The sequence below is a fragment of the Myxine glutinosa genome, chromosome 12 (genome assembly GCF_964187855.1).
Source record: "Myxine glutinosa chromosome 12, kmMyxGlut1.1, whole genome shotgun sequence".
NCBI classification, from domain to species: domain Eukaryota; kingdom Metazoa; phylum Chordata; class Myxini; order Myxiniformes; family Myxinidae; genus Myxine; species Myxine glutinosa.
The window spans coordinates 78,375,513-78,447,601 of record NC_136272.1 but is presented as its reverse complement, the minus strand read 5'-3'; the positions used below and the strand labels follow the sequence as shown (position 1 = coordinate 78,447,601).

The 72,089-nt window shown below is 44.4% G+C and overlaps 1 protein-coding gene across 1 annotated transcript; it reads left to right on the top strand.

Annotated features, from left to right (window-relative positions):
• Positions 1 to 15,937: 15,937 nt before the first annotated feature.
• LOC137437196 (neurexophilin-1-like) lies at positions 15,938 to 41,979 on the top strand. The gene is made up of 2 exons (XM_078766044.1): positions 15,938 to 16,330; positions 40,488 to 41,979. The coding sequence occupies exons 1-2, from the start codon at positions 16,274 to 16,276 to the stop codon at positions 41,175 to 41,177; spliced, it is 747 nt and encodes a 248-aa protein (XP_078622170.1). The 5' UTR covers positions 15,938 to 16,273; the 3' UTR covers positions 41,178 to 41,979.
• The last annotated feature ends 30,110 nt before the right edge of the window (positions 41,980 to 72,089 follow it).

Here is a 72,089-nt window from a genome sequence, read left to right as displayed (position 1 = left end):
AATACCCTGAAAAAAAAACTTTCAGCCAAGAAATGGACGTTTCTGCTCCTGTACCAAAAATTACCGAAGGAGAACAACGACAAAAATTACCTAAGCAGAACAACGACAAAAATTACCTTAGGAGAACAACGACAAAAATTACCTAAGGAGAACAACGACAAAAATTACCTAAGGAGAACAACGACAACAATTACCTAAGGAGAACAACGACAAAAATTACCTAAGGAGAACAACGACAACAATTACCTAAGGAGAACAACGACAAAAATTACCTAAGGCACTGGATCGCAAGGCACTCGATCAGTTATTTCACGTTTTTACCTGAATTTGATGAAATAAGGTAGGATATCATTCGTGGAGGTTACCACGGAGGTTACACAGGAGGTGATATAGGTGTTCCAAAAAGACCCGGACAACTTTGGCTGTTAATATTGTCGCATTCCTGGCGATTAAAATCTTTCCCAGGAACGAACAGCCGAGCAAGCTTTACTCCGAGGCACTCATCAAATGCGGACTCGATATATGCGGGGGAAGAAAGGCAACGGAAGTGATGAGGGATCTTACCTGTGGTCTGCTGGCAGTTCCCAAACATGCAAAAAATAACTCACACGAACCGGATTTAAAATGTACAAAAATAAACAGGTTTATTAAACGGAATGCCGGTAACAAGAAAAACGCGACGGTAAAACTAAATTCCTAACCGGGACGTCCCCACACCAGACTTAAACACAGACAAAGGGAAAAGTAAACTGGATAAAACAATAGTGTGATTATGTAGTGCACTTATCTCTGATCAGCTAGTGGGGTCTCGTCAGGAATCGTCAAGGCCCCGGAGGTCCGTGCGCGGGGACACGCCTGGGCGCCAGGTAGGCCTTGATGTGCCTTTTCACGCTGCTGCAGCGCTCGTCCACTCGTCCCTCCTGCCTAGAAACTTGCAGCTCAACGTCTGCGGCTCTTCCGCCTCTCGTCCACCAGCAACGTCTCGGCACACTGCCGCCCGCACCAAGGTCCAGAACGTGAAAAAGAAAAAGGAAAATCGTCAGTGCACAGCCGTCTACTGTGACATCCAGAACACGCAGGCACAAGAGGCACAAGAGAATCAAGAGAACAAGAAGAAAGATGCCGGTTCGAGCGTTCTTTTTAAGTCTCGCTCTGACGTCATCGGTGCTTCTCCTCCAATCAAACTCCAATGTTTCCTACTCACCCTTCTCTTCACCAATCAGCGAGTTGCTTCTTGCTCCTCCTTTTCTTCACCAATCAGCGAGTTGCTTCTTGCTCCGGCCTACCTGTTGGTCAATTTCCGCTCAATCACTGCCCTTCTGGGCATGGCTCTCGGCCTGCCTGACCTTTGTGGTGATGTAGCTGGTGGTGTCCCATCGGCAGTGCTCAGAACTGGCTTCCGGTTGGTTTTATTATTATTTAGTTCAATTTAATGGGCACTCCCTACTAGTGTCTATGGTGCGGTGCCAAAAGGGACAAAGGATAAATCACCAAGGGTAAGACGTACAAGGGATAATTTATCCTTATTCCCGAAGCTAGTTAACATGCCATGCCCCCTCGTGACAGGGACAGATATACAACTTATCCGACATCCAGGCTAAAGAGGTACTTATTACATGGTGGTTTCTACACGACAATCGGAGCAGGCTACCTATACAAATATACCTGGTCTAAAGTCATCACTACCCCACCGACATAACAATATATTTAGAACCACAAATGGTACAACGATACCCTTTGGTTTATATCTTGGTAAAACTTTGACCAAATGCCGAAACATTCTTAACTTTAGATGACACATGACAGAGGGATAAAAAAAAAAAAACATTAAACAGTGATTGTAGTCACAAAATTACATGTTCCCCAGCAGAGGGTACCTGAGGCCGCCTGGGAGGTGGGGGCTTCCCGGCGCTGCCTGGCTGGGTGAGCTTTCTTTGGTGGTGGTGTCGCAATGAGAGTAACAAACAAATGCACAAAAAACACAGAAACAAAATTATTTACAAGATTTCAACGTTTTCAATGCACATGTGCCAGAACCCCCCACAAAGTTTTTGTTCCCATGCAGTGCCTTGAGGAGGGGGGAGGATCCCGAGGATGGGAGGTTGTTTTTGTACCCATGGCCTGACCCTGCCATGGGTACAAAAGGGTAAGAGGGCCCAGGGGCACCCCCAGCACATAATCAAAATTTGGTGTGGACTGGCCGAGCCTTACAGGGGGAAATCATTACTGGGCCTCGCATCCCTGTCGGGGTGGGGGGATATATATTTGTTTTGCACATGATTTGAAACTAGGTACCCCAAGCATATTTACAAACCGTGATGTAGATTGGCCCAGCCTTTAAAATAATATGATTTTTAGACCAACACACACATACATACATTCCTTGTTGGGGCAGGGTGTGTGTTGTTTGGGGGGAGAGGGATATTTTTGCACATGCGCTGATCCTGGGTACCCTCAGCAAATATGCAAAATCTGGTGGAAATTGGACTGTTTTGCTTTAAAATGTTTAAACTTAATGTCTCTGATTCCTTCATATCTCTCCCTGGTTACTCCCTCCTCCGGTATGATAGACCTGAGCCCAGTCCTGGTGGTGGGGTTGCTATCTTTATCAAAAACTCTCTTCCTCACTCTCCTTGCACTGCCCTCTCTCCACCTCACCCCCAGGAGTGCCTCTGGCTACGGCTTCCCCTCTGCTCCCACCTTTTGTTCATACAGTCGCGGCCAAAAATATTGGCAACCTTGCACTTTTTTCAAATAACTCACAATTTTCCCTAAAAATAAGTTGAAATTAACAAAAGCATTTGGTCTCCACAATTATTTATTTCACTGTTAATATTACAGAACCTTTGTTTTTGATTCAGAACTTAATATATCTTTTTAAATCAGAAAATAAAAAGAAATGGCATTGACAAAATTATTGACATCCTCGACTTAGTATTTGGTAGCACAGACTTTGGACAAAATAACTGCAGTCAAGAGCTTCCTATAGCCATGAATGAGCTTCCTCCACCTCTCTACTGGCAGTTTGGCCCACTCTTCTTGTGCAAACTTCTCCAGTTCTCCCAGATTTGAAGGGTGCCTTCTCCCAACTGCTGTTTTCAGATCTCCCCACAGGTGTTCAATGGGATTTAGATCTGGACTCATTGCTGGCCATTTCAGAACAGTCCATCGTGTTTTGTGTTGAACCATTCCTGGGTCATTTTTGAATTTTGATTGGGGTCATTGTCCTGTTGCAAGACCGATGACCTTCGATGGAGACCCAGCTTTCTGACACCGGGTTGAACATTCTGCTCCAAAATGCCTTGGTATTCTCCTGATTTCCTGATGCCATGCACACATTCAAGGCACCCAGTGCCGGAGGCAGCACAGCAACCCCAAAACATCCTCCTCCATGTGTGACTCTCTGCTCACCTTCACTCTTTCATTCCTCTTTTCTCCTGCCTCTGGAACAAACTCCCACACTCTTAAATCCCACTCCTCCCTCCAGGTCTTTAAAACAGCTGTTCACCACCATCTCTTATCTTCCCCTATCCAAAACCTTGATCTTTTCTACCCCCATTAATACAGCCCAAATCCACCTCTTTCAATCTCCGACTTCACTCCTGAAATTCCTAGTAGTGTCAATTTGTTTTATACCGTGTAAAAACACCTCCAGCACTCTCCCTTCCACAGATCCTTCAATGTCCCTGCTCTCTACTGTTGTTGTGCTTGTGTGCTTCCCTCTCTCTCCCCAACCACAACAATATTCTGATGAAAAGATGAACTGATTAAATTTGGCATCACAGGTCAAAGGGCAGGGGTCATGTCATGCAAAAATATGATATTTGAGAACAGCTGAAGGGATGTGAATCAAACTTGGTACACAAGTATGTATAATCTGTAACAATAAAAGGCAGTGTCCGTCTGTTTGTCTCCTCCATAACTCCAAAACCATGAAACCTTTCGGCCCCAAACTTTGCATGCCTACAGCTGGACCTCCAACAGATTGCAATAATGAAAACTGGGTGTTTGGGTGTGTTAGAACACCCTTTTTTGAAGATGATTAACGAGGTGCTCATAAGAAAAACCTGAAAAAGCCTTACCAATATGGCGGCCCACCGTCTTTGTCATCCTGCTGCCACTCTCTTGGTTCTTAAGCCGCCATTTTGTTTTGGCCTATTCAAACGTGCCTTGGCTTGGAAGCACGATCGATAATCATCGTTACATAATTGAAGCATAGCATCAAAATCTGGATTCGGATATGAGGATTGGATCCTGTAGACTAAATAAATGCCCAAATCTGGATTGAAATCTGACAAAATTGACCATATCTAGCGATTTTCGTAACTGAGTGCATATATTCAATTATTTAAGCGAGGCTGTCATTCTCCTTCTAGGGTTGGCATATTTTTATTTAACTTAATAATAATTTTAACCGAATTCACACGATCGGGATTCGGGTATCACTATCACTCCACTGCACAGTGCACTGGCATAGCGAGGGGGGTGGAAGGGGGGGCGAAGGTGGCGGCCACGGGGCCACCCTGAGCGGCAGATTTGGTCGGCCAAACACCACCAACGCATTTTTTGAAAGAAACGTTTTTAGCAAATGAACACTTTTTAGGAGTCGGAACTGCTGTTAAGCTCAATTCTGCAGTTGAAATGTTGAAAATCGGTTCAGATTAAGAGTTTGTAGAGCGTATCACAGTTTAGTTTTTAACCATGTGCGGAAATGAAATAAAGGTATGGACACCGCCTGGTGAAGTCCGGAGACGGAGAGTTGTATGAGGGTGGAAGGAAGAGTGGGAGGGGGTAGGAGGGATTAAGGGAAAGTTGTACGGGGGTGGAGGAAGGAGTTGGAGGGAGAGTTGTATGAGGGTGGAGGGAGGGGGGGGGTTGCGGGGGGTAAGAGGATGTCGGTCCCTGTACAATGTACATAGAGTCCCATCATGGCGGTGCTCGTGCCTTTATTTTATTTCCGCACAACATTTTAAAACTAAAATGCAATGCAAATCACAAACTCATAACCTGAACCGAATTTCAAAATTTAAACAGTGGAATTGAGCTAAACAGCAGTTCCAACTGCTAAACGAGAAAGCATCTGAAAATGCAAAGCCCATCCGCGTCCGTTTGTATTCCGACATCTTCTTATTTTTCTTCCGTATGCTCAAAATAACGAAAACAATTTTAAAAAATACAAAATGAAAATTGATGATTTTATGCAGCCTTGACCTTTGAGCTATAGATCTAAAAAAAAAACAATTTGGTTCCAGCTTTTGATTGGTGAACAAATTGTTTGACCCAATATGCAAATTCTTAAAATTTCAGTTCAATCGCATGAAAATTTATGATTTTATGTGATCCTGACCTTTGACCTTTTGACAAAATTATTAATTTGCCTTCTCCATATTCTCATAATAAAGATTTGGTGAAAATTTGATGACAAAACTTAAATGGTAAAAAGGTTACAGCCCTTGCACGGACACTGCACACACACATTGACATACACAGAAACACACACACACACACACACACACACACACACTTCAAAGCCTTATGGGAAGTTACGAGGGGCGGAAAATTGACATCTCGCCCTGGGCATCATTTTTCCTTGATACGCCACTGCTACAGTGTACTTGTGATCTGTTTTTAAAATTCCCTTTAGATGATGGACCGAGATTGCGTATATTTTTGAATATGATTATCCACCACTTGGTGAATGCTATTCAGGCTGCTTTTGCAAGCCATGGAATTACAGTAGACGGAGCTCCCTTTTTGTTTTTACGTAGGTCGCAGGATTGGCCAAGAGGGACCAACCGTCTGGTCCCCACATTCACCAGACATAACACCCCCTTGATATTTATTTCTGTAGGGTTTGTCAAAGATGTTGTCTACAACACCAATGTGGCAAACCTGCGGGATATTTGTTCTCGGATCACAGCTGCATACGCACTGGTGGACGCAAGCATGCTGAGCTTAACATGGCAAGAACTCGTGTTCCGCCTTTATTTCCTGCGTGCGACAAACGGAGCTCACATTGAAGTGTATTGATGGTGTGCACAAAACTTTATGAGTTTCTATATTGATTATATAAAAGCCTGGTGTTGGCTAAAGCCTGGTGTTGGCTTAGCGGTTAGGGTGCCGGCTTGGGATCCTAGGATCCTGGGTTCGAATCCTGGTCGATCGCTGAATTAACGCCAGGGGGGTTGACTCAGCCTGTCATCCTTCCGAGGTCGGCAAATTGAGTACCAGCTTGCTGGGATGAATGATCACGGTGTGTACCCCGATTTAGAATACGTACACCGTATCCCTGTGCATCGTAAGAGCGCGACCAAGGGTTGGCGTCAGGAAGGGCATCCGGCCATAAAAACATTGCCTCAAACAGGGAACCATGATTGTCATGGGGCCCGCAAGGCTAACCCCCGCTCTAGCGGGGAAAATGGCCTTAAAACGATCATTCATTCATTCATATTGATCATATAAACCAAAGGGTATCGTTGTATAATTTGTGGTTTTAAATATATTTACAACCAAAGTTATCCAGGTATTTTTCAACACTGTACTGGGATACAGAGCATTGTGTGGTTGTGAAGCTAGTCCTTCCTGTCTGCCTGTTCACTTCCTGCCAAAATCAATGCTAATCACATATAGCTGTGAATATGTACATATATATATACTTGCGTCCACCAAACCTGTATATATATATATATATATATACACACACACACACACACACACACACACACACACACACACACACACACAAACACACACACGCACACACTTCAAAGCCTTATGGGAAGTTATGAGGGGCGGCAATTTGACATCTCGCCCTGGGCATCATTTTTTCTTGATACGCCACTGCTCCAGTGTACTTGTGATCTGTTTTTAAAATTCCCTTTAGATGATGGACCGAGATTGCGTATATTTTTGAATATGATTATCCACCACTTGGTGAATGCTATTCAGGCTGCTTTTGCAAGCCATGGCATTACAGTAGACGGAGCTCCCTTTTTGTTTTTACGTACCCATTTTTTCATTTTCGTACCTATTTCACTAACATTTTTGTACGATATAGTCACTCTCCCCCTCTCCCCGCTTCCTCGCTCCACCCTCCTTCCCTTCTCTCTCTCTCACCCCTGCTCCTCCCCCTCCTCATTCCCCCTTTCCCACTCTACCCTCCCTTCTTCGCTCCTCCCTCCCTCCTCTCTCTCCCCCACCCACTCCACACCCTTTCCTTCCCCTTCCCTTCCCCGTTCCCTCCCTACCTTCCTCCCCTCCCCCTTTCCCACCCTCTCCTCCCCCTTCCCATCCCCTCCCCCTTCCCTACCCCTTTCCCTCACCCCTTCCCTCCCTCTCTCTTCCACCCTCCCCCTTCCTCCTCCCCCTCCCCTTCTCCCTCCCCCCTCTCCCTCCCTCCTCTCCTCCACCTATCTCTTCATATTCTCATCAGGAAGCAACACATTGTTACCTTGCAACGCCAGATACTTTTGCTAGTGATGGATAATGTAGATGGAGGCATATAGGTTCTAGTTTGAAAACTTTGAAATGTGGCTTGCCCAAGAGAGATCATGGCTGAGACCGAGACCCAAGAGTTGAGTGATTGTTGAGGAAGTAGATGGGAGGATTTGCAATACGGTCCTGAGAGAGAGACAGAGAGTGTGTGTGTGTGTGTGTGTGTGTGTGTGTGTGTGTGTGTGTGTGTGTGTGTGTGTGTGTGTGTGTGTGTGTGAGTGTGTGATTTTGTCAAGGTCTCAAGAGAGGGACAAGGCTACCTACCTGGCTGTCAGAAGGATGAGAGATGTCATGACAGAGAGTGGAGTCATCAGCAAAGAGATAAGGAGGATTTTCCAGAGAGCCAGGGAGATTATTCATGAAGATTAGGAATAGGATGGGGTCTAGAACACTGCCTTGGGGTACTCCAGCCTTAACAGGGAGAGGATAAGAAAGGATTCCGTTGAGAGGACCACATTGGCTACGAGAGTGGAGGAAGTCAGTAACTCAAGGGTGGAGTTGGCCGTGGATTGCATATGCAGATAGTTTGGAGAGCAAAGCGGGATGCCAGACTGTATCGAAAGCTCAAGATATGTCAAGGGAGATGGTTTTGATCTGATATTGAGGGCCTCCACCCATTGTTTGGAGAGTAGAAGCAGCATGTTCAAGGTGGAGTGCTCAGGTCTGAACCTGAGATTGATGATCTGAGATGAGGCTGTTGGAGAAAAGGAATGATTTTATATCAACTGTGAAGATGGATTCCATGACCTTGCTGATTGAAAGTAAGCTAATTGGTCTGTAGTTAAGGGGATCCGTTTTTGTACCTTTTATGTCATGCTGTGGTGTTGGTTGATTTCCAAGCAGATGGAAGATGACCTAGGGTAAACGACAGGGTGAGAATGGCAGCAGAGCAGGTTTTTGGACGAAACATTACACTTGTTGACAATACATTAAACTTGCATTTACCTGAACATGAACAAACATACGTCTGAGGCATTATATTAATTGGTTAGCATTTCCCCATACCAATGTTCTACCATGTTGCTTCAGATATGATACAACAATGTACTATTTAATTATTACCTCTGCCACCGAAGGTGGATGGAGGTTATGTTTTCACCCCTGTGTTTGTTTGTCTGTCTGTGAACAAAATATCTCAAAACGTTGTTGCCGGATTTGGACGAGATTTTGCGGAGAGGTTGGGCGTGTGACAAGGACGAAATGACTAGATCTTGGTGAAGATCTGAACATGGATTTGGATGTAAGAATTATTTAATTCCGATGTGATTCTTCACCATTGAATGATCGGGCTAAAACCGATACATAGCAGGATATCTCAAAAAGTTATGGACGGATTTGGACAGAACTTGGTGGACATGTTGGGTGTCTGACAATGACGAATCGATTCGATTTTGGTGAAGATCTGAATATGGATTCGGATACGAGAATTATTTAATTTTAAAAGTGATTCTTCACCATTGGGTGATCGGGCTAAAACCGATACATAGCAGGATATCTCAAAAAGTTATGGACGGATTTGGACAGAACTTGGTGGACAGGTTGGGTGTCTGACAATGACGAATCGATTCGATTTTGGTGAAGATCTGAATATGGATTCGGATACGAGAATTATTTCATTTTTTAAGTGATTCTTCACCATTGAGTGATCAGGTTAAAACCGATACATAGCAGGATATCTCAAAAAGTTATGGACGGATTTGGACAGAACTTGGTGGACATGTTGGGTGTCTGACAATGACGAATCGATTCGATTTTGGTGAATATCTGAATATGGATTCGGATACGAGAATTATTTAATTTTTTAAGTGATTCTTCACCATTGGGTGATCGGGCTAAAACCGATACATAGCAGGATATCTCAAAAAGTTATGGACGGATTTGGACAGAACTTGGTGGACAGGTTGGGTGTCTGACAATGACGAATCGATTCGATTTTGGTGAAGATCTGAATATGGATTCGGATACGAGAATTATTTAATTTTTTAAGTGATTCTTCACCATTGAGTGATCGGGTTAAAACCGATACATAGCAGGATATCTCAAAATGTTATGGACGGATTTGGACGAAACTTGGTGGACAGGTTGGGTGTCTGACAATGACGAATCGATTCGATTTTGGTGAAGATCTGAATATGGATTCGGATACGAGAATTATTTAATTTTGTAAGGATTCTTCACCATTGAGAGATCGGTCGAAAAGCGATATATAAAAGGGACAGAAACCAAAAACTGTTCAGCCTGGTGGAGGTATGCGCTCTACCTTGTACCGTTCTAGTTTTACACCTGTTTTCCCATTGTATAGATTTACTGTATAAAACAATGAAAATTATTTATTTTACAATTTGAGTTTTAAAAAACTCTCAACTGGGAATGTTATGTAAATGTATCCTATTTGTCAGAAAGGTGAATTCATCATAAGGGTTGCCCTTTGTAACGGAAGATGGCGCACATATGTATGACATGCGAACAACCAAGGAACATGAATATTTTTTATCGTGAAGGAGCTGCTGTCCAGACCACAATCATATTCTGAGATAGCAAACAGTGGAACCTGTTGTCAAGGGATAAGAAGACGAGGCAAAATATCTCCTTGAGGTGCCGGTACCCAGTGACCAAGTACCATGGCTATGTTGGTTACTCGTTTCGGCCAAATTGGCCTAAATAAGGTGCAAACTAGAACGCCACTCAGTAGAGCGCATACTCCCGCCGTGGGTCAAGTTGGAATAGTACGATTTCACAAAAGTTTGAGGGAGTAGTTCAGTGACAACACAAGACAAGACAACACAAGACAGACACTGCACAGATATATATTTAGAATATATAGAAGATAATGTTAAAAAAAAAAACAAGGCAATTTCACTTACATTTTAGGATTCAGCGTTCAATTCTATATAAGTGAGTGTATTTTGAGGCATGTGTGACTTCAAATAAAATTGTAAGCCAGGAAAAACGTTCGTTTCATTCCTTAGCGATACAACATGTAAAACTGGCCCAAACGTCAAAACAAAACTCGCTCATTTTAAGTCGTACAAGCTAATGCGACCACTAGTAAGGACATTTTATGAGATATTTCACAAATCTGTTAACTAAATTGTTACCAAAAAATTTCTTCACCAATATGTTTGTAAAGGTGTGTAATAACATGTGTTAAAATGTTGAAGTTCAACTCCCGTGGGAAACCCAGAAAAAAAGCTGTTGAATTCGGGTACCGAAAAATTATTTTCGAGAATTTTTATTTTTTTTAATCGGCCCTTAAGTAACTTATGAGGGGTCAAATAAGGGTTTTTCATGATTCTGAGTTGATTGTTAACATTTATATTTTCACTTTTACATTTACACACAAAGTAGCTTTTATTTCACATACATATATAATACTCAAGAGTTATTTCTCATTCACAATGTCAGAAGTTTCAACAGTCATTGTCTATGTCTTCTTCAGACTCAACAACATCATGACTGCAGTTTCTGCATGTAATGCCATTACAGACTCCACAGGCCGAGATGCACGTGACCCCATTCTTCTTGCAGCTGCATCGCCGGTTGCTGCAATCTCCATGACAATTACAGCGCGTGAACTGCTGCAATAGCTCCTCAGGAGCCGTGGGGTCCAGTGTTGGAACTGGCTCATACCCATGCACACCTATTGTCCATCCATAGTCACTGGGGTTCAGAGACATGCTCTGTAGAAGGATCCAGTCCCGGGTCTGCAGGTAGGCACGGAGTGAATGTTGTGCAGCTGCACCGTCTGTTGGAGGTAGAGTCTCTGGTTTGATCACATCTACCATGTGGTGGTACTCCACCCAGAGTGCAGGTGTTCTTCCTCCTTTTGCGAGTCGTTTGAAGGTTTCTTCAAACCTTTGCTCAAACACTGGCACTACTGGGTCTGAGTGTCTGGCTCCCATCTTCCCATCAGCCACCTTCTCCATGAAGGTCTTCATGTCACCACGCTCCTCCTCAGTGAAGGCAAGTTTCATGATGTGTTGATAGATGGCTGCATCGATGAGGAGGTGAACACGGATTGCCTTGTCAAAACATCCTCCATCCATGATGTGGTTGGCTGTCGTACTTCCAGGATAGATCAACTGGATCACATCTAGTAGTCCAGAATCTTCCATGATGTTACCCATTGATCCAAGATAAGACTTCAGCAGGTGAAAACCACCCAACCTTGGAATGACGGGTAGATTTGCCTGCTTTATTATATTCACAGCCTTCAGCCAAATCGGAAGATCAAAGGTCACTATAGCGACCCCAGCGTGCCGTATGCACTCTTTCAGAGTGGTGAAGATGGTGTTGAGGTCATTAGGGTCTCCTTCAATAACTGGGAGGAACTTGATCTGTGTGCTCTGCTTTGCATCATTAGCATGGATTCTCTTCATCCAGCCATTCCAGTTGGAGTGTGGGAACTCAGGATCGTTGGCTTTGATCACCCACCCCGCTGCCCAGAGTGTGTCACCTGGAGTGAGGAGTGGCTGATCATGAGCCAGGGAGGAGGAAAGCTCAGCGAGGGGGAGAAACATGATCGCGTTCGTTCCTATCTGTTTCCTGTTCGTAAATGGAATAATCTTTACTTCAGTTCCTCTCAGGATCTTAGCTTTGTCGGTTGCCTTCAACTTCACCCGGGGGAAAGCTGCTGTTGTCTGTGGATCTGGCAAAGGTGGTGCCGGAGAGGTGACTTCGATCCAACCCATTGAGTGAAAGGGAGTGTTTCCGTGAATAGAGACAATGTTTAAATCTATATTGTCTCCAACAAACTGAGTGACTGCATTGTTTGTTTCCCCAACCTCCATAAAGACCACCTGATCATTACTTGACAATTCACTTTCAGTGGCTGGCACTTTGGCTGTCATCACTGATTGATCCTCCAGCGCAGCATCAACCGCAACCTCATCATTGATCTGTTCATCGGTTTCCTCCACAATGGTGTCAAGAGTGCCAGAAGTATCTGGAACATCATCTCCACTCCTACTATTAAGGAAGCAGTATTTGTAGTTTTGTGTCTCCGTGTAAGACTCAGTGTATCCCAGCCGGTGGAACTTGTTGAGCATCCATTTTGACCCAAATCTATGATCAAGTTGTATGGCAAGCCCCATTTGGTGTGGCAATACTCCAGACCGAGGTCGACAGGCCTTAATAAAATTCTGCCCCCAAACGGCAACTCTTTCGTCTGTCTTGACAATCGGTCTCAAGAACATCTGAAGGCTTGCAGGAACAAGTGTCAGCTGACTATCGATGTCAGTCATACTGTGTGTGGTGGGGTATGACTTTGGACCTAAATCAATCAAGGCAATATCATTGGATATGAACTTGAGTGCCGTCTTTATGATCTGAGTCTTCTCATCTCCATGGTCAAGATTAGCATGATGCGCTCGCAGAATATTGTCGGTGCCATCTTTGAGACAGAGTACATCTGCCCTTCTTTCCTGTGTTGTGAAATACGAGGTGTCTTCGTATTTCTCTAGAAGTTTTATCTTTAGCCAATGCTTTGAATAAGAAAGGCTCTTCTCTGGTGACTGATCAAACTCCTGCAGCTTTTCATGGACTTGGTCCATGTTCATTACCCCATGCTCTAATTCTGAGTCTAACCATTCGCAGAATTCAATAAAAACTGCCTCTCGCTCCTCATCAATACTCCTCTGTCCTCTCTTCCTTTTTCCTTCCTCATCAGTCTTGGACAAACTGTCACCTCTCGCAAACATAAGTTTGCATCGCAAATGGTACAGTGTTTCTTCTGCTACCAAGTCGTTGATCCCTTCCAGGCGTCCAGTGACTTCAGTGCCCCAGTCATCCCCGCGACTCCGTGCTGTCTTCAGCAAGCTTGCCTTCAGTGTATCTGCAGTCAAATTATCTGGCACTCTGTATTTCTTTCTAGCTTGTGCTGGATTATTTTTGTAGAGCTGGGCTGGTTGGTTGCAAAGAATGCATACATCCTTATACAGGAGGTCAACTGACTGTGATCTTCTAGAACTGCAGCCAGTTGATGAACTGAACTCACAAGTAGTGCGTCTTCTCTTCAACTTTGATGACTCTTTCTCTGCCTTTGATGCTTGAGCTGACTTCTTGGTGGTTGCAACAAAGTTGTTGTACAGATCATTTTTACACTTCTGGTGGTACCTCAGTTTTCCATCCTTTTGAGCCTCCTTCATACGTTCCACAACAGTAACATTTTCGACAGTTTCTGCTTGTTTCAATAAAGTTGAGTATCCCTTTGGAGTTGCCTGTATGAGCCTTTCAGCTGGTGTATCCGAGCGTGCACAGATGAAGCAATTGAGCACAGGTGGAGTAACGTCTTCATCCATATTGCTAGACTCCATGTCCTGCAAAGTAGAAAATGAGATATATTTAGAAATTATTTTTCCACAAAGGAGTGTCTGTGGTGAAATATAAATGTTAACAATCAACTCAGAATCATGAAAAACCCTTATTTGACCCCTCATAAGTTACTTAAGGGCCGATTTAAAAAAATAAAAATTCTCGAAAATAATTTTTCGGTACCCGAATTCAACAGCTTTTTTTCTGGGTTTCCCACGGGAGTTGACCTTCAACATTTTAACACATGTTATTACACACCTTTACAAACATATTGGTGAAGAAATTTTTTGGTAACAATTTAGTCAACAGATTTTCATATGTTTCCCTTACTACACTCATTCTTCTGGGAAGAATCCCGTGCACATGCTTGTCACACTTATAAGTCACCTAAGTCTTTATAAGTTCATAAAATACTGACACCGCGATTGACATTCGCTGAGGTAAATGCAGTAATGTTGATATCTCTTCTGAGATAAAAAACAAACAAACAAACAAAAAAACAGTTTTAAAGCATTATACGTATCAAACGATACATTTTATGAAACGGGGAAACGTAATACACACTTTGGTGTTTTTAAAATGGCAGAATATGTCTTTATTAGAAAAAAAAAATGAACATTGAAGACGACGCTGCTAAAAAAAAAAATACACCGCTCTAATGCATAACCACGAGTTTAAACTACATTTACAACAAATATGAAAACTATTTTCATATCACAATGTTAAATATAGAATATATAGAAGATAATGTTTAAAAAAATGAGCCCTATCTTCCAATGGTAAAAAAAATCCTTCAAAAAATTCCTGGATCGGGAATAATATCCTGAGCTTCACCAAAAAGTAATCAATTCTTGCTTATCCCAAGGGCAATCATCCCACCAACTTTCATCCAAATCCGTTCAGAACTTTTCCAGATGTCTTGTTCACAAACACACGAACACACACACGCACACACACACACACACACACACACACACACACATATACACACACACACACACACACACACACACACACGAGCGAATGCATTACTCCCCAGCGGGAGTAATTAGAGAAAATGACCAAGTACCAGGACCTGGAGAGCGAAGTGGCCATGGAACCTGAGCAATGCCGACTTTGGGCTGGTATCGGAGCAACTGGAGTGATAAAGCCGAACGTCATTGTGAGATTTTGAAAACTATCCGAGGAAATATTACACGAACGAACTACATACAATTAGAGGCTGTCTCGAGTTTGGTGACAATCCTCAAAATCCCTTGGAAAAAGATGTGAGAACAACCAGATCCAGTGGCAAAACATCAAACCGTCCCAACTTGGTCCTCGAAATTTGATCCCAATAAAAAGATGTGGATACTTTGGGTCCTCGGAACGCGCCATTCCACTTTTTGAACCACACTAAAGGTGATTACAACCAATGGGAAGAACATAATCAGCGACGGAAAACAATCTTCTTCCGATAATGCGCCGGGGTCTCATGGAGCGTTTGGAGGTTCTGTCGAGCTGTGCCTGTGTGGGCGATGGACTGTGCGATGGAAAAGGAAAGATAAAAAGGGTAAAGCACTATGAACAGGTACTGTGGATACTGTGCCAGCCTCAAACATTCCTGTCCACAGTTGGGTCCAGTTGAATGCTGACCTCATAGATCAGGAGGGGGCGCTATGTAGCCATGTCAGTACCATGGGACGAGCACAATTTCAGAGATGGCCCGAGAAGAGAAACAAAGGAGAATTGAGGATAAAGTCCATCGAGAGAGACACAGAGAGAGACAGACAGAGACAGAGAGAGAGAGAGAGAGAGAGAGAGAGAGAGAGAGAGAGAGAGAGAGAGAGAGAGAGAGAGAGAGAGAGAGAGAGAGAGAGAGAGAGAGAAAGACGACGACGACGACACGTAAAAGTTATTTTATCAAAACGCCAATTTGGAGAATAAAAGTGCAGAATGAGAAGAGCGCAAGCAAAGGGTGAATTTCTGGAAAAGATAAGGAGGAAAAGGAAAACTTTGAGTGGACCTGCCAGGGCACAGACAGTGCGATGGAGGAGACGGGGAAGTTGTAGGAGGCGTTTGGGGAGGCGGTGGGAGTTGAAACGCGTGGGTCATTAATCAGCGCCTACTGCAGGACGGGGAGGCTGGAGGGGGTCGAGAACACGGAGGAGGCAGAAAGGACGGACGTGAGGAGGCAGAGCAGAAATAGTGAGAGTGAATCGACAGACTGAGATAGACAGGCAGACTAACAGGCAAACAAATCATCAAACGCTTCCTGAGAAACCCTTCTCGAGCTGTTACCGTGTATCAAGTTCTATGTCCGAGCTCGACAGCACCTGCAGAAGACCTCGCAGTTTCCCCACAGACCGAAGCCGCTATTGAGGATATGGCTGGTTCCACTGGGGGTGCAGCAGCTCCCAGGGTCGGTCCATGTTCTGCGGCTCCTCGGACCCGCCTCTAGGCTCAAGCTCCGCTCGGCAAGACCGGGATGCTGCGCCTCGCACTCTGTACCATCGCTCTCCTGGCGCAGCGCGGACTATTGGCGGTGAGTGCGGGGTAGAGTTATCGCCTCAGAATTGGTATGAATGGATAGGTTCATGATGGGCACAGGAGATGGAGGAGATGAGTTCATGACACGTGGGTTTGACATCAGTTCAGATGAGCCTGGTCTGGCCGAGTTTGTCTGCTCTTGCGTGTCCATCGGGTGCTTCTCTTCCATTCCCATAATGCTTTCTGGGCTCCTCAAGGACATTTGCTCTCAGAACCCTGAAGTTGCTCCTCTAAGTGTATAATAATAAATAAATTATATATATATATATATATATATATATGATATATACAGACACGCAGCGGCTCCGGAAATTGAATGCTTCATCATGATCTCATCAGGACCCTTGCAATTCAATGAACCAAAACTGGGACACAGTCTGTTTGTGGACGAGTCTGAAAATTATGTTTGTTCCAAAATATCACATCAAACTCTGCATATATATATATACACACACACAAATACATGTCAACTTCTCAATTCCCTGTACCAATTTATTAATCGTTTGCACAACTTCACAATCAACCATTGCACTCTTACACAATACTCTGAATAATTTGACAAGATGGTATGGAGTTAGTGCACTTACCTGTGAGCTGTCTATGCTGGGTTTGCTTCCAGGAAAGATTAATAAACTCATGGGTTGGTGTATCGCAGACAGGGCATTGCATCATAACGCAGATGGCTCTGGGATCCGGACGTTAGGTTAGGAGTTCTGTCCGCTCGCATAACTTGGCAGAGGTCAAAGATCCCACGATGTCTTTCACTGAAGAGTAGGTGAGTTATTGTGGACCGCAGGCTCAGACACGGGTAAAATACTGCTGCGAACAAGTGGACTGGTCTTTTTGGATATCCTGGACACCCACCTTGCTTGTAATATCATTGTGGTTGGGGTTGTAGCTCCTATGTTGATCTTATAAACAGATTCACGAGCTCTGATGTCCACAAGTCATAGCTGAATGGCCGACTTCGGCTACGACGGGCAACCACTACTGTGTACTTCGGCTACGACGGGCAACCATTACTGTGCAATTCAGCTACGACGGGCAACTATTACCGTGTACATCGGTTATGACAGGCGACTATTACTGTGTACATCGGTTATGACTGGCAACCATTACTGTGTACTTCGGCTACGACGTGCAACCAATACTGTGCACATCGGCTACGACGGGCAACTATTACTGTGTACATCGGCGATGACAGGGAACTATTACTGTGGACATCAGCTACAATGGGCAGCCGTTATTGTGTACTTCGGCTACGACTGGCAACTGTTACTGTGTACATCGGCTATGACTGGCAACCGTTACTGTGTACTTCGGCTACGACGGACAACCATTAACGTGTACATCAGCTATGACTGACAACCATTACCGTGTACTTCGGTTACGACGGGCAACCATTGCTGTGTACATCGGATACGCCAGGTAACCATTGCCGTGTACATCAGCTACGATGGTTAACCTTTACTGTGTACATCAGCTACGACAGGAAACCGTTACTCTGTACATTAGCTACGATGGGCAACCATTACTGTGTACTTCGGCTACAATGGGCAACTGTCACTGTGTACATCAGCTACGGCGGGCCACCTTTACTGTGTACTGCGTACATCGGCTATGGCGGGCAACCTTTACTGTGTACAACGTACATCGGCTATGGTGGGCAACCTTTACTGTGTACATCGGCTATGGTGGGCAAACTTTACTGTGTACTGTGTACATCGGCTATGGTGGGCAACCTTTACTGTGTACTGTGTACATCGGCTATGGTGGGCAACCTTTACTGTGTACATCCGCTATGATGGGCAACCTTTACTGTGTACTGCGTACATCGGCTATGGTGGGCAACTTTTACTGTGTACTGCGTACATTGGCTATGGTGGGCAAGCTTTACTGTGTACTGTGTACATCGGCTATGGCGGGCAACCTTTACTGTGTACTGTGTACATCGGCTACGACGGGCAAACAATTGACCGTGTACATCGGCTACGATGGGCAACCTTTGCTGTGTACTGTGTACATCAGCTACGATGGACAACCTTTTCTGTGTACTGCGTACATCGGCTGAGAGGGGCAACCTTTACTGTGTACTGTGTACATCGGCTACGACAGGCAACCTTTGCTGTGTACTGTGTACATCAGCTACGATGGGCAACCTTTTCTGTGTACTGTGTACATCGGCTAGGACGGGCAACCTTCACTGTGTACATCGGCTAGGACGGGCAACCTTTACTGTGTACTGTGTACATTGGCTAGGACGGGCAACCTTTACTGTGTACTGCGTACATCGGCTAGGACGGGCAACCTTTACTGTGTACTGTGTATATCGGCTACGACGGACAAACTGTACCGTACTGTGCACATCTCCTTACATTTTACACTGGGAACAATCGTATATTTTCCACAAAAATGAATGAACTACATTTGGAACAATAGTCTCAAATGAATGTAGAGAGTGTAATATTGTTGTACTTTTCTTCATTAGTTTAATTATTTCGGTCCATGATGGCACAAAACACTGGAAGTTGGGATCACATTCGGTATTTAAATGTAGTAAGGAGAGAAATGAGGAAAATCGGATTTGGATGATGGAGGGAGGTGAATTCGGGTGGAGGTCTTCACACTGGAGGATTATTATTTTGAAATTAATAATATTACAAGGGGCTGACCGGATTACCTAGAGGTACGCACAATCGCCTCCTAGCCTGGGTTCGAATCCCGACTCGACCATAAACTGGCATCCCAGTGCATCATAAATATGTGTGCCCTCCCTCGGTCGGACGCTAAACATGGGCATCCTGTCTGCCAGTGTATTAGTTGGCGGAGGTTAAAAATCCCACGGTGTCGTTCGCGAAGAGTAGGCGAGCCATCACCGACACCCCCAAACAAATTACAAATTCCTGCCTGATCTACTGCTGGAAGAGAGATGGAAAACTGCCAGCTCGACCCAAGAACCCGCTTCGGCAGAACCAACGCTCCGGAACAGAGTCCGTCCGGCACATCGGATCGGAATCTTACAGGTTTACGCATTTCTTTTTATAACAATTTGCCCGTTTATTTCCTGTTTATACCACATATTTTGTTTCAGTTTACCCATCTCGCCATTAAGCATCTGCCAATACCTGTAGAAACGAGGTACGACAGACGATGGGCAAGTGCGTTGACCGATGCAAAAATCAAATCAAGAATGACGTTAATGAAACTTTTATATTTTTGGACCTAGTCCCTTAAAAATAATTCCAACCTCCAAGGGGGCGTTTAAATAAATTCTCTTAACGAGTAATTGAATTTTTAAAAATACAAGTATATAAAAGAAATAGGAGAACAAAAATGGACTGTTGTATCGTTCATTCGTTCGAATAACTTTGAACGCCCCTTGTATTTTAAATTTAAAAATCACCCAAACTGAACCTAAGTTATTAATGTAACATTTAATATTATATTGTAGTTCATATAATAATCATCATTGTAGAAATAATAAGCTTACATAAGTACAATCAAGCCAATCAACGTATAAATTATTGCGTAGACTACACATTGCTGTCTTGAACGCATTTCATTCCAAAGTTTTGGATTTATTTTTGAAGATGCGCATCAGTAGTCCAAAATGTTTCATTTATCAGTAAATACAGTATTAATTAATAATCCCAGCAACAATTGCCAACTTTGACTTGTTCATTAGAGTCTGTGTGTCGGACGAGCATCGTATTTGTTTTCGCGACCGCGCGTTGGTTTATTCGGAATCAATAATTCCGGGTTTAGCGTCACAATCATGCATTAGGATGGCACAAAGATCCACCTGGAATTGAAGGCAGGATTTTTTTGGTGACCGACACTCTTGTGAAGTATATGCGCATTTCCTTTTTCGTCCTCGAGGTTTTAGATGAGAAAGTCTGCATAAAAGTCCTCCACTGTGCTCATTGTTGAAAATGTTGAAAAACTTTTGCTCAACACGAGGAAGATCATTTTTAGCCGGATATGATTATTTTTTCTGATATATTAAGGGTCATTGAGTGTGCAGCGAAGTGAGTGGCTTTACAATCTCGAGCATCAGGATGTTTTCGGTTCAGATATTACGATATGAAGATCTTTACTGGCTCCGAATATTGCTCACGTTGGTCTCTAATCAGACTCGTTTTTTAAACAACAGGGCCAGATACATGAGGATGGAATGGAGGAGAAGCAGGCTTTGATTTGTTTCCTTTTCTTGAAATGTGCTGCATATTGCATTCGAATATGCAATTGTAGGGCACGCCCCAAATCGGACACAGAGTAGGGCTTACTCCCGCTGTCCTCGGTACATGGGCAAATGGCGGGGACTGTGAGAAAGTCGTCAAAATATATAAATAAGACTTTACATTACCTTATTTACTACGTATCTTATGTTTTATTGGAAATTTAACTCCTAAACTCCGCTGTGCTCATTTATCGTTCAACACCGAAATGGCAAGAACAACAGAACAGGTCATGCACAGGAAAAACAACCACAGGTTTTATCAAAAAAGAGAGAAGTTCCGAAAGTCGAACGTTTCAGCCAATGTGTGGTCTTCATAAGCAACTAACTCAGGTCATGTGTGCTCAGTCACCACAGAAATGTGGGCAACCAAGGCCTGCAAAGGAGCACAAGACCCAGGCAAACATTCTGATCACTGCATGGGTCGACTGCAGATCTTTGTCACACCTCACAACTTTGACGATCATGGATTCTCTCAACAACAGTGTTCTTTGATGGCCTGTACACTGTACAGTCTATCGTTTTTTTTGTTGTTGTTGTTGTTGTTTTTTGTATACAGAATCGAGGCTCGTGTAAGAGCTAACACATTGAACATGAAAACGTGCACAGACACATAAAACATACAATGAAGGGAGCGGCAGACAAAAGGGAGAGGGAAGCACACAAGCACACCAACAGTAGAGAAAAGACGTCGGTAAATCTGTGGAAGGGGGGGAGGGTGCGGGGGGTGAGAGGGGAGGGGTACACAGTATAAAGCAAATGAACACGACTAGGAATTTCAGGAAAGAAGTTGGGGATTGAATGGCGGATTTGGGGTGTTTTAAAGGGGGTAGACAAGATCAAGGTTTTGGATGGGGGAAGATAAGAGATGGTGGTGAACAGCTGTTTTAAAGACCTGGAGGGAGGAGAGGGATTTAAGAGAGAGGGAGTTTGTTCCAGAGGCTGGAGAAAAGAGGAATGAAAGAGTGAAGGTGAGCAGAGTCTTGATTTTGGCAGTTTCATCATGAGAGGGTTGCTGGCAGATCTTGTGTGGCCTGCAGGAATATTTGGGGGACAGAGCAGGGGGAGCAAGGCCGGAGAGGAGTCGGTAGAAGACAAAGACCACCTACCTGCCTGCGGTGAGTAAGTGAAAGGCCCATGGAGTTAGCTTCATCAATGGAGATTCCAATGATTCTGAAAGCTTTGGTTTCAACAGCGTGAAGCCGAGCGAGGTGAGAGGCAGGAGCACCAGCCCAGAGGGGAGAGCAGCACTCCATTGATCTGCGGATGAAAGCTTTGTGTGGTGAGTAGCTCAGAAGAACTCAAGGAAATGGGGTTCTATGGTAGGAGACCCAGGAGGACCCCACTGCTGAGAAAGCCTGACTGGAGTTTTCCAAAACACACCTGAACAAGCCAAAATCCTTCTGGGAAAATGTCATGTGGACAGATAAGACCAAATTATAACTTTTTTTATAAAGTACATAATCTCGATGTTTGCAGAAAACAAAATGAAGCCTTCAAAGAAAAGAACACCTTCCCTACAGTCAAACATGGAGGAGGTTCAGTGATGTTTTGGGGTTGCTGTGCTGTCTCTGTCACTGGGTACCTTGAATGTGTGCATGGCATCATGAAATCAGGAGATAACCAAGGCATTTTAGAGCACAATGTTCAACCTAGTGTCAGAAAGCTGGGTCTATGTCAAAAGTTTTGAGTCTTACGGCAGGACAACGACCCCAAACACACTTCACAAAGCACCCAGGAATGGTTCAAGACAAAACGTTGGACTGCTCTGAAGTGGCCAGCAATGAACCCAGATCTAAATCCTATTGAACACCTGTGGGGAGATCTGAAAACAGCAGTTGGGAGAAGGCACCTTCAAATCTGGGAGAACTGGAGCAGTTTGCACAAGAAGAGTGGGTCAAACTGGCAGTAGAGAGGTGGAGGAAGCTCATTCATGGCAATAGGAAGTGCTTGACTGCAGTTATTTTGTCCAAAGGCCGTGCTCCCAAATATAAGGTCTTGGGAGTCAATACTTTTGTCAATGCCATTTATTTATATTTCCTGATTTAAAAGGATATATTAAGTTCTGAATCAAAAACAAAGGTTCTGTAATATTAACAGTGAAATAAAGAATTGTGGAGACCAAATACTTTTATCAATTTCAACTTATTTTTAGAGAAAATTGTGAGTTGTTTGAAAAAAGTGCAAGGGTGCCAATAATTTTGGCCATGACTGTGTGTATATATATATATGTATATATATATATATATATACGAACTCGTGTATATATATATATATATATATATATATATATATTTATATATATATATATATACATATTACATATATATACACATATATATATATATTTAATAAATATATATTTTATTTTCGTTACTCCCAACCGCATCCAGGTCGACCCCACATAGTGGGTGGATACCAGAGGTAATGTACCATGTGGCAGGCGGTGCTTATCGCTCCCAGTAAGGTATAGCAGTAACTGTATGGGACACCTTACTGGCGGTTTTCCACTCACAGTATGGAGTTGCATAATTACTGATATACAGTCTCGTGAAAAAGTAAGTACACCCCATGTAAAGTTTTGACTTTTTCAACATATTTCAACATACAGCTAATTGATCTTCATTTCAACAATATTGAGAGATAAAGGTGATATAATATAACAACAACATCCGAGAGCAGGGAGATGTGTGGAAGGGAGAGGGCCCAGGGGGAGGGAGAAGTATAAAACACAAGGACACCAAGGACTTCCTGGACAGAAGTTGGTATTTCAAAAAAGTGGAGTTGGGGTGAAATTAGCAGGGGTAGAAAAGATCAAGGTTTTGGATGGGTGAAGATAAGAGATGGTGGTGAACAGCTGTTTTAAAGACTTGGAGGGTGGAGTGGGATTGAAGAGAGTGAGGGAGTTTGTTCCAGAGGCGGGAGAAAAGAGGAATGAAGGAGTGAAGGTGAGCAGAGAGTCTTGATTTTGGCAGTTTAACCATAAGAGGGTTGCAGGCAGATCTTGTGCAACGTGTGCTTCCCCTTCTGTCCCCATCTTGTCTTCCGCTCCCTCTTTTTCGGTATTATGTTTGTCTGGTTGATTTGTTTGTAAGTAAATGTTAGCTCTTTCACGAGTCTCGATTCAGTATACAAAAATAAAAAATTAAAAAATATCATGATACATTTACATTTTGTAGTCCATTGTATAATTCAAATAAACATAAATGCAAATTTCGCATGTGGAAAATGTAAGTACACCCCTACATTTATCACTACTTCAAATACCTAAAATTAGAATCAGGTGCACCAGCTCAGGTGCAAATAATTAGAACATCGTGAGAGAGGATCTTGGAGGAACCTGTCTTATTTAAACCTCAGACATTTCGTTTGGTTTGCTCTTTGTTGTTGACGTGTGCGGCGTCACCATGCCTCGATCAAAAGAGCTCTCTGAGGCCTTCAGAAAGAAGGTTATAGATGCCTACGAGTCTGGGAAGGGATTTAAAAAGATCTCCAAACAATTTGAAATCAATCATTCGACTGTCCGGAAGATCATCTACAAGTGGAGAAGATTCCAAACAACTGCCAACCTGTTCAGGCCAGGCCGCCCCAGCAAGTTCAGCCTGAGAGCAGACCGCAAGATGCTGAAAGAAGTCTATAAGAACCCCAGAATGTCATCACGGGACCTACAGGTAGCTCTTGCCACTGTTGATGTCAAAGTGCACGAGTCTACCATTAGAAAGAGGCTGCACAAATTTGATCTTCATGGGAGGTGTTCAAGGAGGAAACCTTTGCTGTCTAGAAAGAACATCAAGGCAAGACTAAAGTTTGCCAATGAACACCTAGGCAAAGACCAGCACTTCTGGAACAATGTGCTCTGGACAGATGAGTCAAAGGTAGAGCTATTTGGCCACAGTACCAGAAGACATGTTTGGCGAAAACCAAAGACAGCATTTGACTACAAGAACCTGATACCAACTGTAAAGCATGGTGGTGGAAATATTATGGTTTGGGGCAGCTTTGCTGCATCAGGGCCTGGGCAGCTCACCATCATAGAATCCACTATGAATTCTTCATTGTACCAGAGAGTGCTTGAGGATAATGTGAGGCCACCTGTCGGAAAGTTGAAACTCAACCGAAGGTGGACCTTGCAACATGACAATGACCCTAAACATACCAGTAAATCCACCAAGGAGTGGCTGAAAAGAAAGAAATGTAGGGTTCTGGAATGGCCAAGTCAAAGCCCGAATCTAAATCCCATCGAGATGTTGTGGGGAGATTTGAAACGAGCTGTGCATGCAAGAAACCCCTCAAACATCGCACAGCTGAAAGAATTTTGCATGGAGGAGTGGGCAAAAAATCTCCCAGTCGATGTCAGAGACTGGTAGACAGTTATAAGAAACGCCTACTTGAGGTGTTTCTGCCAAAGGGGGCAATACCACCTATTAGAGCCAAGGGTGTACTTACTTTTTCCACATGCGAAATTTGCATTTATGTTTCTTTAAATTATACAATGGACTACAAAATGTAAATGTTTCATGACATTTGTTAAATTATATCACCTTTATCTATCAATATTGTTGAAATGAAGATCAAATAGCTGTATGTTGAAATATGTTGAAAAAGTCAAAACTTTACATGGGGTGTACTTACTTTTTCACATGACTGTATATGTCATTATGCATTGGAGATGGGAAGCGAGGCCCTCCACTCATAAGGGGATATTTGCCAGGCAGTGCATGCAGCCTCAAACGCACACCATCCAAGCACCAGGTAAAAGTACCTTCGAGAGAGCATGTGGGGGCAGGGTGACAAACTCCACCAATCGGCAGCCCGGAAAACACCTAAAACGGCACCAACCTCGGCGGGAGCCTTGACAAAAAGGTCTGGCACACGTGCCTCTCTCTCTCTTGGCTGGACCCTCTCTCAGGCCTCTGAACGTTCTCTGTTGGCTGCCGGACTCCCTCTTGGTGCACGTATGAAAACCACCTTTCGAGGCCATTTTCCTCCACAGAGCAGGGATTGGCCTTTTTCGGGCACCTTGGTCCCCTTTTTGAAGCAATGTTTTATGGCCGGATGCCCTTCCTGCCGCCAACCCTGTTAGACGCCCCTTGCGACACACAGGGCAAGTGAACTGGTACTCAATTTGCCGACCTCGGAAGGATGACAGGCTGATGACAGGCACGGAAACATGACAGAAAGGCCTTGGACACTGTTCTCCCTGCACGAGCCTGCAGAACGCTCTCTGCTGGATAGAAAGGCCTTGGACTTTGTTGGCTCTGTACATGTTTTTCGCTCTCTGTGCACATGGCCTGGCGGCCGGCCTCTCTCTCTCTGCTCCCTCTCGCTGCACATGTGCATGACCGACTGTCTTTCTGCATGAGGCCACGACATACTCTTGCTCTGCACGAGATCACGACGTACTCTCTCTCCATGTGTACTGGCTCTTAACTGCACATTTTCCGATGCACTCACTCTGCCGAGTTTCCGACGCTTTTTGCCTCTTCGTATTCGTGCTGGGGATCGATCGCCTTTGCCTCTTCATGCTCGTGCTGGGGGTGTCCATCTTGCTGGCATGGTGCTCGTTGGTGACAACAAGATGAGGTCGTTGCAGTGGACACAACAAGGTCCTAGTAACATCATAACCATTTTGCAAACAGGATCCCAACGTTTGTGTCCCCTCCTCCTCCCCCGTGAATGTGTGCTGGGCGCCCATGTTATGTTTATTTGTTGTATTTGTCATAAGGCATAGAATAAGCTAAGTTTCTGCCTCTTGTCCCTTTTTCTTTCCTATCAATAAGTTGCACTGTAAATACTTGTAAATAAATCGAATCATTAAACGTTTCCTTTCCCTCTGTCCATGAATGTCCTTTCTTCCTTTGGTCCACCATTGCTCGCACCCAGAGTAGCGATCGGCCGTAACAAAATTAGCCTCAGCCCGGGGGGTTCCAAAGGTTGCTCGGCCATCTAAATTTCCATCCAGGAAGAAAAGTGGTACACAGCCAGAGGGTACGTTCCCCAATTGAAACCGTCATGTGGTACAGGTAAACGGTGTCAGACGATTGGATCCTGCTATCGCACGACGGGCCAATTGGTGTTTGTAGTTGCTGGTTCGCAACCTGCCGAAGTACGAAGTTATTCGTGTACAGCAGCCTCAGGTCCGGTAAGTTCGGGAAGGAACGGAGGCTAACCCCCTCGTAGTGGACCCCAAACTGTAACAATGTATATAATTATATATATATATATATATATATATATATATATATATATATATATATATATATATACAGACTTGGCATTTAATATAGAATTTTATTTTTCTTCTTGACGGGTTTAATTTCTGAACTCGGTATATCAATCTGGTGAGTTTCTTTTTCGCTTCGGTGATTTCTTTGTTAAAAGAACCATGTCACTGATTGTCTGTTGCAGCAAGAAGTCAATAACAGGATTATATCACAGGTGGCGTGACAAAATGTATGGACAGGTACATTTGACGATTGGCTTCACAATCGGGTATATAAGGGTTGTTGCGTTCTGTATTAGTGGAAAATAACTGCTGCACGTCTACAAAAGTTATTGCCGCTTCCCCTGGAGATGGTCCGTCAACTCGACAATGCTGTTTGTCATGGAGTGGTGGCTTTACGAAATTCCGGCATGAAACAGCGTGCTATTGCTCGGCAGAATGGCATCACTCAAGGTCAGGTGTCAAAGATCCTGAAACGAAATGCTCAGAGGGGTGTCCCTACTCCAATACCGAGGTCAGGACGTCCCCGCAGAATCACACAAAGAGGGATGATCGCCAGCTGCACCGGTTAGCCCGCAATGGCCGTACCAAGTCAGCTGATCGGCTCAGGGCTGAGTGGCTGCAACTGACAAATGTGCCTGTATCCAGAAGGCTCGTCAACCAACCACTGGTTCAAGCAGGCTATCGTGCCAGGCGTCCCCTGGGAAAGCCACGTCTGACCAGACAACACCGCCAGCGCTGATTGCAGTGGGCCAGAGAGCACCGTCAATGGCAGCCAGGACACTGGAATCACGTGATCTTCAGTGACAAGTCTGGATTTCTGGTCTATCGTCAATATGGCCGTGTCCGAGTGCGCAGACAAGTGCATGAAGCATACAACGAAGATTGTATAGTGCCAAGAGTCCAAGCTGGAGGTGGTGGGGTGACCGTTTGCACTGCTTTTCATGCAGGGGACAAAACTGACCTGGTTGTTCTGAATGGAAACCTGAACCAGTTCAAGCACAGGGCCATTCTGGAAGAAACATTGCTTTCATTTGCTCGTGCAGCCTTTCGAGGAAACTTTGTCTTCCAAGATGAAAATGCACGGCCTCATCGTGCTCGCATGATCCAACACTTTCTTGCTGACCGTGGTGCAGAGCATATGGAGTGTCCTGCCATGTCCCCTGATATGAATCCGATAGAGAACTTGTGGGCAGAATTAACGCGTCAAATCGACAACTTGGACCAGCAGCCGACCTCTGTGCGTGAATTGCAGCAGGCTATTGTAATTGCATGGCAAGCGATTCCTGTCCAAACCTTGGCAAATCTCGTGAACAGCATGCCTCAACGTGTACGTGCTCTCCTGAATGCTCGTGGGGGTTACACGAAGTACTGAACTGTAATTTTACTGTCCGTAATCCCAGTTGTAATTTAACTTTGTTTTTGTTAAAAAACATTTTTGGCTAATGTGCAAAATAAAGAGATACTTCTGGAAAACGCATAGAAGTTTAACACAGTACTGTCCGTGAATTGAGTTCGATATCAGTTTACATCACTTTCAAGGATCAATTTATTTGCTTCGAAATGTCAAATGTGGTTTTTGTTTCTTTTAAAGGTCACATTAACAAAATCTAGAATAATTTCAACATAATTCCAATGAACTTTTGGTTCTAAGTCATCTTGAAAAGTAAGTTCACCCCCACAAAAAAAATATTCCATATTAAATGCCAAGTCTGTAAATTGGGACATGAGTAATTTGCAATGTAGCCTAGTCAAAAAATCTGAAAATGTGCCTTTATAGAATGATTGAGGCATTTTTGAGTAAAAGCAAACAAACCACTTTTTCTGGGGTAGTTTTTCATGCTGAATATGAATCTGTTGTTTGCCAAGCCCAAAAATGCGTAATTAGGTCACTAATCAAGGTCAAAGGTCAATGAGTGCAAAATTCAATTTTTTTGAAAAAATGCTTTATTTTACATCCCCTATCTGTACATTTCAATTATTTTACAATATTTTGTCTAGTAAGGTTGCTAAAGCTTTTCAAAATCTTATTTTTAAAGGAAAACGTGAGGACACATCTATGCTCATTGGCCTTTATCTCTGTAAGGGGCGACAATTAGTTTTTGCGTAATTTGCTTGCAGTTTAACCTCTAAATGCACAATGGGGCAGAGTTTTTATGCTCCTATTGATGGTCTAGAGATAGATTTTATAAAGACAGAATCTAAATGTCACCGGTAAACAACATAGGTCAAAGGTCAATGAGTGCGAAAGTCTTGCAATGACGTAACAGTTACTTGCACTTGAAACCATCCCTTTCACTCAACAGTGAAAGTGGCTTCATCTTTCTGACCCCAATGCATTTGCCATGTTTGTCAAATCATTTCCATTCAGACAGAGCATGGTGTTCTTCAATAGACCCTTAATGATGAAGAATGAATCTAATAGCCTAGCATAAGCCATCTAGTTCGTACCCTAGGCATCAGGCATTAAACATTTCAGGAGTACAGGTAAGGGTCTTTTTAAGATTGTTAAAAAATGAAATATAAAATCAAATGAAAGTAAAGGAATGCATTCTTCTTTGGTGAGATACATGTACATACAAATGTGTAATGTATGCTTGACATCTCACATCATAGGCAGGCCTACATACATGTACATTTACCTAACAGTAGCAAAAAGACAGGCAGGGCATGGGCATTGACGATGAGTGCCTAATGCATCTACCACTAATGAATTAGTGATATCGGTTAGATGTTTTGTCTTGAAGAAGCTTTACTTTGTGTCTTTGAGAATAAGATTAAAACCCGGGCCAACACTGCCTGCGCTTATTCGATCATTTAAGGGCTGTTGCAGTATATCATACAACGTTGTAGTTTTCATGGTCAGAACATGCGTGCCTGGTGCTTAGTTTGGTTTCTGTTTCTCCCCTCAGGCCAACCATGGAACCTATTGCCAGCCTCAAGCGACAGCGTGAGGATGTGTCGTTTGAACTTTGTATCATTTGTCAGGGAACTAGCCAGGTCAAAGATACGATTTTCAACCAGACAAACCAGGGTATTGCTGCCATCAGAGAGGCGACCGAGCTCCGATGCAAACTTAGACACTATGAATTTCGATCAGCCGTGGACAGGCTTTCGACTCTCTTTGCAGAGCCTCCAGAAAGTCTCCCCAAACTTAAATGGCATAAGCTATGTTACTCTGCATACACACACAAGGGGAAAATAAATGCTAAGCTAGCCAAGGAACAATCGAAAAACGAAAAAGATCCTGAAAGAAAGAGTGTTTCGGCTGAAGCATGTCCGTTTTTACGCAGTAGTACTACTAAGATGAACTGGACATTGTGTATGTTCTGCCAGAACTTTGACAAGAAGCAGAAGACAAGTCGTGTCACAACCTTCAAAATGAGTAATGAAATTACGGAAAAAGCTAAATTTGTACATAACATCTTAGTCCGTACTGCAAATGAGAATGATTTAATCTCAGCTGACGCATGTTACCATGTTAACTGTCTTAGTAAATTCTTTAGGGATGTCAAAAGGGCGGAAACTGAAAGCAAATCAGCAGACATGGCGATATCATGGTTGTGTCAAGAGCTGCGTCACTCTGCTGAGAAAGGGCACGTATTTGAACTATCTGCAGTGTTCGAGAGGTACAAAGAGTTAGCCAGTGAGTGCGACGGCACAATTCCTACATCGTATCTTAGTAGACTGGGGACTTTTAAAGAAACTTTGTCGAATTGCATTGGGGACATTTATGAATTTCTTGTGCTAAGAAATTTGGCGCCTTCAGAGAAACAAACTTTGCTTCTTCCACGACATTTCAGTCACATACCTCTTTCAGAAATGGTGTGCGGTCAGAACAGTGCAGACTATATTCCCATATTTAGACAACAGGATGATCATTTTCTGTCTTTAGTGCACGTTGCTCTGCAACTCCGCAGTGATATCATGTCACATCCTGCATTCGAAGGTTGCGATGTAAGCGAAAAAGCAGAGTTGGCAAGTGTACCACCATCTGTACTCATGTTTGTGAATATCTTGCTTGGAGGCCAAAGTAGTGTCGATGCTGAGTTTGACGAAAGTGAGATGTCTGAAACTGGTTGGGTGAAGAAGACAAGGGTCCTTAGCATTGGACAAGACATGGTCTATGGTGTATGTGGAGACAAGAAGGCACCGCCTAAACACGTTGGAATGGGTATGACGCTGCACCAGTCAACCCGATCAAAGAAATTAGTTGAGCTATTCCATAATGCTGGGCACATAATCAGCTATAACCGGGTTCTTAGGTATGACACTGCCATGGCTGAAAACACTCTGAAAGCGCTTGATCAAGAAACTGGGGCAGTTGTTACCAGCAACCTGGTTTCGGGACGATTTGTGCATTTTTCTGGCGACAATATTGACATCAATGACTCTACCCTAGATGGCAAAAATACATTTCACGCTACTCAGTTAGCTGCCTGGCAGAGGGGGCCATCTGCTGAAAGCGGTCTTGGAGACATCAAACCATCCAATACGTCAACGTTGGATATACCAACAGCAGTTGAAAAGATCCAACAACAGCAGTTTCCGACACCATCAAAGAAGGTCACAGAAGATGCTGAAAAGTTCATTTGCCATATCTACAAGGAACCATCTGAGAACTGTAATCAAGCCCGCATTAAACTGTTCAACAAATGCCATGCAACGGAGACCCTACCTCCATCTAGTGATGCAGCAAAGTTCCACATAGAGCGTGCAAACTACCAAAGTTTCATTTGGAGAGAGGCCAGTAATCCAATGACAGATCTGCCACCGCCGACTGATTGTGGATGGAAACTCGTTGATGACAAGTTGTCACCGGTTCTTACAACTTTACCGTCAATTCCAAAGGGATGCCGAGAACTTACTCAGTGTGGTTGCAAGAAAGGTTGCAGTTCTGATAGTTGCTCTTGTCGGAAGTGGGGGAAACAGTTCTGCACTGAGGCCTGCAAGTGCAATGCCAGTGAAACACCATGTCGAAACAGGCCAAAGTAGGGGGGGGGGGGGGTCAGAGCTTACACAGTTAAGCTAATTGGCATTCCCCTGGATGGCTCCTCCTTCCAGCCAATCAGTCTGACAGACTGCAATTGATTCAGGATTAATTAAGAATACATGTGATAATGATCAACTGCCTGCACTCCAAACATGTTTGCCATGAAGTGCATTTTGCGCCTTGTGCCATGTAAGTGCACTTTGCGCCTTGTGACCGTTAGCCTTAATTAAGTGGCTAATTAGTCAAATATTGACATTTAGTGTAGAAAACAATCTTGCTATTATATAGGACTCAGGTAAACCACTTCACTGATGGTATTTAAGGCAACAATTCAAGTGAATTAAAACAGTATGTCAAAAAACGAAAAGTTGCTTCATTACGGATATATTCACAAAAATCTGATTTTTTCCCTTCACAATTCCCTTTACTTTCATAATTGTGAAAAGCTGTAGTAACCTTACCAGACAAAATACTGTAAAATAATTGAAATGTACAGATAGGTGATGTAAAATAAAACATTTTTTCAAAAATTTTGAATTTTGCACTCATTGACCTTTGACCTTGATTAGTGACCTAATTACGCATTTTTGGGCTTGGCAAACAACAGATTCGTATTCAGCACGAAAAACTACCCCAGAAAAAGTGGTTTGCTTGCTTTTACTCAAAAATGCCTCATGAATTCACGTTTCCCAGAAATTTGACTAGACTAATGGGGGCGGGTGATAGTGATGACATGGTCGGTGAGGGGATTGGAATGTGTGCCACAAAGTGTCTTGTGGGTGGCGTTTGTTTATGTTTGAAGATTTTGGTGTTTTTGTGTTGTCGTGAGGATGAAAACTGAATTGTGATTGAGATATGATTGAAATGGGAATATGGGAAATTCACGTGTAAGCAGGGCATGGCAGCATTTCTGGATGACATCTTCTTATTGAAATATGTGGTTGAGAATTGAATCTTCTTCTTGAAATATCTGGTTGAGAATTGAATGGCAGTGGGGGAGGAAATGTTATTGTGAATTTTGTGGGTGGGGAAGGTGTGTGTGTTTGCAGGTAAGGCTCAAGCTCTGGAGAAGTGGTGACTGTGGCCCCCTCTAAGGTAATTGTCCCTGGCAGCCAGTGGTGTCTGGAAATTTGGAGCCCGTCGGCGGGGGGGGGGGGGGGGGGGGGGTGGTTGGGCACCTTGAGGTATGGTGACCTCTGGCGTCCTGTGAAGCTATGCGAGCCTGAGGCAATGGAGCCTGGTGTGGAGACCTTCCCAGCAGGATGACAGCTAAGGAGCTATTTGGCTGTCACAGGGCCAAGAAGTGAAGGGGGGGGGGTGGGGTGGGAGGGGTGAAAAAGTCGTAAGTCGGGCAACTGGTTTTTGGACTGCGGGCACCACGGGGAGGGAGGGGGGTTGAAATAAGTGTTTATGATAATTATTGCAATGTGTATGAATGGTTATGGGATTTGTGTGAGTGAATGGGGGCGAAATCCACCTTGCCATGTCACTCACCTGTATCACCAGGACAGGGCCCGTGGAAATTTTGGCAAATTGGGATGGCTCCGCAGGTAACGTTGGGTATTGTGGCATCTACTGGGGGACGTGATCTTTAGAGGGATCCAAGGTGTTGCTGTACAAATGTTTTTGAATTTTTGAATGTTGCATTTTTGAATAAGTTTTGTGGTTAAGGTAGTTTTTTGTGTGTTGCTGACCTTTTTCTTCCTGCCCCAGGAGTTAGGAGCAAGGATTCCAAGTTTTGTACATATTTGAAATGTTGCTTAAGGGGTGTAGAACGGTAAGGAGAGTAGGTAAGTTAGCTTTGACTCGCTTCCCACAGCCCCTCCCAATTTATTTCATCGGCTAATTAAGTTAGTTGGTAAGTGTTAAGGCTGGAATGGTAGCGCCTGCAGTGAATCTTGCATGAGCTATGGTTCCAGGGGTGGGGGGGGGGGGGGGAGGCCGTGTTACGTTTGTGGGGGGTGGGGGAGGGGGTAGGCAATGCAATACCTTAGTCCAGGTATAATTGTACAGGTAGTGTGCTCCGACTGTCGTGAAGAAGTAGAACCCCCATGTACCATAAGTAGGAATCCGTTTAGACCGGATGTCGCGTAAGAGTGCATCATTGTCCCCATGACGGGGAGTGGGGTTATGTTAATTCGTTAGGGATTAAGGGTAATTAATCCCCTGCATGTAATTGCCTCTGTAATCTTTTCCTGTGTTCCTTATGACAACGCACTACACACCAAAGCCAAGCCAAGCAATCGACACCATAATTAATAACACTAAATAAAACAACCGGAAGCAGGACATTGAAAACTACCGCGGGTTCTGTCAGCCGAGCCACCACAAAGGCCGGCAAGTGGCGATGAGGCCACGACCCAAAGAACGATTGGTCAGGACGGCAATAGAGTGATGTGGTGGCGGCCGTTGATTGGACCGCGTGCGGACATCGTCGGGTGACGTAAGAGCTCTGAAAAACAAAAGACTGTGTCCCCGACATTTTCTCCCTCTCTCTGGGCTGGCCTCCATAGCGAACGGCCAATCATTGCTCCCTCTGCTTCGGGATTCATAAAGAATGGTCATATACACAGTGTCTCTTGAGTGGGTACAGTCATTATGAGCAGACGCAGTTTATACGCTCTTGCGTGGGGACATTGGTGCTGTGCAGTCACAGTTGTCTTCTTGGGTCCTTGCTTTGGTGACGAGCGGCCGCGTGTGCATCTCTCTAGGCATCTGGATTTCATCGCGGGCGGTCATGTCCCGGCATTTTGTCTCGTGGTCCTTGGCTTTCATCGGTTCGATCGACTGCTTTGTCCTTTCCTTGGCTCGTCTGTGCCGACTGGGCGTCGTTTGGGTGCTGTGTGGAGCAGACAGCGAGTGGGTTTCGACGATCGTGAGGAGGGGCGGTCGCGGCTCGTGGACTCTGGTGCGCTTGGCCCGTAGCTTTGTGACAGCTGAGGGGCATGCCGAGTGAACCGGAGAGACTGCATTGCTGTTTGGAGCAGATGATGGGGAGGTACCTCTGCCTGCTCATTTCACGCACGGAGGCTGGAGTGAGAAAATTGTGCACCCAGGGCCTGTGTGTTTCCCGCACGTGGATTGCGCGCCCAGGGCCTGTGTGTTTCCCGTGGGGTTCAAGAGCCGCTCAGAGCTAAGTACCAAAAGACATATTTTTTTTACTTTCGTTCTTTTATTATTCCCCTTGTGTTGTATACAAGTCCGTATGGAGGGTCCCTCAATTAGGAATTTAAGTTTACCATGCATTCTTTTGTTACCGGCATTTCTTTCTATAAATCCGGTATTTTAACATTATAATTCTGTCGGTTGAATTAATTATCCCAGGGTCAAATACGTTCGGTGGAGTCCGTACAGGTAAGAGCTTCGCTTCTCCCCGCTGCTCTCCCCAGCGCGTATAAGGAAGGTCCGCCATCATTGACTGAGCACCTCAGAGTGTAAAGCTCGTTTGGCTAATCCGTACCCAGGGGTGTTCACCCCGGGAACGCGACAATATACAGTATATCTATATACGTATATCTGTGTAGTGTCTGTCTTGTCTTCTCTTGTAACTGAACTTCTCCCTCAAACTTTTGTGAAATCGTACCAAACTCCTGGTATGCACCTGTCACTCCCATGCGTATGTCCTAAGTGTTTGTTTTTTTTAAATTTTTTAAATTTAAAATTTCTTTTGAAAAAAATATATTTCAACTTAAGTTTTCAACTTAAATTGTTTATAAAATGTAATATCACGTATATTACAAATACATTTCTGCATTATGATTGTTTGTATTACGATTTGTGTAAACCATGAAAATACAGCAACTCAGGTACAGTCAGTCATCTATCTATATATCTACATATCTGGACATTGTCTGTGTTGTCACTGAACTACTCCCTCAAACTTTTGTTTCCGTGGTTGTGAAGTGTTTTTAATAACGTGGTGGTGGTTTTGAATCATGTGGTGGTGAGGTATTTTGAACTATGTGGTGGTGAGGTGATTTTTAATCACGTGGTGGTGAGGTGTTTTGAATTACTTGGTGGTGAGGTGTTTTTAATTATGTGGTGGTGAGGTGTTTTGAATTAGTTGGTGATGAGGTGTTTTGAATTACTTGGTGGTGAGGTGTTTTAAATGATGTGGTGGTGAGGTGTTTTGAATTACTTGGTGGTGAGGTATTTAGAATTATGTGGTGGTGAGGTATTTTGAATTATGTGGTGGTGAGGTGTTTTAAATTATGTGGTGGTGAGGTGTTTTGAAATACATGGTGGTGAGGTGTTTTGAATCACATGGGGGTGAGGTGTTTTGAATTATGTGGTGGTGAGGTGTTTTGAATTATGTGGTGGTGAGGTGTTTTGAATTATGTGGTGGTGAGGTGGTTTGAATTACTTGGTGGTACGGTGTTTTGAATTATATGGGGGTGAGGTGTTTAAAATTACTTGGGGGTGAGGTGCTTTAAATTACTTGGTGGTGAGGTATTTTAAATTAGGTGGGGTGAGGTGTTTTAAATTACGTGGGGGTGAGGTATTTTAAATTACATCGGGGTGAGGTGTTTTGAATTACGTGGTGTTGGGGTGTTTTAAATTACATCGGGGTGAGGTGTTTTGAATTACGTGGTGTTGGGGTGTTTTAAATTACATCGGGGTGAGGTGTTTTAAATTACATCGGTGTGAGGTGTTTTAAATTACATCGGTGTGAGGTGTTTTGAATTACGTGGTGGTGAGTTGTTTTGAATTACGTGGGGGTGAGGTCTTTTAAATTATGTGGTGGTGAGGTGTAATCGTCCCAAGTTCCCTTCTTCAGGGAACAAGTAATGGGTTAACAACATACAGCTGTTCTGCAGCAATGTAAGTAAATTAAGCCTTGAACGTTGATACAAACAATTATTCCATCAGGTGTCCCAACCTCTGCTCATTACTTGATTACAAACCCCCTGTCTGTATAAAAGCAGTATTGGAACAGACTGTTATTACACCCTCTGAAGCATGATTTGGACATTATTGCACTGCACGAAGTAGTATATTGGAAACTGGTGGAAACTCTGACAGGAAGAGGTCTGGCAGACCCAAAGCCACAACAGAATCAGAAGACAAGTTTCTGAGAGTCAACAGCTTGCGTGATAGGCGGCTCACAGGACAACAGCTCCAAGCACAGCTTTACACTTGTCGAAGTAAGCAAGTCTCAGTTTCAACTGTGAGGAGAAGACTTCGAGCTGCAGGTTTGACAGGTCGAGTGGCAGTAAGAAAGCCATCGCTAAGATGGCAAAATAAGAAAAAGAGGCTTCCCTGGGCTATGAAGCACCGCCAGTGGACTACTGAAGACAGGAAGAAGGTCTTTGGGACTGATGAATCAAAATTTTAAATCGTTGATTCATCACGCAGGGAGGGGAGGGGGGGGGAGAGGAGGGGAAGGGGGCGGAGGAGGGAAGGGGAGGGGGAGAGGGGGAAAGGGGAGGGGGAGACGTGGGAAGGGGAGGGGAGCGGGGAGGCAGGAGAGGAAGGGGAGTGGCTCACGTTTCTGAGTGAATGTGGCTCACGTTTCTGACTTAAGTGTGATGCCGATCAGGAAGAAGAAGAAGAAGCTGTGCTACCAAATTCGTACACTTCCGGAATTGTTTGATTTATTTGCATTCAAATGTCTGGTAATTGTTTTGTATTTATGCGAATGTGTACTTGTATATAACTGTCATTCATTTAAAAAGACTTCGGCACTATCGAGCGATTTATTTATTTTTAACTCCAAAAAAACTAACTTTTTTTTCTTCAATTTTTTTGTTTTTGTTTGCCTAGAATACTCACAGGCACTCACTGATGAACCTCTGAAAGTTTGATGAAGATCCGTTCAGCCATCTCTGAATAAAACACGGCACACACACAGACAACTCGCGTTTTTATATATATATATATATATATATATATATATATATATACATATACAGTATATATATATACATATATATATATATATATATATATATATATATATATATATATATATATATATATATTTATATATATATATATATATATATATATATATATATGAAGCGACTTTCCACCCACCTTGTATATATATATATATATATATATATGAAGCGACTTTCCACCCACCCTGTATATATATATATATATATATATATATGAAGCGACTTTCCACCCACCCTGTATATATATATATATATATATATGTAGGTAAATCGGGATTTAAATTTAATTCAAAAATTGATCCAGACGTCTATTCTCTTTGAAACATTCAAACCGACAGAGGTAGTTATTTATCACAGCATCTGTATAATTTTCACCCTTTTACTCAACTCCGTTTCGCTGTTATTTGGTGGAGCAAAAAGTCAACTGAGCTTTATAGATATTTATATTTCGATAGCAGAGAAAATTTGAACATAAAATGCAATTATGGTTTCTAGTTATCAAATTCTCTTCATTGTGCGTATTACACCTATCCACTCATGACGTCACACTTTATACGAGTACATTTAAGCTGGACATCTGCTGGCACAAACTGGTGGACATTGAAGGCCCACGGTATCTCTTCTCATTGGGTATGTGTGCCATCATGATCCGCGAGCTCGGACCCGGATAAATTCCTGTCCAAAATTTTTTTTTCCCAGGAGCGTTTCTTACCTAAATCTTTAAAATGAACCGCCCGCTTGGTCAGGACTGACAATTTAGTGAAGGTGCAGAAATTGGTCATTTGTTCAGGGGTCCGGCAACAACTCGCATAATCTTCGTTAAAACACCATGGTATATTTAACGCCAACCAGATAATGTTCGCAGACGGGACACCCGATTGAACGCCCAACTGAGGGGTGACGCGCTTTGTGATGCAATGCAAGGCCCAGTCTGCGATGCACCAAGAGTGGTGTCGGGAATCAACCCCAAACTAGACAGGTCAAAGGTGAGCGCACTACCACTGCACCCTCCTGTCGGTTCCGCGCATTCTTCATGGCGAGGGCATATTAAGCGTGACGTCCCATTCACAGACATGTGTTTCGGGCATGGGGCATGTCCATCCGACTCCGTGTCCAACCAACGGTCACCGAGCAGGGTCCAGTATCATCGCTCGGTGTAACCGTGCAGAACTTGTACAACTGAATGTCCTTTCTATATTCTGTGCAAACAAATCTGACCGCATGGTGTTCTACAATAAACATATGCCACCTGCTTGTGCAGAGGCTGATGCTTTTGTTGATGTTGCCCCAGACTACAATGGTTGTCACTATAACGCGTGACAGCACCGACAGCTTATGAGATGGTTATGCTTTGTTTGACCAAGCGAGCTGGAGCCCCAGACAGCACTCATTTCAGAATTTAAATCTGGTCTATTTAAATAACGCCATGGTAACATATTTCATCCATAATTCGTTACGTCTATCCGCATCAATCATGTTGAACACCACTTGGGTTTAGAGTTATGTTGAAGAGTGTCCACGTCGTGCAACAAATTCTTTTTTTATCAGACCTTAGGACAAGGTGGCCTTCGTACGAATTCGGTTCGGATTAAGGAACGATATCAATCTGATTTTCTTTTCGCTGGGGGTCGACCAAACAGGATAAAGGGAAAATACTCAATGTGACTATCTGCATATCCTTTTCTGGCTGGACCTGCACACAGTACTTTGGAAGTGTGGTGTGTGAAATGCAATGAGCCCACAGTATATAATAAGAGACATTGTCATGTAAACAAGCCTGTGGTGTCTCCTGGACCATCAAACCGATTGTGGTGTCTCCTGTACCATCAAACCGATTGTTGTGTCTCCTCGACCATCTAACCGATTGTGGTGTCTCCTGAACCATCAAACTGATTGTGGTGTCTCCTGGGCCATGAAACCGATTGTGGTGTCTCTTGGACTGGACCATCAAACCGATTGTGGTGTCTCCTGGACCATCAAACCGATTGTGGTGTCTCTTGGACTGGACCATCAAACCGATTGTGGTGTCTCCTGGACCATCAAACCGATTGTGGTGTCTCCTGGACCATCAAACCGATTGTGGTGTCTCCTGGACCATCAAACCGATTGTGGTGTCTCCTGGACCATCAAACCGATTGTTGTGTCTCCTGGACAATCAAACCGATTGTGGTGTCTCCTGAACCATCTAACCGATTGTGGTGTCTCCTGGACCATCTAACCGATTGTGGTGTCTCCTGGACCATCTAACCGATTGTGGTGTCTCCTGGACCATCGAACCGATTGTGGTGTCTCCTGGACCATCTAACCGATTGTGGTGTCTCCTGGACAATCAAACCGATTGTGGTGTCTCCTGGACAATCAAACCGATTGTGGTGTCTCCTGGACAATCTAACCGATTGTGGCGTCTCCTGCACCATCTAACTCTAACCGATTGTGGTGTCTCCTGGACCATCCAACCGATGGTTGTGTCTCCTGGACCATCTAACCGATTGTGGTGTCTCCTGGACCATCTAACCGATTGTTGTGTCTCCTTGACCATCGAACCGATTGTGGTGTCTCCTGGACCATCTAACTGATTGTGGTGTCTCCTGGACCATCTAACCGATTGTTGTGTCCCCTGGACCATCTAACCAATTGTTGTGTCTCCTGGACCATCTAACTGATTGTGCTGTCTCCTGGACCATCTAACCGATTGTGGTGTAACCTCGTTTTCACGTGTATCAGTGAATGCATCTGTATTACCGTTTATATGGAGGCTTACTTGCATTTACCCTGATGTGCATGCGTCTTCTCTCACAGGTGCAAGCTTCGCGGCTGGCCGATGATGTTCCAAAGCCTCCTCGGGTTGCCCTGATGGCTCCACCGGCACCCAAAAGCACCTCGGCTTTTCGGGAGGTTCCTGCATTTTCTCCGCAACTCCGCCGAGAGCTCTGGCAGTGGTTGGAGACCTTGCCCGGGCAGAATCGTGGGCCACGTATCAGGACCAAACGAAAACCTATGGTGAAAACAGGGAAGTTCAAGAAGATGTTTGGTTGGGGCGATTTCAATTCGAATATAAAGACAGTGAAGCTAAATTTGCTAATCACGGGAAAGATTGTGGATCATGGCAACGGGACATTCAGCGTTTACTTTCGGCACAACTCTACGGGCCAAGGTAACGTCTCCGTTAGTCTAGTTCCCCCGACCAAGGTTTTGGAGTTCGAGCCACCAAACCAGGCTGTAATCAACCCCAAAGAATCCAAAACCTTTAACTGCCGAGTGGAGTATGAAAAGATCGACAGGGCCAAGAAGACCGCACTTTGCAGCTTTGATCCGACCAAGAACTGCTATCAGGAACAGACCCAGAGCCACGTGTCCTGGGTCTGCTCCAAGCCCTTCAACGTTATCTGCATCTACATCGCCTTCTACAGCACCGACTATCGCCTTGTGCAGAAGGTCTGTCCGGACTACAACTACCACAGCGATACACCCTACTACCCATCCGGATAGCCAACAACATATCCGATGAAAATGGTGCCAAAGCGTGGTACTTCTCTCCCTCCATAAAGGTCTCCCGAGGAAACTTTTTTCCACATGAGACAACCATTTTCCACATGACCTTCAAAGACCGTCACTTGCCTGCTTACCATTCTGCGTTTGAATGGAAGTGCTGCTGACAGGTGTTACTGGAGACCTAACATTTGATGTCTAGCCCATCAATATACTCCTCAGAAGGTCTGTCCATGTTGTTGTAGGATTCAAAGCTGGGTCTACCAGGAACTGCTTTGTGGTAAGGGCCTGTACGATTCAGCAACTGAGACCTGTGCGCTTGGAACATGACCTCATGCGTTGTGCAGTATGATTTATAAATGTGACGTAAGCATTGTGGGCTGAATGGCCTTTCCCTGTGTCTAATCTTCCTCGCCACACATCAAAAATTCCTATACACGTCTCGCACAAACTTTCTTGCCTCTTTCAATATCATCTCAACATGTTCGACTTTGCCATCATCTCATCCCCCCGCAAAATGGCATAGCTTGTGTGTCAGGAATGTAACCCCAACATCTGTTTGTCTTTCAATGTCTCTCTCGATCATTACTCAGATATAAACAGTGGGACTATCCCATGACAGTTAACATTATCTGTACTGCTGTATATGTAGACCTATATTTTATATTGGTATTATTGCAATTTGTCAGCGATGTCATTTCTGTTATCACAATATGGCGGCTGGGTGTTTTTATTTATTTAATGTACATATTAAATCGATATGTTTCACAAAAATTAAATTATACCTGATTGTGATTTGCATACATACTGTTGTGGCTCCTTTTTTGCTGTCTTGCTATGAAGTTGCTGCAAAAAATGGCATCTAACCACTTCCAGGTAACGAAGCAAATATGATTCAAGATGAAGATCATTTGAAAACTCTGATTTTAATGTAAAACCTCCAAATTCTGATACCCTAAGCACTAATTTACCCCCAACTTGCACACCATTAAATCTTCTTCTTGATTTACACGAACCTCCAAGTAAAGAGGAAGGCAACTCGGGCCGGTCCAGCTCTGGCCACATGGAAACATGGCGGCATGCCTCGATTCTCAGATGCAACTTGCCTCTTACTTACAACGCCGCAACTTTACAACCCTCGAATGGCAATTCCAATAACACTCAACACTGCAGGTTTAAAGCACATGTTCACACTCCTTGCTTATTGCCTGGAGACTGATTTAACTGTCTCACGTTCACATCTGAGCATCCTCATGTATGATCATATATGCTATAATTTCAAATCCCATATAGGGTGATGATTTGCTCATTGCCATGTCCTATTCATTCAAGTAACAGGTAACCTGACATCTCTGAGTGTAAATTACCTGCATATGTAATATATGTATAATCTTTCTCGTCTCAATGTAAGCCTGGTGTTGGCTTAGCGTTTGGGGTGCTGGGTTGGGACCCTCGGATCCTAGGTTTGAATCCTGGTTTTTTTTGTATACAAGATCGAGGCTAGTGAAAGAGCTAACATTAATCACACAAAAATACAAACCGACACATAAATCATATAATAAGGGGAGCGGTAGACAAGATGGGGAGAGAGGGGGAAGGACACAAACACAACATTTGAGAGCAGGGACATCGAGAGAAATGTGGGAGAGGTATAAAACATATGGACACTGCAAGGACTTCCAGGAAAGAAGTTGGAATTTCAAAAAAAAGTGTATCTGGGGTGAATTAGCGGGGGTAGAAAAGATCAAGGTTTTGGATGGGGGAAGATAAGAGATGGTGGTGAACAGCTGTTTTAAAGACCTGGAGGGAGGAGTGGGATTGAAGGGAGTGCGGGAGTTTATTCCAGAGGCGGGAGAAAAGGGGAATGAAAGAGTGAAGGTGAGCAGAGAGCCGAGATTTCGGCAGTTTAACCATAAGAGGGTTGCTGGCAGATCTTGTGCGACCTGTAGGAATATTTGGGGGACAGAGCACAGAAAGAGCTGGGGGAGCTAGGCCGGAGAGGAGTCGGTAGAAGGCAGAAAGACCACCAACCTGCCTGCGGTGAGTGAGTGAAAGGCCCTCGGAGTTAGCTTCATCGCGGGAGATTCCAATGATTCTGAAAGCTTTGGTTTCAACAGCGTGAAGACGAGCTAGGTGTGAGGCAGGAACACCAGCCCAGAGGGGGGAACAGTATTCCATTGAGCTGCGGATGAAAGCTTTGTATGTGGTGAGGAGCTCAGGTGTGCCAAGGAAGGACTTCGCATGACGGAGGTTGCCCAGTCGGCGACTGGCTTTGGAGGCCAGCTTGGAAATGTGGTTTTCCCAGGAAAGATCATGGCAGATAGTGAGACCCAAAAGCTTGAGCGACAGAACTTCTTGGAGAGGATTGTTGAGAAAGTAGATGGGAGGGTTTTCCAGTCGGTATTTTCGGAGAGACATAGTAAGAGTGTGAGATTTGTCAGGATTGAAAGAAAGAGGTTGATCACTGAATTAACGCCAGGGCAGGTTGACTCATCCTGTCATCTTTCGGCAAATCGAGTACCAGTTCACTGGTTATTCCCTGTGTGTCGCAAGAGGTGACTAACAGGGTTGGTGGCAGGAAGAGCTTCCGGCCATAAAACATTGCTTCAAAAAGGGGACCATGGTGCCCGAAAAATGCCAACCCCTGCTCTGCGGGGGAACATAGCCTCTGAAGGTGGTTCTTCTCTCTCGTCTCATTCTCTGTGTTTCCTTCAGTACTATTCTGATTCTGATGTACCATTCTCTGTTACAGGGCATCGGTGCTGCAGAAGCAATTTCTTGGCAAGATTGGTTTGGTTTGGCCAACAACTGAGTTGTTTGGCATCGTCTTCCCAGTTTGGGTAATAATTTGTACTTCTCGCTTACTCTTTGTGAAGGACACCTGGTGATCTTTAACGTCCACCGACTAATGCCGGCAGACGGGATGTTCAGTTTAATGTCCAGGATTTGTACCTGACCAAGCTGTAAATTGTCAGACAGGGCACATCCTTCTGACATTTTTAGACAGATTACAGGTGAGCGTGCTACCTCGAGGCCATCCTGCCAGCTACCCCTATAGCTTTCATCAAATCTTCCATCCTTGCCCAGTCTCCAACTCTTTTCCTGTTTCCACGTGGCACTCTTGCAGACCAGAAGCACACATCATCATCATAAGTTGGGCAACAAAAGCAAAATGGGGCCAACTATCATTATGCACACCAATATTGTGGAATTGTTGATACACCACCTGCCAAACTTTCTTACCTTTTCTTCAAACTCCTATCACACACTTCCCACCCTTTCTCTCTCCGATCACCGTCCATTCAATTACCTTGTCCAATTTTCTTTGTTTTCATTTTTGGCCGCATGTGTTACCGAATAAATATATGGCCCAGATGAGGCCAGAATAAGACAATCCTTTCAAAACGATCTCCTTTCAAAAACACACAATTCGCTTTCTAAGGTATCAGAGCCTTAGGTTTTTCTTTGTTGGCACATCGCATGAACGACTACACTGGAGGGAAGTCGTGCATAGTCCTTGCCAGCCTAATCGCCAATATCCCATGCCAAGTTAGATTGGGACCGGGTGCCACAACAGTGGTGTTTCAGCTGATGTTAGTTTCCCTATCATAATGGGCATGCGTGATTCATTGGGAAATCGACTGGACAGAGGTTGGTCCTATAATTGGCGTCAATTGAGCAAATTATTCAACCTTTAACACATTTATTTCAAGATAGACAAATAATTGGGAAGAATTATTTACTATGCAAAATGGCACAACAACAACCATAACAACCCTAACAACTAATAACCCTACCCTAACCCTACCCTACCTAACCCTACCATAACAACCCTAACAACTAATAACCCTACCCTAACCCTACCCTAACCCTACCCTACCCTAACCCTACCCTAACAACCCTAACCCTAACAACCCCAACAACCCTAACCCTAACAACCCTACCCTAACAACTAATAACCCTACCCTAACCCTACCCTACCCAAACCTACCCTAACCCTACCCTAACAACCCTAACCCTAACAACCCTAACAACTAATAACCCTACCCTAACCCTACCCTACCCAAACCCTACCCTAACAACCCTAACCCTAACAACCCCAACAACCCTAACCCTAACAACCCTACCCGAACAACCCTACCCTAACAACCTTACTCTAACAACCCTACCCTAACAACCCTACCCTAACAACCAACCCTACCCCAACAACCCTACCCTAACAACCCTACCCCCAACAACCCTAACCCTAACAACCCTACCCTAACAACCCTACCCTAACAACCCTACCCTAACAACCCTACCCGAACAACCCTACCCTAACAACCCTAACCCCAACAACCCTACCCTAACAATCCTACCCTAACAACCCTAACCCTAACAACCCCAACAACCCTAACCCTAACAACCCTACCCTAACAACCCTAACCCCAACAATCCTACCCTAACAACCCTACCCTAACAACCCTACCCCCAACAACCCTAACAAACCTACCCTAACAACCCCAACAACTCCTAATCCTAACAACCCTAACCCCAACACCCCTACCCTAACAACCCTACCCTAACAACCCTCACCCTAACAACCCTAACCCTAACAACCCTACCCTAACAACCCTACCCTAACAACCCTAACAACCCTAACCCTAACAACGCTACCCCAACAACCGTACCCTAACAACCCTAACCCCAACAACCCTACCCTAACAACCCTACCCTAACAACCCTACCCTAACAACCCTACCCCCAACAACCCTCACCCTAACAACCCTACCCTAACAACCCTACCCTAACAACCCTAACCCTAACCCTAACCTAACCTAATACCGCACTTTCCAATACCAAAGCTTGCTCCATTGATTTAACATTTGATAGATTGAAAAAACCGACTTCTGTCTTTCATTTTTACGCTTCAGCAGCTGAAGGCCGGAGGCATTATCGTCTGGTTGTCTGTCCAGCTATTACCGTTCTTTTTTATTACCACAATAACTTGTGAACGACGGAAGGGATTTCAACCAAACTTAGCACAAGTATCGACTGTAATAGTGGAATACAAAGATGAACCGATTCCATTTTGGATTCAAAAGGTCAAAGATGTGAGAGGTCATGTGCTCTTTAATTGAAAACTAGCAGATGCCCGTGGTAAAAATACCACGGTATAAAAAAAAAGAAAAAAAAGGAAGACTTTTATTCTCTCGATTATTGAAAGAACTAAAAAATGGGAGGTTATATATTTCTTAACAGTAAATAATTTTTTTTGGGAGAGATTGAAGCAGCGGTCTGTTGGCTATACACAGCCTGGGTTCAAATTTTTGTCTGATTGAAAGAAATTCCAATTTTCCCACGGGTTTGGATTGACGAAAATATAACATTTAAATATAACATTAAATATAACATTTGTGTCTGCATTTCAGTAAAGTAAAGTGTGTGCCGTGTCAGCATTTTAAAAATTGAAACGTGACTCATTGTAAAGAACTCCATATGGGGAATAGGTGTTGTTAACGATGACGTCATTGGTGCCATAATTATGACGTCATAATTCGACAGGGACAACGCTTAGTCTGATCAGTTTGAAATTTATTGAGCCTGATCTATGCAACAATTATTGAGAGAATATAAATTTATGATGTCATCGCTCACGTGGTCTGGCAGCCATATTGGATCAAAAAAAAAGAAACGTTCAAAAATAGAAGAGTTGGCTCACACCAAGTTGACTGCGCAGGGTAAGTATTCTATGAATACCATCTAGTGTTCCTTTGTTGTGTTGAGAAACTTGGACACATATATCTTGATTATATACTCCAGGTAATCATTGTCACCGAGTACATTCATGATTTTGTCCATTTCAGCAGGAAGGTTACCAGGTGAGCAAATCCTCTGAGCGCTGTTCACAAGGAAGTTGATCAAGGCAATTTTGTATCTCGTGGAGCTGTAGGAATCCCAGTGAGTATACTGCCCAGTGAAGGTCGGCTTCCGGTCGATGGAGGGAGTGATCTTTCCACCAACACGTCCGTGAATGGTAATGTGTTTGAAGATTCCAGCTCCATGGTGAACTTCAGCGCTGGACGGAGAGTGTTGAGCTGCGTCAAGAATACATCACATGCCATCTGAGACTCAAAGAAAGCAAAAATGTTACTGATAGTATCGGATGGGAGCATCCACACCTTGCCGACCAGTAAGTTTCTGCATTTCGTGGTAACACACAAAGATATTCGCAAGCGCTGGGCCTAATGGGAAACCCATGGCGACTCCATCAGTTTGGACGTACATAATGTTGTTGAAACTAAATTCGACGTGCCTCGTTGCTGTGTTCATCAACTCCATAAAGACTTGTTCTGAGATCTGCGGATGTTCCAGATCACTGTGATATAGCAGATGTGCACATACTGTATATCAATAGTGTCAGTCAGTGGGACATTCGTGAACAACATTTGTATATCAAAGGAGGCGATTATGTTGTCTGCACTTGTCGCTGTTGTAGCAGAAATTGCTTCTGCAAAAGTGAAAGAATCTTTGATCACAAAATGTGAAAGTGACTCCAATACTGGTTGCAGTTCCTCTCCCAACAACTTGGCCAGTTCATGTTGGGCCGAACCAACCAGGGACAATATAGAGGGGTCAATATATGGTTGAACCCCCAAAAAATTGATACAAAAGGTTTTTCAATGGATTCTGGTATCATTGGACATGCTAAATAACATACTAAAAATCTAGTAACATCTGACTTCCGGAAAGGGGTCATTTTCAAGATGGCGTCCAAGATAGCCGCCGGGAGCTTAAAATGGCCATATCTCAATTATTATTCAACCTAGAAAGGTGGTTTTGGTGTCTAACCCTAGGTTTTAGAGCCCAAGGAATCCAATTGAATCAATAAAATTACCATCAGGTAATTACTTATTAATAAATAATTAGCTGGTGAGTCGGAGGATGACGATGAATAGCGACTAACTGTATAAGACAACAAGTGCCTAATGGGCTGGTAAACCTGGCTTACTGGATTACCTGATTACTTTGTGCTTATTTAAGTAATTTTGATGATTTCCTGGGTGCCTTAAACCTAGGTATACACACTGAAAATATCTCTCTAGGTTGACTACTATTCGACAGAGCCATTTTAGTGGATCAGGATGTCACCTTGGGATGCCATCTTGGACTTGTCAATAAATAATTAACTGATGGTAATTTTATTGATTCAATTGGATTCCTTGGGCCCTAAAACCTAGGGTTAGACACCAAAACCACCTTTCTAGGTTGAATAATAATTGAGATATGGCCATTTTAAGCTCCCGGTGGCCATCTTGGACGCCATCTTGAAAATGACCACTTTCCGGAAGTCAGATATTACTAGATTTTTAGTATGTTATTTAGCATGCCCAATGGTACCAGAATCCATTGAAAAACCTTTTGTATCAATTTTTTTTGGGGGTTAGTTGAGTTTTTTTCGTATATTGACCCCACTAATATCGGTCTTTGTGGGACATTTTCTTTGTGGGTTTTGGGCAAGCCGTACATTATTGGACTTTGGGCTCCAACAAGTTTGATTCTGTTGTTTAACTCCTCAGATAGTTCCCCACGCTTGTGGAGCTGTAACAGCCGTTTGGTGATTCTGACCTTCCAACCGTGACGACAAACGGTGAATGCTAAACCATGGAACCAATAAATTCCATATTCCTGTGGCACCTGTAGTCGAACATCAAGAATGGACAGCAGGTTCGTAAAGGACATCTAGGAAAAACGTACCCGTTGAATGGTTCCATACCCAGTTAATGGCGAATCTGCATATGGCGATCCGCAAATGTCACGCTTAAAAAGTAGAAACCGTCACATCATTTCGTCATTCACTTGAAGTCAATATCTCTATTTTCATTCCAAACAGCATAACTCCAATCACAAATTAAATAGCATTAATATAAAAAATAAACTTACCAACATTCGTGACATAAACAAATATTAAAATCCGTGCTGACGTCACATTTGGATGTGGAGGAGTTCCGTACGTTGGAAATTCAAAATCGTAATTGTACTCACTGAATTTCAAACAGCATAACTCAAATCACAAATTAAATAGCATTAATAAAAAAAAATTAACTTTACCAACACTCGTGATATAAATAAATATTTAAATCCGTGCTGATGTTACATCCAGACAAGGAGCAATTCCGTACGGTTGGAAATTCAAAATCGTAATTGTATTCACTCAATTCCAAACGTCATTCCAATCATAAATTTGATAATTTAACAAAATACTGTGTTAAATGACGATTGTACTGAGATATCATCCGGGTATTTATTCTTCATAAAAATGAGAAATTCGTGAGCCACATCGAGCTCATCATGGTGGAGAAAGCTTTCATATCGAGCTCCATGGACTATGGCTCCCTGTCCTGATGCTCCTACTTCCCAACTTTGTTCCTCTTGGCTGTTAAAAACAAGGCCTGCACCCTCAAATTGGAATTTCAAGACAGGAGGCGGAATCCCAGGGAAGTTGGTATTGGTCACTCTCCCCATGTTGGTGCAATATTTTATGTAAACTTACATGTGGCTTTGCTTTGCTATAAACCCTCTACCCCCCTGAGCCACCCCATATCACAAGCATTGCTCTGGAAACCCTCGCCTGCTCACCCTCCCCAAGTCCAGGGATGCTTGCCCACACACATTAATTCTTTCATTCATCCCTTTATTCTTCTGATGGTGTTAAACCTCATTTTCATCATGCATATTTTAATGTCATATTGCCATCACACATCTGCCATCATGCATATTCTTCTTTTTTTTTTACTCCATGTGTTTTTACCTCCCCCACCCCCACCCCATTTCCCACACCTCCTCCCCTCAAGCCCTCCCTCTCCCACAGATCTCCCGATGTCCCTGCTCTCAAATGTGGTACTTGTGTGCTTCCCCCTCTCCCCATCTGGTCTCCCGCTCCCTTTATTTTGTCTTATGTGTCCGTTTTTTTTTTTGTCATTAATGTTAGCACTTACACGAGCCTCGATCTTGTATACAAAATAAATAAATAAATAAATGACTAAAGAAATAAAAATTCTCTAATTTTACGGTAAAAAGGGCAAAAAAAAAAATCACACTTTCCTCACATTGTGCTTTAGCCATTGTGAAAAGACCATCTTTTGAGTAATAAACTGATCTGATCTCCGAATGGAATCAATCAACGTGTCATTGAGACGATGTTACAGATCAAGAACTAGAGAACACCATTCGGTGGAACGCATACCTCTGCCAGGTGAACAGTTTACGTTTTGTATCCACCGATAGGCCGGATCTGGATTCGGATCTGAACCCAAATCTAATCGGGTTGTTCTTGCCACGTAGCCAACTCATCCACAAAAGTTTCGTCTGAATCTGTCCACAACTTTTTGAGATATCCTGTTCACAAACAGACAGACAAACAGACAGACAGGGGTGAAAACACAACCTCTGCCACCCAAGGTGTTTGACCATAAACTTATGAAAGATGCCACAAAATGCACGAAATGTATCCTCCATAATGAAGGTTCCCACAATTCCACATGGCATTCCGCCACAGGGCAGTTTTGTTTGTTCGATTCTGACAACAAAAATCATACCAATCAATATACAGCTGGGCTGTCCTATCAGCTTTAAATAAACTATCAAAAGCAGATGATAAACTAGACCGGCACTCAGTAGAGAGCATACCTCCGCCAGGTGAACAGTTTACGTTTTGTATCCCAGAGTAGACCTGTGGTCTCTAGAGCAGCAACGAAGGCTGGAAAGGGTGGAAATGCGAATGGTTCGATGGATATGCGGAGTATCGTTGAGAGAGAGGAAGACAAATGATGAATTGCGAAAGATGATGGGAATAGAGCCTGTGATTGATGCTGTGAAGAGGAACAGGTTGAGATGGTTTGGTCATGTGTTGAGGAAGGATGAAAGTGACTGGTTGAGAAGAGTGATGGAAATTGATGTAGAAGGAAGTAGAGGACGGGGAAGACCGAGAAAGACTTGGCTAAAGATGGTGGAAGAAGAAATGCGGGCAAGGGGGTTAGCAAGGAGAGATGCAGAAAATAGGGCAAAATGGAGAAGATTGTCATGGGGACCGCAAGGCTAACCCCCGCTCTAGCAGGGAAAATGGCCTTAAAATGCATGTTGTTGTTGTTGTTGTTGTTGTTGTTGTTGTTGTTGTTGTAGTAGACCAGAAAATCGCAATACAGAAAAATATTTAATCAAAATCATCCGTTCACAACTTTTTGAGATATCCTGCTAGATGTTGGTTTTAGTCCTGTCACTCATTGGTGAAGAATCACTTAAAAATTAAATAATTCTCATATCCGAATCCATATTCAGATCTTCCCCAAAATCGAATCGATTAGTCCTTGTCGCACACCAAAGCGGTCCACCAAGTTTCGTCCAAATCCGTCCACAACTTGTTGAGATATCATGCTATATATAATTTTTGGCCATACCACTCAATGGGCAAGAATCACTTATAAATTAAATAATTCTCGGATCCGAATCCACACTCAGATCTTCACCAAAATCGAATTCGTTAGTCCTTGTCAGACACCCAACCTCTCCACCAAGTTTCGTCCAAATCCGTCCATAACTTTTTGAGATATTCTGCTACGTATCGTTTTTGGCCCGATCTCCCAATGGTGAAGAATCACTTTAAAAATTCTAGTATCCGGATCCGAATCTTTACCAAAATCGAATCATTTCGTCCTTGTCAGACACCCAACCTCTCCACCAAGTTTCGTCCAAATCCGTCCATAACTTTTTGAGATAATTTGTTCACAAACAAACAAACGGACAGACAGACAGGGGTGAAAACATAACCTCCATCCACCTTTTGTGGCGGAGGTAACCAGAGACAGTGCCAAAGAGGCACCACGACGTGGACCTGACGCGCGTGGGTCACAGCCCGACGGGGAGTAGCGTCTGCCGAAGGATTTGAGTAGCGAGGGGTCGCGGCCGGACCCCTGTTGTCTCGCTGCGTGCTCGTCTGATGAATCCGGATATGATTAGAGCGTGAGGCCTGTGCTGGGCATTAACTTTAATGGGCGATATGCTCCACCGCGCCCCATTACCTCTTCATTACCAGGCTAATGAGAGCCGCTCGGCGCGCTATACGGCGACACGGTACGCCACGGCACGGCACCATGACATACAGTAGATATGGTTTGGGCCCCGAAAAGATTTCCTTCAGAAAGTAATAACACCCTCGTCTTGAAGTCCCAAACCGCAGGAGCCATTGGCATGTGACCATGTGGGAGAGTGCGCGCGTGCTGCAACGGAAGTCGTATCCATCTCGAACTCGAAGCATCGTCCCAAGCAAATAATTTCGCACGATTGTGGCACAATGTGGTTGAGAACACAATCATGTTCAACGAACACTTTTCACAAAACATAAATTCTCTTCGTAAATTAAAGAGTTCATAGAACACCTTACACCGCGCATTCTTGAGAAAAAAAGGATATGGAAAGGTCTTTTGAACTCATTCTTATTACATTTCCGAGCATGATCTATATTTCCTGCGAGCCACCATTTTGGCTGAATCTCGATATTCCCCAACGTTGACAGACCGAGCGAAAAATTTGATGGGTCAGGATAACGTAAAATGGCATAATATTTTGTCGGAAATCTGTCAATCTGGAGCTTTTTGAAAGTACCAAGAAGGTGATTTGTATTCGACATTGTTCAAGTACATAATTGAATTTAAAAAACCACCTTTAGAGGCCATTTTCCCCCGCAAGCGGGGGTTGGCCTTTTTCGGGAACCGTGGTTGTTGTTGTTTTTTGTCCCCTTTTTGAAGCAATGTTTTACGGCCGGATGCATTGAAAATTGAAATGAATTGAAATGAAATAAAGGTTTTGAAAGTTGTAGAAAAAACTTTTTCCTGATTTTTACCGCCGTTGACTCAACTTCTTTTACACCACCTTATTTAAACGTTGTTAGTTATTCGTGGCTGTTGCTTGTGTCTTTTATGATGTCCCTAAAAATAGTACGTTTCCTGTTTGGAGTGTTTTTCAATTTTGTTTGACTGGTAGACAGAGAAAGACAGACAGACAGACGAAAATAACTACCTTATTCCGCTGTGCATGTGTGTGATCGGGAAGATATTCCATACAATTTGGCAAATTCAGATTAAATTGGCAAATTCAAATTCAGATCATAAACTGATGTCTGTAGACAACAACAACAACAACAACAACAGGCATTTTAAGGCCATTTTCCCTGCTAGAGCAGGGGTTAGCCTTGCGGTCCCCATGACAATCTTCTCCATTTTGCCCTATTTTCTGCATCTCCCCTTGTTAACCCCCTTGCCCGCATTTCTTCTTCCACCATCTTTAGCCGTCTTTCTCAATCTTTCCCGTCCCCTACTTCCTTCTACATTCATTTCCATCACTCTTCTCAACCAGTCACTTTCATCCTTCCTCAACACATGACCAAACCATCTCAACCTGTTTCTCTTCACAGCATCAATCACAGGCTCTATTCCCATCATCTTTCGCAATTCATCAGTTCTCTTCCTCTCTCTCAACGATACTCCACACATCCATCGAACCATTCGCATTTCCACCCTTTCCAGCCTTCGTTGCTGCTCGACATTCATTACCCATGTCTCGCTCCCATAAATCATAACACTTCTCACACATGCAGCATACACCTTTCCCTTCAGTTTCAACGACACTCCCCTCCTCATCAGCACGCCACTCAGTTCCCAAAACTTCTTCCATGCACATCTCACTCGAGCAACCGTTGCCGAGTCTGATCCACCTTGTCCATTCAGCATGTCTCCTAGGTAGCAAAATGTTTTCACACCTTCCAGCTTCACGTCGTCTCTCCATCTGCAGCTCCCTCTGTGCACACCTTACACTCGAATGTACCTGCCACACTCATAACTCGTCTAGAATTTTTAATGACCCTCTCAGCGCACATTGTACATTGAATGGAGTTCACTCCGCAACCCTTCCTGCACACAGCACACGGCAACTTCCCAGTTATTTCCACCTCACCACATGCTTTACCACTTGCCATCACCTTTGTCTTTCCGATATTCACCTTCAGACCTTTTGTCTCCATACATTCCTTCCAATTGTTCATCTTTTCCTTCAGTCCATCCATACTCTCCCCAATCAACACCAGATCATCTGCATACAACAACTCCCACAGTAAACCCTCCTTTACATTCCGAGCCAGCACCTCCATCACAGCTACAAATAGTAATGGACTTAGGACAGACCCCTGATGCACTCCATCTTCACCTCAAAATCACCACTGTTCCCGTCCTTCGTCCTTACAGCTGTGCGTGCTCTCTCGTACATTGCCATCACCACTCTGATCAACCATTCCTCCACTCCTAACTTCCTCAATGCCCATGTCAATACTTTGCGTGGAACCCTATCGAATGCTTTCTCATGATCAACAAACCCAAGAAACAACTTCTTCTCTTCTCCATGTACTTCTCCTGCAACTGCCTTACAATAAAAAGCGTGTCTGTCGTTCCTCTTCCTGGCATAAATCTGTTTTCTTTCATAAAATTTGTCTGCAGAAAGACAGGCGAAAATAACTACCTTATTCCGCTGTGCGCGTGCGTGATCGGGACGAGATTCCATACAATTTGGCAAATTCAGAGCAAATTGGCAAATTCAAATTCAGATCATAAACTGACGTCTGTAGACAGAAGACAAAGTCACTCAATTGCTTAACCCTGCCTATTTGTTTCACTTGTATGGGGTAAAAATAGGGGCCTATAAGACATCATATGGCAAAAATTTATATTATATATATATATATATATATATATATATATATATATATATATATATATATATATATATATATATATATATATATATATACAGTCACGTGAAAAAGTAAGTACACCCCATGTAAAGTTTTGACTTTTTCAACATATTTCAACATACAGCTATTTGATCTTCATTTCAACAATATTGATAGATAAAGGTGATATAATATAACGAATATCATGAAACATTTACATTTTGTAGTCTATTGTATAATTTAAATAAACATAAATGCAAATTTCACGTGTGTAAAAATAAGTACAAACATTTATCACTACTTCAAACACCTAAAATTAGAATCAGGTGCACCAGCTCAGGTGCAAATTATCAGAACATCGTTAGAGAGGATCTTGGAGGAACCTGTCTTATTTAAACCTCAGACATTTAGTTTGGTTTGCTCTTTGTTGTTGAAGTGTGCGGTGTCACTATGCCGAGATAAAAAGAGCTCCCTGAGGCCTTCAGAAAAAAGGTTATAGATGCCTACGAGTCTGGGAAGGGATTTAAAAAGATCTCCAAACAATTTGAAATCAATCATTCGACTGTCCGGAAGATCATCTACAAGTGGAGAAGATTGCAAACAACTGCCAACTTGTTCAGGCCAGGCCGCCCCAGCAAGTTCAGCCCAAGGGCAGACCGCAAGATGCTGAAAGAAGTCTCTAAGAAACCCAGAATGTCATCACGGGACCTTCAGGTAGCTCTTACCACTGTTGATGTCAAAGTGCACGAGTCTACCATTAGAAAGAGTCTGCACAAATTTGATCTACATGGGAGGTGTGCCAGGAGGAAACCTTTGCTGTCCAGAAAGAACATCAGGGCAAGATTAAAGATTGCCAATGAACACCTTGGCAAAGACCAGCACTTCTGGAACAATGTGCTCTGGACAGATGAGTCAAAGGTAGAGCTATTTGGCCACAGTACCAGAAGACATGTGTGGCGAAAACCAAAGACAGCATTTGACCACAAGAACCTGATACCAACTGTAAAGCATGGTGGTGGAAATATTATGGTTTGGGGCAGCTTTGCTGCATCAGGGCATGGGCAGCTTTGCTGCATCAGGGCATGGGCAGCTCACCATCATAGAATCCACTATAATTCTTCATTGTACCAGAGGGTGCTTGAGGATAATGTGAGGCCATCTGTCTGTCGGAAAGTTGAAGCTCAAACGAAGGTGGACCTTGCAACATGACAATGACCCTAAACATACCAGTAAATCCTCCAAGGAATGGCTGAAAAGAAAGAAATGGAGGGTTCTGGAATGGCCAAGTCAAAGCCCGGATCTAAATCCCATCGAGATGTTGTGGGGGGATTTGAAACGAGCTGTGCATGCAAGAAACCCCTCAAACATCGCACAGCTGAAAGAATTCTGCATGGAGGAGTGGGCAAAAATTTCTCCCAGTCGATGTCAGAGACTGGTAGACAGTTATAAGAAACGCCTACTTGAGGTTGTTTCTGCCAAAGGGGGCAATACCACCTATTAGATCCAAGGGTTGTACTTACTTTTTCCACATGCGGAATTTGCATTTATGTTTATTTAAATTATACAATGGACTACAAAATGTAAATGTTTCATGATATTTGTTATATTATATCACCTTTATCTATCAATATTGTTGAAATGAAGATCAAATAGCTGTATGTTGAAATATGTTGAAAAAGTCAAAACTTTACATGGGGTGTACTTACTTTTTCACGTGACTGTATATATATATATATATATATATATATATATATATATATATATATATATATATATATATATATATATATATATATATATGTATTAGCCGAAAGCACCCGGCGTTGCCCGGGTTCTTTTTGAATGAATTTACTACTATAATTCAGCTTTTACTCGCGGCCGTAGAAGATTGACTACTATAATTCAGCTCAGCCTTTAATTGCGAAATGGGCCCAGCCTGGCCAATGCGGCCTCGACCGGCCTCGCCACCTAGCCTATAACCTTCCCGGGGCCCGTCCTGACATTTTTGGTTCTTTTTTTAATGAATTTACTACTATAATTCAGCTTTTACTCGTGGCCGTAGATGCGTAGAAGATTGACTACTATAATTCAGCTGAGCTTTTAATTGCGAAATGGGCCCGGCCCGGCCGAAGCGGCCTCGGCCGGCCTCGCCACCTAGCCATAACTTTCCCGGGGCCCGTCCCGACATTTTTGGTTCTTTTTGAATGAATTTACCACTATAATTCAGCTTTTACTCGCGGCCGTAGAAGATTGACTACTATAATTCAGCTGAGCTTTTAATTCCGAAATGGGCCCGGCCCGGCCGAGATGGGCCTCGACCGGACTGGCCACCTAGCCTAAAACCTTCCCAGGTCCCGTCCGACATTTTTTGTATTGGAGGTTTCCTCCTATCTTTCACCGTTCAGGAGATTAGCTTGTGCAGACAAACAAACAAACAAAAACTTTCTTATATATATATATATATATGGAATATAGAATCGATATAGATATGTATGTATATATATATATATATATATATATATATATATATATATATATATATATATATATATATATATATATAGATATATATATATATGTATATATATATATATATATATATATATATATATATATATATATATATATATATATATATATATATTATATATATATATATATATATTACATATTTCCTGTGATTCCAAACTTTTGAAACGCCTGGTATTTAAAAATAAACAACAGACAGTATAAATGTATAGTAATTGACAAACTGACGAACAAAATAATAAAGTGTTACATAAAATGATGCTTCCTTATGCAGTTATCGAGGCTCATGGAAGAGGAGAATAACAGAGAAAATGGGGGTAAAGGGATAGCAGTGGGACAGAACATGTAGATGCATGACAGCACAAGAGGAAGAAATTGCGAGTGAAGGGTGGGTGAGGAGTGTGAGGATGAAGAGCGAGAGTCAGCAGAACAAAGGGCAGGGGCTGTCTTTCTGAATCACCTGGACAAGTATCGCAGAATCAGACGACACACAACGACAAATGGGAATTACAAGTACAGTATTGGACACGCAAATGCTTTACAATGATTTAATGATCAGTAACAACAGGCGGGCACAATTATCTGATGGGCAGGATTTATCTTCTGGAGTAGCGGAACAGGAGTCTTGTAAAGCTGGTATGGGCATCCAAGGGACAATTCGTAAGGTTTGGTCAGTTAATCTTCTTAACACCTCAGCAATTCCTCGAGGAAGAGAGATTGAAAAAAAAGGACAAATAAATCACCCTCTTGAACAGTTTGAGGCATACCAAGCAACAAAATAAAGTCTTCCTGAAAAACCCGCTTGATTACCTGAACTTCAGATAAACGGAATTTGCAGGAAGCCGGAAAAAAAATGGTGGGTGGTTTGTGCGTAAAAATACACTCGAGCATGGACCAGAATACGGTATTCTGTGCTTGGTCAGCCCATGTTGCATTTAGTGTTCCTCTTTTCTCTCGGCTCACTGCTAACCTCCACTCATTTGTTCATCTTTTCTCTCCCCCATGGAACCAATTTCCCTGTCTGTTCAGTGGCATTCCTCCCTCCAGGGTATCAAGGCAGCTGTTCAGCACCACCTCAGGTCATCCCCCATTCTACCCATGATCTCTTCTACCCTAAACAAACCCATTCACAAGCACTCCCCTATTCTAGGTTATTGTGATATCCCCATCCACCTCTCCCTCAGCTCTTTTCTTTTGTTAGTTATTATGACAGTTTTGATACCACATTTCATCTTGGGATGCGGCGTAATATATATATATATATATATATATATATATATATATATATATATATATATATATATATATATATATATATATATATATACATATATATTGTTGCGGTTTTGAGGTTGTACAGTGAGTCTAATAAAGGTTAAATTTGCCAAATAATAGTTAGTCACACAAGCAACATGTAGCCTCGCGATAGTATGGTTATGTCTTAGTATTTGTAAGCTTAGTTCCTTTCCATCGTTAGTTCTGCATTGAGTAAGAGCCAGGAGAAAATAGGCGCTACTGTCACCGACAATCCTACGTCCATAGCCTCAATCCCTTTTGCGTTAACGTTGGTTCATATTGGGCGAGTTAACACGAGGCAGGCAGAGGAGGACCGGGGCGGAGCAGCAGAAGTGCTGACGGTAAGTACGAGCCGCCAATCAGAGCTCAGAGGTGGTGGTGGCAGCGTTGCGTCACAGGGCGTGGTGAGAAGGATCGAGAGTGTTCCAGAAGGTTTGGGGGGCATAGCTACAAGACCCGCTGCGCAAAGCCCTCGACAGGACTGCAGCAAAGAGAGGACTCGCAAGTGGAGAGCGTTAAGGACTTGCGGCAAACAGGATTTGATGAGTGGTGAAAGCTGTTGAACACAGGACTAGCGCGGGAACACCGATGCAAAGGACTCGCGGCAGTTGATGAACTTGAGGAATCGCGAGAGAGGATCGTTATAAAGAACTTTCACGAGAACGCGCACGCTAACCAGCTCGGAGTGTATGGAAAGAGGAGTTGGCCGCGTGTGAGAACTGTACATATACGCGGGCGTAGCCAGACGCGCTTGAACCGAATACAGCGCATTTGAGACGCACGAGTGAGAACAGCTGAGTAATCGCCAGCCGCGCTAAAGTCCGCCCTTTGCCGTTCCGCCCCATCATCTGCCTTGTTCGGGAGACGCGCTACGAGTCCCTGCCTTCGCCTTCCACCATCTTCGCGGGACGTGCCGGGGCCGTGGAGAGCCGGACGGAGGCCGTCTCTGGACAACCACGTGGACGCGTTGGGGAACATCTACCCATCTGCATTTCCCTGTGTGAGTGTGAAACAGGCCCGTTGTCTGGGTATTTGTTAAGACTGTCTAAGGCTACTCTGTGTCTCTGCGTCCCTGAACATTGTATATACGTGTGGGAAATAATTAAACCTTTGTTCTTCCTTTTCTTCAATTCGACCATTTCTGTGGTTTCTTCGATTGGCTAAGCATGGCACGAGCACAATCGCTCTAATCGGGTTCCAACCTCTAGGTAACTGCGCGGACCACGTGTACGCAATCCGCTCGGCGTACTCAAACCACACGTGGTTCATGCGAGGCTAGTTTCCTCGCTCCCAGGGCAGCGCGGGGAATTAGGTACGAGCGAGAAGTGGTCCCGAAACCCTACTCCACGTTTGTCTGGAAGGGACGTTTCAAGTCTCAGTTCCGCCAAGCCCAGCAAGACCAAGGGGCCTAATCCCCCCTTGGTAGGGGGTAAAGGAGGGCGGCGTAGAACCACAACAATATATATATATATATTGTTGCGGATCTCCCGAAGCCCGTCGACGTACAGAGGGGGGGGGTGGGGGGGGGGTTAAGCCCCTTTTCCCCCTCGGGTCTTCGTGTCCACGAGGCCGAGTCGCCACTCCCGCAGCGAGCGTGGAAAAGGGTATCGGGTCGACCCCGCACATACCTTTGGTACCCACGCTGCCACAGAAACAGGGACCGGATCTCGCACAAGCCACGCTAATCGAGTATGCCGAGCGGTTTGCGTATCACGTGACTCGTGCCGTTACCTTTTATTGAACCCGATTCGAGCGGTTATGTTCGTGCGATGCTAAGCCAATAGTGAAATGACGGGAACGGTCAAATAAGAGGAAGAACCATGGTTTATTTATAATGTACAGTGATTCGAATAAAGGGAAGGGACACAGAGCAGATGCTTAACAGCCTTAACTTATCCCCAGACAAAGGGCCCACTCACTCACGCGGGGAAAACAAGGAAGGAAGTTCGCGCGCCAAACGCGCCTTGCCGTCGGTCACTCCAGGACAGCTCGCCAGGCGTGGCCCTCTGGTGTTTACGGCATGTATGCTTGGAAGCGCAGGCAGGAGGGTCGTCGGCGTAGGTGGCTCCGGAATGGATCGTCTCCACAAGCGCGATTAATATAGCCACAGAGCGCAGGGCACAGGGCACGGGAAATGTTCGTGTACAGCGAGGCTATAACAAGCAACTCAATTCAAGCACTCCGACTCGTTCAGGGCTGGGTGACTCTCACGCGTTCTGTCGACTCTCTTGTTCTCTCTCGTCTGCTGCAGGGGATCGGGGCAGAGGTTTTATATGGCCCCTCCCCGGCCTTACCCGAATGTTCCATGCCCCTCCTCTCGTGGCCGTGGTGAGCCACTCCCCTTGAGCTCTGATTGGCACTCGCTGCTTACCGGCCACTCCCCCTGCAGCTCCTCCCTTCGGCCTTGCCAGACTTGTTCCAGGCCGAGCACATGGCATCCTAGCCCAATTGAGGCCTACTCACTGGCCTGCTCAACGCAAAACTAACACAGGAAAGGACTACGCTTACATTTACTAAGAAATAACTAAACTACAGCGAGGCTACATGTTGTGGTGCATCTACCTACGAGGGGGGTTATCCTTTATTCACAAAACCACAACACTACACCCCTCTCTCATCAAACTCGTCCCGAGTCGACCCAACAATGGAACGACCGGTAGAGCCTGGCATGCAAATTTAACATTACTTTTAAATGTGACACATAGGTGTGACCCCCCTAGCATTTACTCTGACCCATGTATGCGACATTTTTAACACTAAATATGTCCCCCCTATTGCGTTGAGCAGCTATCTAACAGATTCACACCCACAACTACCCGAGTATTTCCGGAATTTCAAACTACACACATAGCCGGTTGGCAACATTCTTATATGTACATGCACAGAACTTAACTTTATTTACAATGCTATGACCCAGGACCTGTACTTTAGGAAGAGAAAATTGGAGGGGAGAAAAACACAACACACTCATAAATGTGGCACTTGCTGCTTGCATCTTGCATCTTGCTTCTTGCTTCTTCTGTGTGCGGCTAACAAAACCGGCTGGCCCTGACCAGCATACAGGCCATTTGAAACATCAGGGTCATCTAATCTTACACGTCTTCGTCATCCCTAGCACACGATAGTAAATAATGCACACAATTTCTTTTTATTCTTCGTTGCCAGCAGGGCCACTCTCGTGTGGTCCAACTGCATGGCATTAGTGCCACTCAACAAGTGGTCCGAAGTTGCAAGATGATTTTGCAGCAAGATGCTGCACAGCAGAGGTGCGAGGCCACAAGGCTTGTGGTCCATGAGTGTAGCAAAAGGTGCATCAAAAGATGGTTTTGGCAGCAAAGTGCTGCACAGTTCGGCTGCACAGGTGTGATGGTGCTGCACGTTTCGGCCTCCAATATGGTCCTGGGGCGGGGAGGGAAGACAAGGCACAACAAGCAAGCGGAAAGGACACAGTGGCACATGAAAAACAAGGTGACCAGGCACCACCGTGCCTGGTGCGGTGCGAGGGACGCGGTAGAGCAATAAAAAAAAAAAAATCAAATGTCTCATATCCAAATCCATATTCACATCTTCACTAAAATCGAATCGATTAGTCCTTTCAGACACACAACCACTCCACCAAGTTTCGTTCGAATTAGTCCACAACTTTTTGAGATATCCTGCTATGTATCGTTTTTGGCCCTATCTCACAATGGTGAAAAATCACTTTAAAATTCTACTAGACGGATCCGAATCCGGATCTTCACCAAAATCTAATCATTTCGTCCTTGTCACATACATACGCCACCTCTCTGCCAAATTTCATTCGAAACCGTCCACAACTTTTTGAGATATCTTGTTCACAGACAAACAAACAAGAAGACATCATGCAGAGCATGATATTTGCAAAATCCACCCCCCGCCCTCCCCGAAAAAAGGTTACAATTGATCCAGCAAATTGTCCATTTCATCATGAAAGAATAATGAAAAATCACTCATAGAGCGACACTTGGCAAAACAGAACAAAGTAGAATGGCACTTAGTAGAGCATCCTTTTGACCTCAAAAATAATAAGTGGTTGAATTCAGTGACCTGATATGGAAATAATCTTCAAAGTTTAAGTTAATCAGATGAAAATTGACAATTTTAGAAATTTGGCCTATGTTGAACTTTTGGCCTACGTTGACCTCAAAAATAGTTGGTGGTTGGTTTCACTAAGCTATTAGGAAAATCCTTTTCAAATTTCAAGTCAATTGGATGAAAATTGAGGATTGTAGAGATTCGAAAAGGTTGTTCACCTTTTGGCCTATGTTGATCTTTTGACCTAAAAATAAATAGGATTCTGTCGAACCACAAACTCCACCATTTGGTGAAGTTTCGAGAAGATGGTTGAAAATTGCGACCTGTAGGCAAGTATAAGTGAGCAGACACACACACACACACACACACACACACACACACACACACACACACACACACACACACACACACACACACACACACAAACCAGAGTGATCAACATACTTGTCAAGAATTTTTTTTTGTCAACTTATAACGCACAAGACCAACCAATATATTGTAATAATAATTGTTAAAATTTGCAAGTAATAATAATTGTTAAAAATTTGATTGTTGATGATTGAAAACATTTAAAGTGAAAATTGAGGATTTTAGAAATTCGAAGAAATTGGTTGACCTTATGACCTATGTTGATCTCAAAAAAATAGTTGGTGGTTGAATTCAGTTAGCTGATATGAAAATCCTATTCAAATTTCCTCTCAAATTATCCACTCTGGCTCCGGAAACCCAAAAGCACTCTTCTCGACAATAAACAAACTCCTCCGCCCCCTGAACACCACCACCCAGTCATTCACAGTAGACAACTGCATCTCCTTCCTCTCTTTCTTCCAACGCAAAATTGACAACATCTACAACAGCTTGACCACCGCCGCACCCGCTCCCCCTCCAACCACCTGCCCCCCCTTGTCCTGCCATCCCCTGTCTCGGTTCTCCCCAATCTCCCCTACTGACCTCTCTGAACTCCTCATAGGAATGAAAACTGCCACCTGCACTCTTGACCCCATCCCCTCCAGCTTTGTCAAGGCCTCCCTCCCTGCTCTCTCTCCACTTATCATTGCAACAATAAACTCCTCCCTGTCTACAGGCATCGTCCCACCTTCCCTCAAAATTGCTGCTGTTACCCCCATTCTAAAAAAACCTGGTCTAAACCCTGACACCCTAAACAACTTCAGACCCATCTCCAACCTACCCTTTCTGTCAAACGTTTTGGAACGCGCTGTAGCCACTAAACTCAAACATCACCTCTCTGCCAATAACCTGTATGAAACATTCCAATCCGGATTCCGCTCCAACCACAGTACTGAAACTGCTCTCCTCAAAATCACCAACGACCTTCTCCTCTCCTCTGACGCTGGCAACCTCAACATTCTCGTCCTCCTCGACCTCAGCGCTGCCTTTGACACCATCGATCACACCATCCTCCTCACCCGACTTGAATCCACCTTTAACGTTACCGGCACTGCCCTCTCTTGGATTAAATCATACCTCTCTGACAGACGCCAGTTCATCTCCATCAATAACTGCAAATCCCCCACTGCTCCCCTCCCCCAAGGTGTCCCCCAAGGTTCAGTTCTTGGCCCCCTCCTCTTCATCCTTTACCTGTCCCCCCTCGGTCACTTAATCCGCCGTCATGGTCTCCAATTCCACCGCTTCACCGATGACATCCAGCTTTTCATCTCCACCAAGTCCGTCTCCACCGACACCCACTCTATCCTGACAAACTGCATCACTGAAATAAAATCCTGGCTTCAATCAACTTCCTCAAGCTTAACTGTGATAAATCTGAAATAATCATCATTGGCCCAAAAACGCTCACAAAATCCACCCATAACTTTGCCCTCAACATCGACGGTATCCCAGTATCCACCTCCCCTCACATCCGGAATCTTGGCGTCATCTTTGACCAAACCCTCTCCTTCGACAAATACACTAAACAGATCACAAAGTCAGCCTTCTTTCACCTGAAAAACATTGCCCGTCTCCGCTCATCCCTCTCCTCCACGGCTGCAGAAACCCTCATCCACGCCTTCATCACCTCCCGTCTGGACTACTGCAATAGCCTCCTCTATGGTTCACCCTAAAAAATCACCAATAAACTCCAATACATTCAGAACTCCACTGCCCGTCTACTCACCCATTCCCGGACCCGTGACCACATCACCCCCGTCCTTTACAAGCTTCACTGGCTCCCCATCCCCCAGAGAATCCAGTACAAAATCCTCCTCTTCACATACAAAGCCCTCCATAACCTGGCCCCATCCTACCTGGCTGACCTCTCCAGATACACTCCGACCCGCAACCTCCGCTCTGCTGGTACCAACCTCCTGACCCCCCCCCCCCCCATGCGGACCAAATTCAGATCCTGGGGGGGACAGGGCCTTCTCCATCGCTGCTCCCACCCTCTGGAACTCACTACCTCACACCATCAGAGACTCCTCCTCACTCACCACATTCAAAACATCACTAAAGACCCAGCTGTTCAACACTGCATTCAACATTCAACCCACAGCATTTAACCCCTGACTATCACTTCTCCTTCCTTTTGCTTTAAATATTTCCCTATTGATTCTTGTCTTTTTGCAATTGTTGTTTTCATGTATTGTTATGCATTATGTTTCCACTCTGTCAAAGCGCCTTTGGGCTTCTGAAAAGCGCTATACAAAATAAATGAATTATTATTATTATTATTATTTCAAGTCAATCGGATGAAAATTGAAGATTTTAGAAATTTGAAAAAGTGATTGACCTTTGGCCTATGTTGACCTTGTGACCTATGTTGATCCAAAAAAAAGTGGGTGGTTGAATTCAGTTAACTGATATGTAAATCCCATTCAATTTTCAAGTCAATCGGATGAAAATTGAGGATTTTAGAAATTAGAAAAAAAGTGGTTGACCTTTGGTCTATGTTGACCTTTTTGCCTATGCTGATGTCAAAAATAGTTGGTGGTTGAATTCAATAAGCTGATATGTAAATCTTATTCAAATTTCAAGTCAATCGGATGAAAATTGAGGATTTCAGAAATTAAAAAAGTGGTTGACCCTTGGCCTATGTTGACCTTTTGGCCGATGCTGATCTCAAAAATAGTCGGTGGTTGAATTCAGTTAGCCGATATGTAAATCCTCTTCAAATTTCAAGTCAATCGGATGAAAATTGAGGATTTTAGAAATTCAAAAATAGTGGTTGACCTTTGGCCTATGTTGACCTTTTAACCTCAGAAAATATATAATAATTTGTCGGACCACGAACTCGACCATTTGGTGAAGTTTTGTGAAGATCGGTTGAAAACTGTAACCTGTAGGCAAGTATAAGTGAGCGGACAGACAAACAAACAAACACACACACACACAAACAGGAGTGATCAACATACTTGCTACAAAAAAAAAAATTGCCAAGTAACAAACGCAACCGACCAATACACTTGAAAAAATTTCCATCTTGCAAGTAACAAACAGACAGACAGACAGACAGGGGTGAAAACATAACCTCCATCCACCTTTGGTGGCGGAGGTAATGAAAGCTGTCAATGAAACAAAAAGTCTCCAAAATTGCTCTCAAGTTATGACCAGACCAGACCTCCACTCACAACATCCATCTCATTATAAGGTAAAATCCTTCCCTCCTCTTTTTTGTTTTCAATCAACATAAACTTAATAGTAAATAACAAAGGAGAAAATCAAGCCATCACAGAGCAGGTTGAGATAAGAAATTAATGAACAGAAAATGCTTTTCAAGAAGTTGTGCAGCTACTATCCTCAACTTCTCATGATGCACAAATCATGATTTTAATATGCCAGGGAAAGTATTACCAAAAAAACAATAAAAACAACATGTTTGCTCATGGCATTCCCAGAAAAACACCGACAACCATTCCATAATTCTAGCCATGGTATTCCATATGATGCTTTAATAGCAAGTGGAGTGCATTCTTACAAGTAAATAAATAAAAATTATCCCAAAGAAGAATCGATTGGAGTACATAAAAAACTAGAGAGTTCATAGAACACCTTACCCCACGCAGTCTTGAGAAACAAGAACATTGGTGGGATGTGCGGGTGCCGAATTTGATTGGTTATGATGACGTAAAATGCCGATAGATTTTGTCAAAGAACCGCTAAATGGAGGATCTTTTAAAGTGCCAAAAAGGAGATTTGTGTCCTCGTGTTCAAGTGTGTATATAATTCAATTGAAATACAATATATATTTTATAGGTTGTATAAAAAAAAATTTGGGAAATTTACCACCATTGATGCAGCATCTTTTACACCACCTTATTCAACACGTTGCATTAGTTCTTCATGACTGTTGTTTGTGATCTTTATGACATCCTTCAAAAGAGTAAATTTCCTGTTTGGAATGATTTTGAATTTTGTTTGACTGTCAGACAGACAGAGTAAAAAACATTATCTCACTCTTCTCTCTCCAAATCCCAATTCAAAAATCTAAATCCAAAAAATCATAAATCTCCCCAAATCCCTCTTGTGTATGTGCGGTCGGGTCGAATTCGGAGCCAACGCACTGTTAAACTACAGGTTTGTTTTCCAATTCGTCTTTAAAATGTAACATTCAATTGAAATCAAGTTGTTCCTCGATCATAAACTGACATTCGTAAACTACCAATAGACAGACAGACAGACAACATTTAATGCTTAATGACAATTAATGCAAATGCAAATTGCTTAATTAATGCAAATATGACATAATATATGACTAATAATATGATATAATATATAATATGATATAAAAGCAATAAATATAATTAATATAATAATAATAATATAATAATGTATTAATTAATTAATGTAATTATAATATAATTTATATAATAATTACATAAACTTATTTATAGAGATTAACTTATTTTTGTAGAGATTAACTTCATCAACTTATTTTTATAAAATTAACTTATTTATTGAGATCTCAAATACTGACATTTATTCTGATTCTGATGTGCCATGTTCTGTAAAGAGCGTAGGTGCTGCCGAAGCAGTTTCTTGGCAATGGTTATACTAGGTGGTTTGCCATTGCCTTTCTAGCGGTAGTCAGGGCAGGAATTTGGAATTTGATTATTGGTGCCGGTGATGGCTCGCCTACTATTATGAAAATTCAAACCAGGTCACTTGTGGAAGCAGAGAATATGACTACGTCACAGTAGCGAATATGACTACGTCACACCCCACAGTGTTCTCCACCACTCCACCTTTCCCCTCTTGTGTAAAATCCACCTTATGACACCCAGACGTATTCAAACCTGAAGAATTAAAAAATGGCACTCATCCCAAATCTTTGAAGACTTTTCTAGAAGACTCTTCCAAACCAAGATTCTCCATGACCGTTCTTGGATATGTCAAAAGGGGATATGTCCTCTCACCTTTGTGCTCCAAATGCTTATATTATTCCTCAATGGATTCACCTCTTTGGAAATAGTAAAGGAATAGTCTATCATGTACAATCACCATGTCCATCTCACCTCACCTTAATTCAAAATATCATTCTCTGGACCCCACACAGCCTTCGCCTTCTAAAACTCTCTTCTCTCCTGGATACTTCGTTGTCATATGATTTTTTGGGTATGCAAGGTCGAGGCTCGTGGAAGAGTGAGAACATGTGGAGAAGGGCAAAACAGCTAGAACACACCGACAGCAGCGTAGGACACAATAGAGGGACAGTTGGAGGAAAAACGGGAAAGGGGAAAAATATGCAGGCATCTTGTGCTCCGATCAGTTTAACAACCATGATGCCTTTATCACCAAGACCCTTGATTAAAAAACGAAAAGTACACTTTTTACCTGAGACATGTCACAGGTCTACAAGAGCTCCGCATGGTTGTTGTTGTTGTCGTTGTTGTTGTGGTGGTTAGATTTTTGAAATGTGCACCCATTCGTCCCCATAGCTGCTGGACGCCACCCACATTTGTCGCTCGATTCCACCCACCATGGCAGTTGGCACCCAGACAAAATAATATGGCCGCCATTTTGGTTTTCTGGTGGGCCGAAGACATTTGGCCTACAGGCCTCTGCTGATTATACACTGCCCGAGTTTGTTGCATCAAATTTTCATTGGCTTTGTTTGAGTCGAGTGTTTATTGCAAGGGGGGAAGGGAGGGTGGGTGTCTCAAGTGTTACGTACTATCTTAGGGAGTGTCTGGTATAACGTTACGGGGGCATTATACGGGTTAAGGGTGTCAATTTTTTTTTGAATCAATAATAGCGTTACGTAACGTTTGAATGGGCCCATATTGGGGATAAACAATCCGTGGGTCACGGTGCCCGAGTGTCTGTTCATACGTACATACGTTAACATTTGACTAAAATATCTTCTCACAAACTACCCGATCAATATGGACGTCAGGACAGTAAGGTCTAATGGGGCTGTGCTCCCCATCCGGATGCACCCCTTATAAAAGGGGTAAAAGGGTGGTTTTGCCCCAAAATATTTGTTTTATTTTAAAAAATCTTCTTCTCAGAAACCGCCAGACAGATCCCGACCAAACACACCACGAGGCATTGGGACCATGCCCTAACATTAAGTTGTGCTCCTCATGGCCGTATATCCCCCTGGAAATATTATATACGCACATATTATACTGTATATTATATATACACATAATACACTGTATATTATATACGCGCACATTATACTACATTGTGGTGCTGCGCACACACGACTCGATTGCCAGAGAGGTAGGCCACAACGCGTTGGTATAACAAAGAGTCTTTATTCAAAGCTCGTACTTCAGCACTGGGCGGGCTCGAGCTTAGAGCCCGCATATATGTCCCGAGGCCACCCCTAGTCCCTGGGCGTGGCCGATTGGTCGAAAGGCGGGGCATGTGCTTTCGTTCCCCGCCTGGACGCTCACGCCACCCACTGGTGCGCGGAATTATTGGCCCTTGTGCCCGCCACACGCGCCCCCCCCCCAGAATTCCTGCGCACCTGAAGGGTGAGTTTGCGGGGAAGCCAGATGACCTGGCCGAAACGCCCCCTGGCAGTGGGTGCAGGGCTGGGGGGTAGCGGGATGGCGGGGTTGGGGGATGCCGGGGGTCCGACCGCCGGGGGGCGGCCTCAACGAGGCAGAGCTGCTTGCGGGGGGTGGTCCGGATCGAGGTGGGCCGGCTTGAGGCGGTCCACGGAGATGCGATCCGGGGCACCGCCGATGTCGATGGTGAAAAATTTGTCCCCGGTCTCCAGCACGCGGAAGGGCCCATCGTACGGGGGCCGTAGCGGTGACCGGTGGGCGTCGTGCCGGATGTAGACGTACTTCGCCGTGCAAAGCTCTGGGGCGACGTGGGAAGGCGGGCAACCGTGGTGTGCCGTCGGCACCGGGGCGAACCTCCGGGCGGTCTCTTGAAGGGCGGAGCGCTGTTGCGCCGCGGACCAAGGAGCCGTGGAGTCAGGGATAAATTCACCCAGTACCCGCAGTGGTTGCCCGAAGACCAGCTCCGCCGAGGACGCGCGCAGGTCGTCCTTGGGCGCCGTCCTGAGGCCCAGCAGGACCCAGGGCAGTCTGTCGACCCAGCCTCCGTCGTGGAGGCTGGCCCGGAGCGCGGCCTTCATTGAGCGATGAAAGCGCTCGCACAGGCCATTGGCCTGGGGGGGGGGTAGGCCGTGGTGCGGTGTAGTTTCACCCCGAGCCCTTGCGCCACCGCGGCCCAGAGCTCCGAGGTGAACTGGGGGCCGCGGTCGGACGAGATGTCCGAGGGGGCACCGAACCGGGCAACCCAAGTGGCGATGAAGGCTTGCGCCACATCAGCCGCAGACGTCGCCGCCAATGGGACGGCCTCCGGCCACCGTGTGGTGCGGTCCACCATGGTGAGGAGGTGGGTGAACCCCCGCGAGGGGGGCAGAGGTCCCACCAAGTCGACGTGCATGTGGTCGAACCGATGCTCGGGCACCGCAAACGGGGCCAACGGGGCCTGGGTGTGGCGGTGGACCTTTGCGCGCTGGCACGCGAGGTACGTCCTGGCCCAGTTGCGGACGTCCTTCCGGAGGCCATGCCAGACGAACTTTGCCGTGACGAGCTTCTGGGATGCCTTCGTGCCCGGGTGGGACAGGCCGTGGATGGCGTCAAAAACTGGGCACCGCCAGCCAGCGGGCACGATGGGGCGAGGCCGGCCGAGGGAGACGTTGCATAGGAGGATTGCGCCCGCAGCGTCGAACGGCACCTCGGTGACGCGGAGGCCGTGACGGCGGTCCGCAAGGCCTGGACGCCGGGGTCGGCGGTCTGGTCCTCCGCCATCTGGGTATAGTCCACCCCGAGGTGGACCGCGTGCACGACGGACCGGGAAAGGCAATCCGCCACCGGGTTGTCTTTACCCGCCACGTGACAGATGTCCGTCGTGTACTCGGACACGGCAGAGAGGTGACGCTGCTGCCGTGCCGACCATGGCTCGGCGACCTTGGCCATCGCGAACACAAGGGGCTTGTGGTCGACGAAAGCCATGAACGGGCGGCCCTCCAGCAGATGGCGGAAGTGTCGGACCGCCAGGTGGAGCCCGAGCAGCTCGCGGTCGAAGGTGCTATAGCGGCGTTTGTGCGGGCGAAGCTGCTGGCTAAAAAACGCCAGCGGTTGCCAATCACCACACACCCACTGCTCGTGCACCGCGCCCACTGCGTAGTCCGACGCGTCGGTGGTGAGGGCGATCGGTGCATCGGGCGCCGGGTGCGCCAGCATGGTGGCGTTGGCCAGGGCCAGCTTTGCGCCTGCAAACGCCGCGGCCATCGGCTCCGACCAGGCGATGTCACCTTTGCCCGGCTTGCCCCGGAGGGCCTCGTGCAAGGGGCGGAGGAGCTGGGCGACGTGGGGCACGAAGCGGTGGTAAAAATTTACCATGCCCAGGAACTCCTGGAGCCCCTTGATCATGCGGGGCCGTGGGAAATCCCTGACCGCCTCCACCTTGGCTGGTAAAGGGACGGCCCCGTGCCTGGTGATGCGGTGCCCCAAGAAGTCGATGGTGGCGACGCCGACACGGCACTTGGCGGGGTTGATGATTAGGCCATGCTGGTCCAGGCATTCGAAAAGCGTGCGGAGGTGGAGCAGGTGCTCCTCCCGGGACGCACTCACGACTAGGATGTCGTCCAGGTAGACAAAGAGGAAAGGTAAGTCGCGCAAGACGCTGTCCATAAGCCGTTGGAACGCCTGGGCCGCATTCTTCAACCCAAAAGGCATTCTCAGGAACTCGAAGAGGCCGAAAGGGGTGATGACGGCCGTCTTCGGGACATCGTCCGGTTGGACGGGGACCTGGTGGTAGCCCCGGATGAGGTCCACCTTGGAAAACAC

What these genes read in the sequence shown, in the direction of transcription:
- LOC137437196 (XM_078766044.1), top strand. Translation starts at nt 16,274, where the DNA reads ATGCTGCGCCTCGCACTCTGTACCATCGCTCTCCTGGCGCAGCGCGGA. An exon ending in CGCAGCGCGGACTATTGGCG is followed by an intron (nt 16,331 to 40,487) that starts GTGAGTGCGGGG and finishes CTTCTCTCACAG; the next exon opens with GTGCAAGCTTCGCGGCTGGC.